Here is a 72,089-nt window from a genome sequence, read left to right as displayed (position 1 = left end):
GAAAAAAATTAGATTAAACATAAGTGAAATTGAATAATAACAAAGAGTAAAGTTTGAAGAAAGAAAAACTCTTGAATAAAAGTCGATTGAGGGGAATTCCACGCCCTTGAATCTTCAATTCTCCTCTTCGCCGCCTCTCTTCTCCTCCTGGGTTGCTGACTGCTTCCATGAAGGCTGAAGCTCTCTTGGAGGAGTTTTGATTGATGCCTTAGTGCTAGTCCCCCCCCCCCCCCCCCCCTTTATATAGCTTTAGGAGGAGGGGCTGTTTCCAACTCCTTTTTAGAGTTCCTTCTCAAAAATAAAAAGTCCTAATTCCTAAGGATTAACTTAGATCTAATCATATCCTATCTCTTATCTAGTAATCTCAATCTCCTTTATCTTAGAATTACAGCAGAAAATTGAATCTGATAGGACTCTTTACTCTTACATTCGTATTGGGCTTCTTTAACGAATTGGGCCGCTGCAAGGCTTCTCTGCGAACTGGGCTTCTCTACGAATTTGCTTAGACTCCGAGCCTGATTTTGACCTCGCTTCAGTCCGAATCTATCAAAACTCAAAACATAAAAGTTGTAGAGTTTTTCCTTATCTTTCCAATGCATCTTGAATCTTCTCAATCGGATTCCGGATGGGAGAGTTATGCCCAAATCATCTTACGGTGCCGAAACTGGGTAAAATTACCCGATTAGCCTTGTTTTTCTCCAGACGCCTTCTTTCATGCCCGGAATCGAAATACAAGCATAGTGAGTCCAATTAAGTACTAATTAAGTATAAAAGACTGAATATTTAGGGATAAAAATATGATAATTTTTATTCTCATCAGTCACTACCGTATCCTACCAGATTTTGATCAATGGATCTCTACTAGGAAAGTCTGGCCTAAGAGAGGGCTCATAGGGAGATCCCTTGTTGCTTTACCTTTTGTATTCTATTTTAAGGCCCTTTCTCAAGCATTAAATTCACCAAAGATTGTCTAGTGATTTCTCACCTTTCTTTTTGTAGACGATAGTTATTTATTCTCTAGAGTAGAGCTAGTTGAAGGTAAAACTCTCTTGAAAGCAATCAATCAATATGAGAAGGATTTTACGTAATAGGTAAATTTTAATTTTACTAAATCTAAAATCTATTTTAGTAGCAACATGCATCCAAGACTATAGAAGATGATGGCTAGAAGTCTTAAGATGAAGAAAGTAGAGGAACCTATTATTTACTTAGGTTTACCAACTTTTATTGGTAGAACAAAAAAAATCTAATTTAATTGAAAGGTAATAAGAAAAAGTGTCCAATTGATATGATCTGTTTCTGTATTAAGGAGGGAGGGAAGTGCTTCTAGAATCTATAATTGCACCCATCCCTGCATAAACCATGTCTTGCTTCCTCATCCCTAAGCAAGTTTGTTCTGATGAAGGCTTGGGTTTTAGAGATCCTTATTGTTTTAACTTAGCCCTCCTAGAAAAACAAGCATGGTGAATGTGCAATGAAGAGAATAATATCTGGGTCAAAGTTATCAGGGAAAAATACATTAAGGTTAAAAGTTTTCTAAATGATAATTTGCAGAAGAGAGGGTCATGGGGTTGGCAAAGTCTTCTAACTAATAGAAAAGTGTTGAAATAAGGAGCTTGTTGGGAAGTCAATACGGGTAACAAGCTCTAAATTTGGAAAGATCCATGGTTAGGAGAGTCCCAAAACTTTAGAATTATGGGACCCAAACCATATAATGAAGGTTTAATCTCGATGAAAGACTTGATATATCAAGACAAAAGATGCTGGAAAGTTGAAGTGATAGAAATAATTTCATTGAGGAAGTGGAAAACCAAATTCTTAGCATTAATGTTTTTGATTTAGGAAACCAAGAGGATCATTCTGTTTGGAAAGGAAATTCCTTAGAACATTACTATTAAATCTGCCTATTGCATGGCCAAAAATTGTCAACGGGATAAAAATGATTCATCATCCAACCAAGGTAGGCATGGGAACCAAATAGATAGTAGAGTTTGGAAAGCAATTTGGACCTTAAACATTGGTCAAAAAATTAATACTTCCTTTAGAGGTGTGTTTAGAATGCCTTAGCAGTGAGACAAAATCTTGAAAAAAGAGGTCTTACAAACTTTTCATTGTGCCAGATTTGTGGGAAAAATCCTAAAACAATGCTACATGGTTTATTCATTTGTGACCATGCAAAACCAGTGTGATTTGGGTCTTTCTTCAACCCCAATTCAGCCCGGGTTTTGTCTTTCTCAACCTTTGCCTCTTGGATGAAAAAAATAGATAGGTATTTGCACAACTGACAAATATAGGAAAGAAGACCTTTTAGCCCAAATTGCCACTTTCTTGTGGATTGTGTGAAAAAGTAGAAAAAAATCATTTTTGAAAATACTTGATCCAAAATTATCAATTTTGCTGAAAAATTAGAAAAGTTCTTTGCAAGTGCATGATAGTAGTAGTTTCGGTTCTTGTTGGTTGCCTCCAAAGGAAAATGCTTTGAAAATTAATGTGGATGGAAGTTTTGAAAAGGTTGGGACTGCTGCTTATGGGGTCATTATCAAGAATCATCTGGTGTGATCCTGACAATCCTTTTTGGTCCTTGTAATAGTTCATCCTCATTGCGAGTTGAATCAATGGCATGTTTAAAGTGTATCAACTAGTTAAAGAAATATTTTCAGATCCTTTGTGTTGGAAAATTATCTCTTATTAAAGCTCTAGTTGATGGAGAGCCTACAACAACCAAAGATACTTTCTTTTTGTGTAAAGATATTTTAGCTAGTTCTGCAAGACTTGATATATCTTTTTCTTTCCTTAAAAGGGAGGGTAAGTTTTTGATGCACAAGCTTGCACCTAGAGCTCAGTTTGGAAGGAGTACAAATACAAATATGTAGAGTGCAAAACCTTGTATTTTGTATTATTTTGTATGTATTTGCACTATACATATTTGTATTTGTATTCCTTCCAAACTGAGCCTAAAGGTATTAAGGACCTTGGGGTTTTTCTTTGAGGCTATGCCTCTCTAGCTGGCAAAATGGGTGGATCTGAACTCCTTTTCTTCTCTGTAATTCTATTCCTTTTGGTTTTAATGAATTTCAGTGTCACCAAAAAAAATGTAGCAATGCTTTTATGTGATAAATAAGAATTAAATAAAGAAAACTTTAACCACACAACAGGAAAAAATGGACCAACACTTGAGAAATTTGGTATTGGTAAATTTAAAAGCCTTTTTGGGAGGCTCATCTAGCTAGCAAATTGAGATTGTTCTTAAGTTCTCCACCCCTCTTCATTTCTATTTTTCTCATTCACTTTAAATGGAAAATGGGATGGTTTTTGTGAGTTTATTGACTTTCACTGCCTAATGCCCCATATAGATTGAATTATGGAAACCATACAAGAGCTTTGAATCTTATGATACTTTGAAAAAAAGAAACGAAAAAAAGGACTAACTACCACACTTCAAGGAGGACATGGATCGAGTTTGGTTTGAGCCTTGATTAGTCAAAAGTCTGGACTATGGGGTTCTTAATGTTTGATTGATATACTAATCACATAACAAATTCTCTACATTCAGGAATCAAGAATCAGTAAATGCAAAAAAGAAAAATTTTTCTTAAAACTTTTTTTTTTGCTACACAAAGCTCAAAGCTCAATTTTACCCATTGGCTTTTCAAAATAAATAAATTTACCAAATGGCACCTTAGGAGGTGTTTGTACCATGTATTGACTCTCAGTACACAAAATTTGAGCATCTAGAGTTTCAGTTAAACATATATGCAAGGTTCATGAAATGACAGCATTTGCATTTGCATTGAGCATAATTGCATTTGCACTCTTTCCAAATGGAGCCTTAGGCTCCGTTTGTTTGTGATACAAATGCCGAACCGGGGTATTTATGTACCCCGGTTCGCATTTGCGAGTGTTTGTTTGAAACATAAAAAAGTAATGATTATCAGAGCAAAAATGCATTTTCTGACACTTTTGTATTCTGAGAAGAGAGCATTACTATACCTATTTTTTGGATACAATTTTGTGTTCATTTGATGATTAACTTTTTGACCAAAGGCACAGGAGCATAAGATAGTTGGAGTATTTAATGATGGGCCCACACCTTTGCACCGATTTCAAACAAACAAGATGAATGCAAAAACGATTTAAAATGTGAACCGTTTTTGCATTCATGAACCGAAAAATGGATAAATATGTAATGTATATATTTACATTTGCATTGCAACCAAACACAGCCTTAGTAATAACAATAGTGGTTATATTCCTATCTATGATATTTTTGTTGAAATGAGATTTTTCTACTATTGACTATCATATTACACAATATTCAGTAAATGGTTTTGGGCCTCATTATAACCGTGACTTAGCTGATCCAAATTCTTGTGTGCTTTGTAGTTCATAATTCTTTGGGCCTTAAATATAAGACTTTGGCCAAGCCCATTTGATATACACCTAAAAGATAGGCCTCGGCCGAGTCCATGCAATTCTAACTTTTTGGTATTACCTATTACATGCACATTACAGAGGGATTAGGAGTGGGACAAAGCGGGATGCATGTGTGGTCCACTGATCAAACCACATGCAAGAAAGCCTACAATTATGCAGGTTTATCTCGTTTCTCCATATTTGGAGGGTTGCCAACCGACCTTCTCAACTGCAAGGTCATTGGTGAGAAGCAATTTTTAGAGATATACTGAGATATGCTTTGATAATGCTAGGATTTAGTGAAATAACTAATATATACACATGAACTGTAAATTTTATTTTAGAGTACCAAGACCCCCGGGGATCCCAAACCCTTTTTGGTGATTCGAAAAAATTATCTACTATGATTATTCCCATCCCTCTAGATCAAATCTCCATTGAAGAGAAAGTTCCATCTTTGTACTAGGGAGAGCCAGATGTACTATTTTCCAAAGAAGATTCCCAATGATCCTTGAAACCATTGAGGTTCTCTCTGGTTGATAAAAGTGTGTTAGGGTGTCCCACCTTTCAGGAAATTAAAGAAGTTTTGATATAGACCTGCTATTCGAACCAAGGTGGATGCGCAATAGATGAAGTCCTACCAACTTAGACAAGCAAAGGTGGAAGGGCAAAGTGGTTCACTAAGCTAAACCTGCAACCAAAGTGTGGTTAGAAGTCTCAAAGATTAGGCCCTTGAGGAAGGCACTCCGACGCTCAAGTCAGTAAGAAATGAGAACGTTGGTTAGGCCGAAGAGGGTAGAAATATGATAGCATGAAGGCTAGATAGCAAAAGAGATTAGAGAGAGTGTACCTTGAGGAGCGATGCCTTTAAATAGCCATGTGTCAAAGTTCGTTGAACTATATTTCATACTCCATGCATCATCCTGTCGAAGAGGTCGAGACCCATGATCTTCAAGGGCTTTGCACTCTTCGACATGGTATGAGTTAGAGCTTATCCATCTGGGGTCTTTACAAGACATCATGATCGCCTGCTTCGGTGCTGACTCAGAGCTACTGATGTGGCTAAGGCCATCAAACAAAGCTTAGTTGCATTGGTACCCACGTGGTGAGTATTGATGGCTGGGATACAGCCCTAACACTTTCATATGTAGTACAATTTGGTTATCACATCCCTTAATAATCCTCTGTTAGACAGTTTTGTATGCCCTTAGCTTCAATCTGATTTGATATACTTTTGATATTTAATGTAAATAAATAAAGTACATGTTTGATTCATGTTGTGTGGTATGCTTTTGTGTAAGACCCTAAAACTGGACACTTAATGAGACTTGTGTTAGTTTTAAATGTTCACAGTCGTTGGATAAGTCTGAGGAGATTTATCCTACCAAGGCTGACGCTGGTGTGCTGCCAACTGTTGGGGTGGCTTGTCTCAGCCGCTAGGGTGAGACCCAAGGCATACGTAGTATAGGATTACTTGAACCCTTGAACTGGACCAGATTTCTAGAATTGCCCTGGACCTTGGAGATTGATGGGAAAAATTGGAAAGTTACACCTGACCCCTAGACCCGATTATGGTACTGCACTAGGTGTCGGATCGGGCTGTCCTTGATATGCCAAACAGTGAGATCCTTAGCGGGGGTCAAAACCTGGGTATGTTAGGACAGTCTGAGAATTCATCTGAGTGGGTGATCATAGTGACGGATCAACCCCTTTGTCGGACAAAGGTAATGATCGGGGATGCACTCTCTCTAATGGAAACCAAACTGTCGACAGTTGATTTCAATTGTTGGAATTTTGTTTTGCAAAATTTATATATATGATATATATTTATGTACGGTTTCAAAATGTTTGCAAATGGTTTTAATTCCCATGATCCATGTAAGTGGAGAGTGCAGCACTGTTCCTTGCAGCCGAGGGAGAGGTCCTCTCTTGTCGGGCAGTGCTTGATCATTATGGGCTGAGAGGTTAAGTGTAAGGCCATTTAGGATAATACCTAATGGGCTAATCTTGCATCTGCCCACAGTCCCTAGGTTTTTATAAGATGGCTTGGCCCAGGGATCACTTAGTGTAAGTGTTGGGCCCATAGGGTCAATGTGATGGACTCAAGGGGTTCACTGGGCTTCCTAGTGAATTCGGCTAGGCCTTGTAACAGATGCTGGGCCGAACCCATGTGGCTGGTGTGTAGATCAATGCTTGGGTCCCACGCCATACAAAGAAGTCCAACTGGGCAGCAGTTTGGAAGACTATTGAGCACTTATTACTTAATGGGCCTAAAGCCCATTTCGTTCTGGGCTGATTTGATCAGTCAATTAAGGGGGCGGATCTGAGATTAGGATGAGCCATAAGGCTGATCTAATCTGTAGATAAGATTAAGAAGAGTCCTAATCCAAATACAGATTTGGATAAGGGCAACTCCTGATATGATTAGGAGGTTTTTCTTAATCATTAAGAAAGAGGAGGAAGAACCCTAATTTCGAATTACTTGAATTCAAACCCAAGGTGTTTTTCAGCAGACAACTCTGCATTCTTGAGATAGGATCTCAGAAACCCTAGAGAAGAAAATAGCAATTCGCCACCTTCCTCTCTAGCATTCTCCTCCAGCAACAGCAGCCACCCTTTTTCTACCAGTTCGAGATGATCAAGAAACGTTCCTGATTGTTCGTGTGGTGCTCACAGTCTCCCATCGAGTTCTTCAGAAGAACCTGGTTCGTGGGACGAACACTGCTGGTTTGGCTCCATCATCACTATGTCATCTTCAGTGGGAGCTGATCTTGGTGTCTTTTTTGGGCGTGAACACCAACTTTGGGAGATATTACTTCTCTGGATCAGGTATAATCACTCCCTTCTCTTTTGGTTCAAATCTGGTCTGGTTTGGTTCAAGTAGGATCCTTGAATTTTGATTCTAAAATCAGGGAATATGATTCCCAGTTGGAAGGAAGGTACGATTCCCATGTAGGATCCATTAGCCATCTGCTTCAAATCCCGCCCCCCCCCCCCCCCCAAACCCACCCACACACACAAAATGGATATAGTATAAAAACATTATAGGAAATATGTAAGCTATATTTTCTCCCCTTAAAACTTTGTTTTCCTAACCTTTTACACAAAGGCTGTATTGGTTGCAATGCAAATAAATTTTTAACGATGCAAAACTATGGCAGTGAAAATGCTTTGAATGTAAATTCTGACCTATTTTTGTTTCAAATTTTAGCTTATTTTATTTGATTGCAGTACAAATTAAGACATAAAGCAGAATAAAGTAAAATCCAAAATAAAATTAAACGAGAATTTGCATTTTTTTCATTTATACTCCCATACATTTATACTAGTGCAAATAAAATTGCACTGCAACCAAATGCAGCCAAAGGATTAGAATTGGGTGAAAAACAGAGTTTCTACATAAGCCGAAATATTTTATTTTATGGAGAAAAAATGCAAACAAATATTGCCTAGAGATCATTGTAAACTTAAGTGGTGGTAATCATAAAAAGAATACTCAACAATATAAGGATAAGAAAGAGTTTATGATACAAATTACGAAGTGCGTTGCTCTTCAAAACTTCCTCTTCACCGCTCAAAAACAATCAACGAAAAAAGACTAGTGCTGTCAATGGGACAGATCTGGTCTGGGTTAGAATAGACCGGGTCCCAACCCGATAAGTAAATGTATAGAATCAGGATTATCGGGTTTGACCTATTAAGAGCTGATTATAATCGACAACTATACTTTGAACATGTAAATTGAAAATAAACCTAATTGTTTGTTAAATTGACACATTTCGAAACCATGATAATATATAATTACAAGTACATATGAGAAAAATAGGTATTAAACTTGGAGTATCTTTGTAATTTGACAATATACATGTATAATTAATATAGAATTTTGTATATATACTCACTCCAGACTTGATCAATTTGGAATAACCAAAACAGATCGCAACCCACTTACAATAAAGAAACATAATGTAGATGAGCAGACCCAAACCCTATATAATTTGGTTGGTTCAGTTTGGTTCTGTTGGATCGGCACATACCATTTGTTAGGGTTAACACCTCTTGTTTATAATGTGTAAATCAATCAAAAGATGTGCAGAAACAATAAAAGATACCCAATGAGAAGAGAAATAAGCAAACAAGAGCAACTGTGCATCAAGAAGATGGGAAAGACCCCTCTAAACATGTCTGCAAAAACCCTCTTCAAATAAACCATTGAAAAGTCAAGAACATCTACCACAAGCTTGATAGAATAAACTCAAAACTGCAACCAAAACATTAACTGAAAATGCCCTTGTTTTTCTTGTAAAAAAGATTAAAACTCTTTTTCTCCTTTTGCAAAAAGAAATAGTTTGTTTAACACTTTTGCTCTCTTGTTTGCTCCAAGCAAACACTAAGACATGAATGAGAATGCTTAAGGTATCAACCCACACTAAGTATTGACAGGGGCGGAGCTACATATATTTCAATGGAGTCAACTGTACCCACTGAAATGAAATTCAAAAAAAAAAAAAAAAAAGCATGAACTATATATGTATTATTTCAGCCCATTTTCCCATATTGAACCCATTAAGGTTAAAAGAAAATATAAGAGGGTGGGGTCAATTTGGACTATTAGACTAGTTGAATTTTTAGACTAATGGAGGTATGACACGGAAAGTTGAAAATGTAAAAAATAAATACACTTTTTGACATTGTGAAATGCCAAATGAATGAAACGAGTAGAGGGTATATCGATCTTTACATGGAAACTAAAGAAAGACAATTGAGAAAAACCCTAAATCATGTTTTCCCTCTCTAATTCAGTTGAGTATATGAGGCTTGTATAACAAGGCAAATGATAGTGGAGTGTAGATCCCACTATTCACCAACATAGAGATACAATAAAAGGCAATGGCTCTCATTGGCCCTGCAAATTTTCCCTAAAGACGAGAGGGGATTAGCTGAATTCTATAGTTGTTTTCATGCCTGTGGGATCAAATGGCATTTGATAAATCTGAAAATTTAGATCTGAAAAGTTAAAAAGATATTAAATGTCTGAAATCTAAAAAGAGGCATAGATGCTTTTCTACTTTTTAGATGAATGTGAATCCATAAGTTTGTTGTGTTGGATCAATCCATTACCATCTGAAATTTATCAATTTTACTATTTTACCCTTAAAATATACCATTTGGAAATGTTGAATTCAATTTACATGATCTCATAAAAAATAATTTTCAACCTCAAAATAATATTGAAACAATACAAATAATAAATAATAAACTAATAATTACTAATTAATAAATGAAATGATTAAAATTAAAAAATAATTAGTGACTAAAAAATATTAAAATAACTAATAATTTACATAATTAAAAATTAAAATAATTTTGAAAAATTAATAAAATAATTAAAAATTACTAGATAATAAAAATAATTAATAAATAACACAAGTAAATTTAATAAAAATATTAAAATAATGAATAATTAAATATTTTTACTCACCAAACCACCGTTGTTGCATGTTGCAGCAGCAAACAGGGGGGAGAGAGCCGCCACTACAGGTTGCAACAGCGGTGGCGGGAATACAGGGCGAAGAGAGCGAAAGAGAGAGAGCGAGAGCAAGAGAGAGAGAGAGAGAGAGAGAAAGTGAGTGCGAGAGTGAGAGCAAGAGCGAGAGAAGATAGGGGGAGAGAGAGAGACAGACAGACAGAGACAGAGATAGAGATAGAGAGAGCGAGAGCGAGAGAAAAAGAGAGGTCAAACGTTTAGATTTTTTGGGTTTAGGGTTATTAGGGGTAACTCGTGTCATTTCCAAAATATTGTAAAGATATTTTGGACTATGCACCAGCTCTAAAACACATCTGAGCGCATTAAGAGCCGGCCCAAGGTCTATTATTTCCAAATCTGAAAATAAGATTCAAACCATATTTAAGAGGTAAAACCAAACAAAGGGTGAGGTCTAAAAAGTAGCATTTTCATATCCAAGACCTCTAAAAAGTGCAATCAAATGACACCAAGGCTGCAACTTGGGCCAGGTTTGATCAAACCCAACCCTAACCTAACCTAAAAAGTCGGCTTTGTTCGAGTCAAGTCAATAATCAGGTTAGGGTTAGGGTTGACCCTTCGAACAACACGACCCAACCCGAACCCAACTCTATAGTACATATCATATATAAATATATATATATATATAATAAATAAATAAATATATATATATATATATATATCATACATTGATTTTTTTTATATGCATGATAGTTGTATAGCCCCTACTACATACTATCATTTATTTCTTTTAAGATAATCACTTCACTTTATCCTAATTGGAAATACCCAAACCTTAATAACATTTCTTATATTTTTTGAATATTTTATTCTTTATCTCCTCTTTGTTATTTTCCATCCATAGCCCATAAAAGATCTATTATAAGCTAAACTCAAAATAAACTATAATCATTTCAAACACTCTTTTTTTTAATTTTGTACTTAAAGAACTAATAAAAACATCAACAAATAAATACTAATAAAACATATGATTAATATATGTAGTGAAAGTTGAATTGAGATATGAGATTAAGAAGTTTTACGAGATTTTAAGGGATGGGAAGAAGGTTGGGTTGGGCTCAACCCGAACCCAATCGAACCCGAAGTTGACTTCGAGTTGGGTTGGGTTGGGCTAGGATTGAAGGAATTTAGTTAGGGTTAGGATTATGGTTGGGTAAGACGGGTTGAAGGTCGGGTTGGGTTAGGATTAGGGTTGGGGTTTAGAACTTAAGGTTGGGCTAGGATTGACCTCAACCCGACCTAACCACTCCCAACTTGCAGCCCTACGTTTTACTCCACACCAGCCATAAATGCAAGTGAGAGTTTGAGTGATTGTGGGTCATTTGCACTTTATGTCCGATATGGAGCTAAATGATTGATCCCACAGCCAATGAACAGCTATCAATTTCAGCTAATCCTTTCATTCTAAAGACAACCAAAAACAAGACATTCAGCCAGCTCAATTCAACCACCTTACCAAAAAAAAGCATCAATTCCACCACCACTCCCCTTTAATCTTCTAGCTTCTCAACCAGCTCAATTCAACTACCTTACCGAAAAGAGAAGCCTCAATTCCACCACCACTCCCCTTTAATCTTCTGGCTTCTCAAGATATAGAAATTAGATGTCATTATGACTAATGGCTTAATTCCCTTCTAATGCAATTATTAACATAAAATTTGGAGATCTTTAAATGGACAAGCCATAGGCTGGATAAGAGAAAGATAAACAGAATTGGTTGAAACACTTTGATAGAACAAACTTATGGGGGGATTGGTTTCAGATAAAGGTGTCAATTGAACTGGATTTGGTCCAAACAGATCCAGTCTAATGTGAGTCCATTATAAATGGACCAGGTCCAATCCAATCCATAAATGCTTTGGACCAACTTGGACTAGTCCAATTCAATGTCTAGACCGTCTAATATGCTCAAATACATTTTGATTTAGATTGCTTTCAATCCAAACCTGATCCATTGATACATATATTCTTATCTTATATAAATGGACTAGATATTGATTTAATCCAATCCAACCCAATATAGATTTGTTATGGATATACCAGGTTCAATTCAATCTAATAAATATTTTAGACCAAATTGGTCCAACCCAATATATTTTATTGAACCATCCAATCCACCGAAATTGATTTTGGACTGGATAGGGTTCAATCCAAAACCGGTCCATTGACACTCTTAATTTCAGAGACCTTCATGCCTTCTTTAAAAATTAGTATGGAAAATATGTACTGAGCTAGAAATTATGGATTGACTTCATAAACTCAAATATTCCCACAAAAGGGTCATGTGGGAAAAGGAATCACAACTGTTGAAGGGAAGGAAAATTCACCTCAAAAGTCAAAAGACTTATTACTGGTAATGACAGTAACAGTAAGAGGATCTTCATCTAATCTGATAATTCATTCTACGAATTAATTGTTTATAACTTAAAAAAAGAGAAGAAAAAAGCTTTTAAGAAATTACTCATAACTCATTCTTCAAAAAGTTATTTAAAACAGAACTTTATCCAATCATAGCCTTGATAAATACATCACTAGAGTTTAATATTTATTCCCATCATTTAGGCAATGCCAATCTTCTTCAATTCATTAATAAATAAGATTATTAATCAGAACTAAGCTATAATTAATCCACAGCTTATCACTCAACATTGTTGTTCAAATGACCATTAATACATCAATGACATTTTAAATTTCCCCCATAATCTTGAATAAATATTGGAGGTTCAGACAAGTCAATTTGTATGAAGTAACAATTTGTAAATTTACACTTACTAAAATTACAAATATTAACGCAGAACGAATTCCAAATATCAAACCAGTGAACCAATATAATTTAAAAGACTTTTTTACTGATAAAATATATTGAAAAACGCTTAAACCATTTTCTTCCAGAAATGTCAGTAATATCTGATCTAAAAAGTCTGGGTCAGGGAAAAGGTTTGCTAAGAAACAGTGACCATTTATATCAAATGCACTCATGATAAATCACCATTGAATTTTACATAAAATGAAATAATATTTGAGGAAATTAAACTAGAAGGTTGAAAATATCCATTCTGGATACAACAATTAATACCGCTTATATCGAGTTATCAACTATGTTTACATATCTCAACTCTTCCATCATTTCCCAACACTTGTAGTAAATTATTCAACTATTTTTACACTCTGTCATTTAAACCTTTTAATGGTTTGTGCTGATAATACCTTGAACCTCTAAATGAAATTTTGGAGAGTTGGGAGGCTTATTGACCTAATAAAGATAGAAACCCTGATCACCATCAAGGAGCTGAACTGAATGACCTATTCTTTTATCTTTCAGTGGGTGTTTATGGTAACCAACCCACTTTTGAGCTTCAGCTATTAAGGATCTACTGAAAGAGTTCACAACCTCCTGAACAACTTATTCTATCAGTTCAGCCGCTTCAAGTCTTCAACTATCATCAAAACACGCCTTAAAGAGCATTCAGGATTCAGAAACCACAAAAACACAAAATAAAAGAAACCTTGCACGGTTACACTTACACCCATTGGCAAGATGATTACACCCCTAATATTAAAAAGTTCAGACAAATAAGCAGTACCCAAGTTCCAAGCTCTAACTGCTTATCAAAAAGAGTTACAACCTACAACTTATAACCCATGTTTCTAATTCCCTCCCCCAGTGGCGTACTACGCACCCTAGACACAGAATCCTAAGCCATCTTGGGGATAGAATGAAAACACAGGTAATCATCACCATCATCAATGCACAGAGCGCATCCTGCGTAGTATATATAACACAATGGATTCTTCTAAACCTATAACTGACAGAAAGATAAAAGGAGAAGCCGAGAAGCCGACTAATCATAAGCTGCAACTTCCCAAGCTAGGAAGGGTGGGGCGGTGGGGATTGCTTAAAGCCTGAAAACCACAAACATTTGCCACGTGTGATTTTTTATTTAATTTTAAGTAAACGCCTGGCTTAAATCACAAGGGCAAAATGGTCATTTGCGACCTGGCATTCTTCATGGGCATCATCCCTAACTGGTCTTCAGTCTTCCCACGACTGAAGGAGGTGGACAGGATGTAGAACCGTTCCGAGGTGGGGAGAGAAGAACTGGCAAGAAGAGTTCTGTATCACAAGCGAAGTTGGATGCCCGGAAACGCGAAAGAAGAGCCTCCTTTCCCTGAACCAGATGCAAAAAAAGGAAATTGAAATAAACCCAGATGAAAGAAAGAAAGTGATATAGAACTAATGAAAACCCAAATTAAAAAAAAATGAAGAAAGTTCTTAATGTGTATAGAAAAGATAGAAAGGTGAAGCTCACCTGGATCTTAGCTTGGCGAATTTCACAAACCTTCTTCGATTCAAACCTGTTCCATTTGTAATTATTGAACGATTTGTAGAACCTTTCTGCTGCAACGCTGCTGGTGAAATTCACAAAAGCGTAACCCAGATTGTTCCCAAGCCTGAGGAGTGGAGAGAGAAGAAAAATCCACAAACATCAACCTCTGAAACAAAAGGGTTACTGATGTTTTCTCTTTCTTTTCTTGTTACAGAAAACTGCAGAAGAAACAGAAAAGAGGAGAAGATTACCAGAAATCCATGGGAAGGTACACGAAGTCGTATTCAGAGAGACACGAGTCCAACCCCAACTGGGCTTTCTCGTTCTCCTCAGCACAGTGCTTGTCAAGTAAGCCCAGCAACATCTCCCTACTGACATGAAGTACAAATAACAAGTTCAGAAGAAAAAACAAAACAAAATGCAGAGTGAGAAAGTGTGTGTAGATTAATGAAGAAAAATACAAATTACAAACAGGATTCGAGGTTATGATCTGTTGCAAGCAACGATCATTTAAATTCCAACTGGGACTTTGCTAACGTAAATATTTTACAAGAGAAAAAATGCATCCATGATCCATGTTGAAATAGGAGAGTGAAAGCGAGAGAGAGAGAGAGAGCTCTCTCCGGCTGTGCATGAATGCAGAATGCAGAATGCAGAAATGTTCTCAAGCAAAAAGTCTAGGGACTATGAATATTTTTTTGGATATACAAAGAGAGGGAGAGAGGAAAACCTCAATTTGTTGGGCAGATTTTTTATCATAACAGTTGTACTGCCATGAAGAATGGACTCACAGCCATTAAACACCACCGTGGGAGTGGGAGGAGTTGAACGGAGATTATCTGCAGTCTCCAGCTTTGAACATGAACGGCCGCTTTCCTCCGCCTTATCGGCCTTTGGTCTCCAAATCCACCTACAGCTACTCTTCTCTTGGAAACCCCACCAGAAGGGCCGTCTGTATGACCCCTTAAATCTCGCTGGAAAAATCCTTCTTGAAATACCGCCACTTTTCACCTCCATGCTCTTGATCTGGTTCTCTGCAGCAATGGTGCAGCTTGCGTAAGTAGGAAAATGAAGTGGAGGTGGAGGACAGTAGTAAACGCTGCATGGTCGTCGGTACTGATGGCCTGTAACTGGGTAAAATGGATGATAAAATAGAGGCCCAAAGGCCCCAAAGGGTGGTAGCTGCGGTGGAAGAGTTGGAACCACCGTTGCCATCTTTGGTGGTGGTGGAGCTGGTGGATAGAACAGAGGAAGAGATGGGCTTTTCAGCTTGTAGGGCCTGGCGTCTGGATTCAACATTTTTGGTTGAGAAACAGAGATGAGAGAGTGAGTGAGAGAGAGAGAGAGAGAGAGAGAATCGACAAATATACAAGAGGAGAGGAGAGACGGTTGGGATTCTCAGGAGAGAGGAGGAAGAAGGAGAGAGCGAATGAGGGGAGAGTGGGTTGGATACTGGAGCTTGAAAAGATAGACAAAATACGTAATGATGAAATGCAGGTTCATTAAATAGGGAACTAGGAATGAGACAAGGAAGGGTACCATTGGCGGCGGGGACAAGTGAAGAGATGTCTAACCGTTGGATTACAATCTATCGCTTTTGGGATTGAAGATGTGACATTTAAGCCGTTGGATCATAACCTTCAGATTTCACCGAATGTTTCAAAGAAACAACCCGGAAATGGAACCGTTTATTCGGGTGTCGGATCAGCGGTTCAACCGTATGTATCAAACGGATCTACCCGTGATATCATACATAACATGGTGAAAATATATAGAAGTGTATAAGTTATTTAAACTTGGACAAATGCATTATAAATAAGAGATTTAAAAATAATAGTAAGAGAATAAGAGATTTATAAATAAGAGAGTGTAAATTAGATGACATTTGAGATTGGAGATTAAAAGATAGCTGAAATTGACATTTGATATCTTGTTTCTATAATTTATAACAAAGAGATTGAAGAGAATATTGCCATAGAATTAGGGTAAGATGGGCTAATGGAGGGTGAATCGGAAGTTTTATTGTGATAAGTAAATATCACTTAAATTGTAAAAAAAATAATATATAAAATAATTGTAAGACTAACTACTATGTTGTATAGAGTAGAGTAGAGCACCGGATATCCAAGAAACAACATTTCCAAATAAAGAGTGCGACCGAAATATACATTGAGATGGATGAGTGGAAGAACAAAAAATAAAAGGATCATAATTGTGGCCATTTGAAAGAATATAGGAGTTGGTAAATAGGTGATAAACCGAGAAAAAGTAGATTAAGGGTCCGTTTGGTTCGTAGTTGGAATCAGAATCGGCATCAGAATTGAAATCCTCTAGAATCAGAATTGGAATGGTCCATTTTCATAATTGTTTGATTTAGACAGGAATGAGAATTAAAATTGGTAGGAATGGGATTTCATTCCTCAAATAGAGGAATGTCATTGTAGCAGGAATGGGAATGGGTTTATCCGAATAGCCCATTCTGATTCCGATTCCAAACCCCTATTCCTGCAAATCAAACGGACCCTAAGATAGTTTAATTAGTTGATTTCATGTATACGAGACCACCCGGTAAGAAAAAGTAATTTATTTCAAGTTAGAAAGGCTAAAAGCATGGTTTTCAAAACTGGACCGGACTAGAAAAACAGGTGACCAGTTCCATTTTTCCAGAAAACTAGATTTTTCCCAAAAACCATTGATTTTGGTCAGCAAACCGTTGACTCAGGCGGTTAACCGTTCAAACCGTCCGAACTGTTTGAACCGTTCGAATGGTTTTCACTGTTTTTTATTTTTTAAATTTATTTTATTTTTTGTCAAAACGGACTGACCGTTCAACTCAAATGGTCGGACCATTCGACCTGAGAACCGAATCCCTAACTGGTTCATTCTCCGGATCGATTTTAAAAACTTTGACTAAAAGGGCTAGAAAAAGCCAAAATAGACATGGATAAAAATAGTAAGAAATGATTTAACCACGAATAGTCAACCCCATATAATTGGATAAGGCTTGGATGATGAGAAGACCTTTTGTTTTATATTTACTTTATGAACTTATGTTAAATTTATAAAACCTTTTTAAGACTTTTATCAAATCAATTTTAGATCAGATATCCAGATCTGTAAACAAATAAAATTGGAATTACGTTTTGTACATAGGCCTCAATAGTTGACCTCTAGGATTCTTATCAAATCAGTTTTAGATATCCTCTATTCCAATTTGATATGATCAATTTTCAGCCCTATTATCAGCTTTATAATTTGAATGCCAAAATGATATTTTCATAGATATGATTTGAGTATATGTGAGTAGATTGTACAAATTTAAAATAATGGAACTAAATATTGAATCAAAGATCATATATTGTAGGGACCGGAATGAATGACAATATGAGAGTAATGTAAGAATGGGTGAAGGTTCAGGATAATATATTTAAAAAATCAATAAAAATTTGTAAGAAGGATAAATTAGAAATTTTCCTTTTTATTATTATTATTTTGACTGCACTGACAATCCTAATTATACCACACTAGTTCAGATCAAATTATGTTCTAAATCTGATCAAACTTTGCAAATGAAATGACTGAATTGATTGTGAAATTAGGTTTCAAATTTTTGGACTCCATTGATGACCTTGACCACATCACATATGTTCCAATAAAAGATCCATCGAAGCAAACATATATCCCATCTTTCAAGAAAAAAAAAGGCAAATATATGATAACCACCTAAATATGGATATTCAATATTGTACAATGTTGGATATTATGCCATTTTACTAATCAAATGCCCTAATTAAAATCAGTTCTTTATAAATACAAATATGTAACTAGTGTGCAAATGCATACAAAATAATACAAAATACAAGGTTTTGCACTCTACATATTTATATTTGTATTACTTTCAAATTATGCCTAAAGGGTATATCAGCAAATTACAAGTTAAACATTAATTATCTTTTTCATTTATCGGGAAAAAATTAAAAATTAATTATCTTTTACTATATCTTTGTATTTTCAATTTATTTTATTTATTTATAATAATAATTCTCAATATCACACTTATTTTTGTTTAATATAATAATATAAAATATCAGAATATTAGAGAAGATGTCAAGATTTTCAAATTTTTGTAAATTTTATTTTTTACATAATTTTATATATTTTTTATATTTTGTCATTTAATTTATGATTTTATGGACTAAGCCATTTGATTTGGACAATTGAACTATTAACCTATCACCTAGATAGATGGGCTATGTGAAATTCAAAGATATATTGTGAAGAGAGAGAAACTGTTGACATGAACTTAATATCCATTTATACAAAAAATATAAGATATATTTTCATGTATATACATATAATTTTATATATGTATATTTTATATATTTTTTTATATTTTGTCATTTAATGTATCTTTATGGGCTAATCCATTTGATTTGGACAATTGAACTATCATTAAATGGGTTATGTGAAATTCAAAGTTATATAGTGAAGAGAGAGAAACTGTTGACATGAACTTAATATCCATTTATAAAAAATAAGATATATATTTTCATGCATGTATATATATATATATATAATTATATAATAACATGTCAAAAATTTTAATCCGACTTGCTTCTATAGTCAAATCGGATTTCAGACTTACAGAATCAAGTTGACGGTTTTAAGGATGGCATCAATGGGTCGGGTCGGGTATGGGTTTTACTCAACCCAAACCAAAGCACTTCAACCTGAACCAACTAATAAAATATCAAATCTAACCCACCCTGTCCCATCAATGGTACCCTTAATACATGGTGAAGGATATATTTACGAAGTTCCAAGGTTTATTACGAAGGCTGACCTCAACATCGAACCAGATGCATCTGGTTGGGTGTTAGGGTTGGTTGGAGACCAGATGAAGGTTTTGAATCCATTCCTTTTGATAGATGGTTCTCTTAGCATTGTTAAAGAGTCAGTGAAGCCAAATTCTAACATTATTGTTGAAATTTTTATTTGTCTGTGTAAATTATGGAAATACAGAAATGTGTTTTATTTTGACTAGTAAATATGTACGTATATTATACATGACAATTTCATATAATAATATATAATAATTTTAATATCTTAATTAGAATCCATTAAAAGGGAAAAGTAATTAAAGCATGGTGGTTATTGGATTTTAATTTTATATTTTAATTTTGTAATCAATAAAAATACTTCTTATCTAACATATTTATTATTGATTAAATATGAGATGTGTAAGATTTGTGTTTTCTATAATTTTTTTATTTCTATCTGTTTTGAGTTTTTATTATATGATGATCATGTTTGTTGACCTATTTGACTTGAAATAAAAAGAGGTCTCATTCTTGGACAACTTTAACTTTTTTATTCAATTCTCAAAATTAATTCTAAAAATAATTCCTTTATCACACTTATTTTTGTTTAATGTGACAAATTTATAATATGTTAGATATGTCATAATTTTCTATAAAATTTTTGTATTTGTAATTTTTTTTACATTTTGTCTATTTTTCTAACTTTTATTATTTAACTTATGACATCATTGCTTCCCTATTAATGATTGGGAATTAACACCTTAATGATAAAGAATTGAATGAAGTGGAATTAATGTAATGGTACTTTAATTTATATTTTCTACCCACAAAGTTAGAGAGGGACCAAATTCATAAGTATGGGTGTTTTAATCAAGAAAAGTTCACAAAGTTCATTTATTGATGTACCCTAAATATAGGATTTAGTGAGAGGGAATGGGAATTAATACCTAAAACATAAGACTTAATAAGAGGCAATAGAAAGAATTTAATAAAGGCCCATTTGGTTTCACAAGAACAGGGGTCTATAATCGTTCAAATTTCAATTGGTTGGTTGGGTAGAATGAGAATCCTATTCCCATTCCCGGTGGAATGGCATTCCTCATTTAAGGAAACGGCCGTTCCCTCCCCCTCTCTTGGGAATGGGATCACATTCTAGCTGATTCCAACTCTCATTTGAACCAAATAGGCTATGAGAATAGACCATTTCAATTCCAGTTTCAACTACAAACCAAACAAACCTTAAAAATGGCAGTTCAAATTATGTTTTTGACCCTCATAATAAAGAGGGATCAAATTCAAAAATAAGGATATTTTAGAAAAAGTCCAAAATCTAGACCTTATTTACACTTTTAATAGTAATATAGATAATGAAGAGACTAATTCTTTCTCTATTTGCAAGTCAATTGTGGAGACATATCAGTACTTACTAATGGAGTTTGGGAAGATATTTGCATGATGAAAGCAAAGCCAGGTTAGATTATTTTTGGGTGTTATTAGAGGTGAGCAAATGGATAGGATCTACAAGAAACCAAATGGAACCAACCTCAAACCGACCCTACCCAATATGTTACTATGTGGGGTCTAATTCCAAATTCTTGAAATTGACACCTACCTAGGCTACTTCCAAGGTCTAGGGGTTTTAACCTACTCGAACTTACCTAGAGAACCGGCATTGGTGGAACTAGCCTTGAAATTGAATTTGCCTAGAAATAAATCTCAAAATGCTTTGAGGATGTGAACCTAGGCACTCATGGCTGCAAAGACAATGGTCTCACTTGACCATTGAGTCAATTAAGTGGTTTGATTCTTTTTTCAATTTAATATTTGAATGTGTATAATAAGTAACATAAGAGGTAACATTCACAAAATTTAAATTATAATGATAAGCTTTGAACTACACATTAATACATTATGATAATCTACATATTAAATTACTCAATTTAAAAAATAAAGATAATATAAGTTTTGAACTATATTGTTGTTGTTCTTATTAAAAATCAAGTTTTTAAAAAATATATTCCATTTTTCTAAGGAAAGAATAGATTCCACTAGTAGACCTTGAAACTGATCTTCATAAGGCAGGTTCTAGTCCTAACAACCTGAAACCGATCCCTACAAGGTAGGTTCCTGATTCTACCTTGGAATGAGCGGATCAGCCCATGCTCAACCCTTAGGCTATGTTTGGTTTGAAGAAAAATGTAGGGAAAGGAAGGGAAAGGTAGGGAAACCTATACAAGATTTTTAAAGGTTTCCCTACCTTTTCCTTCCTTTCCCTACTTTTTTCTTCAAACCAAACATAACCTTAAGGTTTAAGGTCAATGTGAATGGTAGTTTTATTAAAAGTAGTTAAGTGTTATTTGTTCTTTTGATTCAGACCATTTGGTTGCTTATGAGGGAGTTAGAAGGGATTTGCACTACCTCCCCTCCCCCCCAATTATTACAAAAGCAATAGGCTTTTGTTAGAAGAATGTAGTTTTTGAATCTAATTATTAGATGGTTAATGTGGTACACAACTTATTGAACTGTTGTGTAAAGCAATGCATGTCCAATTTGGATTCGGAGGGTTGAACTATGTGAACCTAGAGTCAAACTCATGAGTAGAGCTTTATTGGTCCTTGATTAGCTCATAAAAAGGTACCTTCGTGATTTTACAATATGTTACCCATTTTCTTTATATGGGTTTCCACTCTTCCTTATAAATTAAATTATAAATTAAAAGGAATTAAAAAATCTAAATATGTATATTTTACATGCACATAATATAGATAAATAAATAAATAAATAGATAAATAGATATTTTCCTTGACTTCAATTTTATAGCCTAAGTTTTAAAAATTTGGATTGGACACAAAACCGTTATGACCACTAATCCTGGTCAAATAGTCTGATTGTTTGATTCGAACAAATGGCCCATTTTGATTTAAAAATAAAAAATAAATCAAATAAAAAACAGCCAAAAACTATTATCAGGTTCATGGATCAATGGTTCAACTGCCTAAATCAGTAAGCTGCTGACTGAATCAACGGTTTTTGGATGAAATGGAACCAATTACCTAACGGTTCTCGGGTCAACCAATCTAACCATCCAATCCAGTCCGATTTTCAAAACCATACTATAGCATACCTCATATACCCACAACCCAAGTGAATTTACCAACTCCCCATGCATTTGGTAACTTACCTCCATTGATGTCACTCCCATAATATATGAGATTGGCTTTAGCCAGTTGAATGTTGTTGTTGATTTTAGCAACAAGAGTAAATTGGGAATTCTGAAGTTGAGATTGATTGCATGTTTTACCTACGAGCATAAAAATACGTCAGAGGCTTGGGGCATGGTCCGAGGGGCAAAGAGTCTAATGGTCAAGTTAGTTGAGGTGTCAAGGTGGGTAGTGAGTGTTTAAGGGAGATCGAGTTTGAATCAATTTGATTTGAATCATTTATCGGATTGGATGGAGTGGTTCGAATTCAATCCGATCTTGAAATAAATCTTATTTTAGGATCCGATCTTGAAATAAATCTGATAGAGGGTATCCAAATTGGTAAAATTGGAACGAATCATGATTCGGTCTATTTGCACCCTCGTAAGGCTGCCTTAGACAAGTCCGGATCCCCTGCCCACATAAGTTCTGCCCACGTCTACCCACATAACATCTCAGCCGAGTTCGGCTTCCATCAGGACAATACCCATTCGAGCAGCCTTTACAGCCTTGTATTGGGAATATCTCCACACTCATATGTTTTATTTCATGGGAGATATTCCCGATGCAAGGGTGCAAGAGGCTATTGGGATGGTGTGAGCATGGGCTTGCCCTGATGGAAATCGATCTCACCTCAACCACACATGGAGAATATCTCCACACTCATATGTTTTATTTCATGGGAAGATATTCCCGATGCAAGGGTGCAAGAGGCTATTGGGATGGTGTAAGCATGGGCTTGCCCTGATAGAAACCAATCTCACCTCAACCACACATGGAGAATATCTCATCTTCCTACATAGTATTATGTAGGGGGAGATGTTCCCAATTCATGGGGGTAGTGTGTTGTGAGTAGATGTGGGCAGGAGATCCGGAGTCGCCCTAGACAGCACAAGGCCTGATTGGATTGGAATATTTGGCCATATCAAATAGTTTATTTAATTAGTCCAAACCACATTGTATGAATGAGCATAAATACGTATGATGTATCCATTGATTAACAAATTTTGTATCTTGTTAATCTTGTAATCTTAATGAGCTGATTTCTTCAAGCATCCCCTTGGCATTAATTCTAATGCAATTTGGACTCTAATTCATCAATTAAAATATCTATTATTCCATGTCAACATTTCTAGTTGATTATTAGCTTTTCATTCTTAATAAACTTAGGCCATGTTTGGTTTAATTCTCATTCTTTTTCATTCTTACCCAAGATGAAATTCTAAAATGGACAATAATAGGTAAAAATAGACAGAATGAGAAAATATTGCTATGAACCAAATGTTTTTTTTTCCTAAAAATGAATTCTTTTAAGTTTTAAGACTAAAAAGTGTCCTATGTTGCTCATTTTCCTTCTTCAAAAAAAACCGTGCTAGTATTCATAAACCACCAGCCTACTCCAAATCCATACAAACCAAGTCCAATCTAGTCCAAAGTGAATAAATAAAAGTACTTTGTAGAAGTTCTTCCATAAAATTACTTTCACAAAAGTGTTTTTATTAAAATGCTTTTTCATAAAAGTGCTTTATTGTAACATACTTTTATAAGAGTTCTTTTGTAAAAGTACTTTACCTTTGTAAAAGTACTTTTTATAAAATTACTTTTATAAAAGTGCTTTCGTAAAAGTGCTTTCATTGGTGTTTTAATAAAAGTATTTTCATAAAAGTGTTTTTATGCCATCTTCAATTTTGATTGGTTTCAAATTGGACAAGGATTTAGCCTAATGATCGGATTTTTGGGAATTTGGTTTAGATCAGATTTAGACCGATAAGAATATGGACCACTTTATTTTGGATTGGCCCAATCCAATAATTATAATGGACCATCCAAAACCGATTTGATATGGTTTGGATCGGATTGAATCCAATCCAAAACCGGTCCATTGACACCCCTACCGGTAGTCAATGTTTGTCAAGGTGAGTTTCCATAGTAATCTCCTAATAAACATCTATGGCAGCAATTTTGTAGGTAGAGTTTGCTCAAAGAATGAAAATGAGCAAGATGGGCTGATTATTTTTCATACTGCAAGCTAGGGTTGGATTTGAGCCGAGCCAAGCCAAATAGTACCAGGCTCAAGCTCGACTCGAAACTATTCTACAAGGTTCGAGCCAGAACCTTGAGCTCGAGCTCAGCTCGAGTCAAAAGTTCATAAGCTCGAGCTCAGCTTGGCTCGGCTCGTTTTATATTTTATAAAAATATTTTATTATAAAAATATCTAGAAAAAATATTTTATAAGAATTAAAATTATATATAAAAAAATTTATTTTATATTTAAAAATTAAGAATTATAATAATTTTATTATATATATTATTTTCTATAATTTTATTATATATATTATTATATTATATTATATTATATTATATATATATATATTCGAGCCAGCTCGCGAGCCTCACGAGCCGAGCTCTAGTAGGCTCGAGCTTGGCTGAAACAGAGCCGAGCCGAGCTCGAGTAGCTCGTGAAAAGCTCAGCTCGTTGCCACCCCTACTGCAAGCTATGTCAATTTTTTTGCTATGGGGGCTGATTTTTCATTCTAAAAAGAATGTAGCCCATAGCAAGAATTTTGCAACCAAACGCTCTAATGTTATTCATTTTTTGCTCATTATTAATTAAAAGAAAGAGAGTGAACCAAATATGACCTTAACAACAAATTCCTATAAACCAAGATTCAAAGTATAAGGTATCCACTAATAAATACAATAAATTACATTATTTTAATTGTTTTAAATGTTATAAGCTATCCACTAAGAGTTTCAATTCAATAAAATGATTGTAGGTAGAAATAGTAGTGATCAAATGGAAAATGTTTGTAAGACAACAAGTAAAATACCTATATTCCCAATATCTCTTACTTGATAAAAAAAAAAAAACAAGACATTTTTCGCTTTTCTAATACATCTTCACATAACTAGCAAATACTTTTAAGGGTATAGCATTGCCTAACGAATACATAAGCATTGATCTTGTTTGAAAACAACTTTTCACTATTGATTTTCTTTATTTGAACTTTCTATAAATCACATAATGATACCTACCTTGATACCTTCAATGTTCTTTGATTTTGCACAAAATTTTAGGTCCTTTGCAATTACAATAATAACCTAATTGTCAAAAATTATTATCATTTTCTATCACTTTTAATTTATTTCTAAATGCTTTAATTTAAATTTAGGGCCATTTGCTAAAAAACCCCTATAGTTTCGCGAAATTACTAAAACCTACCTTATAGTTTATGTTTTACTTTAAATTCCCCTCAGAGTTGCAACCACTTCATTGAATTGATCTTCTATCAAGAATCTTTTATATTTATGTCCAAAAATGTTAACTTGACCACCTATATTGACTGAAAAATGTTCAAGGGCATGGGCCTATGCTATTTTATTCCAAAATTACCCCTAACACATCATATTTTATTCCAAAATGAATCATTGTTTGATTTTCAGATCTACCACATGATGTTTGATTCTAGTAGAATGAAAAAGAGAACAACCCATACCAGATTTAATAAGAATAAATTTTTCCATGATTTACTAGGTGCAAGTGTGACATTTCCATTTATATTTTCTGTAAACTATATTGGTCCAAACAAATTCTATGGTCCAAACAAATTCTAAGGTCAAAACTGTCATTTTTCATTTCAACCTAATGAAGGGTCGATTAAGTAAAGTAGTTGCAAACCTATTGGAGATGTTTTAGTAAAACACAAACTATAGGGTAGGTTTTAGTAAATCCATAAAACTATAGGGAATGTTTTAGTAAATGACCCTTTAAATTTACTTCTTTTTAATTGTTGCTTCTGATAATGCAATACAAAGATTTCTCTTTTATTGTACCAAGTCATTTCACCCAAGTTTCAAAGTATCGACACGTATTGGCCTATATCGCCGATACGTATCATGTCGATGGCTTCTCGATACACCCCTCCAGGGGTTGTATTGGGTCAAACCATGGTTCAGAGGGTAGTCAGGCCTTAAACCAGTTTTGAAAAAAATGAATAAAGCATAAAAAAAGTACCGATACAGGCCATACGTCCTGTCGATACTTGAACCTTGGTTTCACCTCCTCTGAGAATGTTAGAGATAGCAGTATGGCCCGTTCATGTCAAGGCCCACCCTACACCACCTTAGTTGGGCAGGCTTTCTAACCATTAACTTGGTTTGGGATGGGTTTTGGGGAAACCCAAAACTATTCTGACTAGGGATGAGCAGGGATATGATGGTATTTATCCACTCCGCCCGAAATATATATCTATATCTATACTACTTATGAATGAGGTCTTAGATTTTGAATTTTTTTTTACTAAAATACTCTTCTTTTTTAAACTTGGTCCCCCTTTATTATAAGGACAAAAAAACATAATTTTAACTACTACTTTTATTAAATTCATTATATTCTTCATTATTAAGTCCCTCTTTAACTATGTGGATAAAAAATGTAATTTAAAGTACTATTAATTTCCACTTCATTAAATTCTCTCTCATTAAGGTATTAATCTCATTCTCTCTCCTTAGATACTTTATTTGAAGTATTTTTGTTTCTCACCAATAAATTCTACAAATTAAATCTATACCAAATATTTTTAATAATGTAAAACCTATGTTCAAAACCAACATGGAAAATAATTAAACAAACCACCCTTTTGTTTGAGTGGCAAGTAAATAGTTCAACCATCCATGCCAAATGAGCTAACCAATGTTCTCATGGTTAAATAATAAAAATTAAAATATGAATATAAATATTACAATAATTATAAAAAAATTGTAAAAATTTTAGGTACATCTCGAATATTATCTATTTATCATATCAAACAACAATAAGCATGCTAAATAAAAAATATTTTTATTCAATGGAAATGAAATACAATATTTAAAATTAACCCAAAAACGAAACCATTTTCCTATTCAAGTGGTGAGTCAATGGTTCAACCTTTTAGGTCAAATGGATCAATCCATGATATAATAAATAAATAATAAAAAATTAAAAAAGATAAAGACACAAGAATTATTAAAAGCATAATAATTTTGTAAAAAAACATTTGGGTGCATCTCTAATATTGTTTATTCATCATATAAAATCTATACTACTTATAAATGTGTGAATAGGGTGGTCTTGGCTTCTGAAATTTTCATTAGACAATTTCTACACGTATATCTCAATGTATCTTTAGGGCATACATGTAATTGTAATTTCCATAGTAATTGACACAATTGAAGAATGATTAATGAATATATATGGCTTAGCTTTCGGTTTGGATGACGACTTTTCGGTTTTGGCTAAGAAACAAATGCTTCTATAGTAATTAATGCAGTTGAAGAATGATTAATGAATATAGATAGTTTTTGGTTTGGATGATGACTTTTCAATTTTGGCTGAGAAACAACCAACTAAAGAAATGGAGAGGGTAAAGGTGTAACTACTTGGTGGTGCTACATTCTGTCTTTCAATTTGATAATTCAAAGATTTATAGTTAGAAGAATATACATGAATTTTCAAATTCTTATTTGTCCTCATCTTTTTCTATATGTAGAAAAAGAAGAATCCATTTTCATTGTTTCTTACATAGTTGGGTGTATGCAAGAAAAAATAAATAACACTATGTTCAAATTAGTTCAGGTTAAAAACTGATATTTCATTAATTTAATGGTGCAATAATTTGATGACCCCATGATAAATTTCTCATCCCCTTGAGAGTTTATTTATAAACACAACGGTTTCCCCTAAGGACAAATATTGCCATGATCAATAAAAGTGATCCATTTAAGTTGGCATAATTTATTGGGTTTGTTAAGCTCCACCATATGAAATTTTGTGTTTAATATCCAAGCTAAGAATAAATTATCAAGTAGGATTGTTTCCTACCAATTTGATGCTTACACCTGCATGTTTCTTTACCTTTCACCTAAACCCTAATTCTAACTTTGCCCTATTCAAAGCTCTTTTGGAGGCTGCTAATCAAGTAATCAACTCTTGCAAAAATCCTCAAAATAGAAACCGGTGGATTGGTACCTCTGGCTTCATGTGTGTTTTTTGTGGTTGAAAAATGGGAAAGACACCAACCATCTTTTCTTACACTGTAAATAATTCAATATGCAGCCAAGATTTGGAACCTTTAGTTCATTGGTAGGCAGTAGTTGTATGGCCCCTTCAAAGGTTATGGGTTTGTTCGTCTCAAATTTTTGGCCTTCCTGTACAAAAAAGGAAGAATATTCTTTGGTAGTGTACTAGGGTTGTGGTGTTATGGAATGAAAGAAACACTGGAATTTTTCAAGACAAAAAGTTGGACTAGAGTTTTTGATAGAGTTAATTATGGTGAGAATATAGATCATTGGGCTCTAATGGATGTTAATTTTTTAGGGTGTTCGCTCAAATGGTCTCTTGAGAGGTTGGTTGAAATAGCAAGCATCAAAGATTGGTTGTGTGGGTAGCTCCAAAGACAGATAATCTTTCGATGGTTGTAGTTTGGGTAATTTGGGCCTATCTGGTGTGGGAGGTGTTGTAAAGGATCATAATGGTACTGTTTTACTCAATTCTTCAAGTGTAATGGGCCAAGGCAACTTAGGTCATGTTTGGTTCGCTGCTTAGGGTCTCATTTTTTTAATTATTGTTCATTCTTATCTAGAATGAGTAAGAATGAATGACATTAGAGTGTTTAGTTACAAAATTCTTGCCATCGGTCTCATTCTTTTCAGAATGAAAAATCAACCCATAGCAAAAAATTGGGGTAGCCTACAGCATGAAAAATAACCATGCCCCATCTTGCCCATTTTCATTCTTTAAAGAAAATCTATGCTAGTGGTTAGAAACCACCAACATAAAAACACTTTTATGAAAACATTTTCTCGAAAGCACTTTTATGAAAGCACTTTTATAAAAGTTTATGAAAGTAAAGTACTTTTATGAGAGTACTTTATAAAAGTACTTTTTACACGAAAGCACTTTTATAAAATTAATTTTAAGAAAAGTACTTTTACAAAAGCACTTATACAAAAGTACTTTTATGAAAACACTTTTACAAAAGTATTTTTACGAAAACACTTTTACAAAAGCTCTTTTATGAAAATACTTTTATAAAAGTATTTTTACAAAAGCACTTTTGTGAAAGTATTTTTATCAAAGTACTTTTATGAAAGTACTTTTAGCACTTTTACCAAAGTATTTTTACAAAAGTTCTTTTATTCATTCAATTTGGATTGAATTGGACCCAATCTGGTCCATTTGCATTTATTTGGACTAGATTGGACTTGGTTTTTATGGATTTGATTCAGTCTATTTGTAAATGGACCAATATTGGATTGAATCGGATTGGACCAAATCTAGACCTATTGACAGCCCTACCGGTAAACATCTATGCTGATAATTTTGGAGACCTAGGCCGGTGGTTTATGACTACTAACGCAATTTTTTTAAGAATGAAAATGAGCAACGTAAGGCACTTGTTAGTTTGAAAAGAATTCATTTTTTAGGAAAAAAGTGTTTGATTCATAGCAATATTTTTTCATTTTACACATTCTAATCCATTTTAGAATTTCATCTTGAGCAAGAATGAGAGTTGAACCAAACATGGCCTTAGCGAGAGAACTCTCTATTCCAAGGCCTTCAACTCTGGAAGAGGAATGATTGGAAAACTGTGGAGGAGAAAGAGGACTACCAAGTTATCATTCTTTGGATAAAAAAGCACGGATAGATCATGTAGACCTTCAGAGTTTGGTGAGAAAGGCATTGTTTCTTCCGAACCTATGCATTATTAATTTAATTCCAAGCTAAACTATAAAAAGGGCATGCTTAGTAAGGAATGGTACAGTCATAACAATTTAAACCCCATCGGGAAGGAGTCGATTTCAAAGTTGTTTTGCATGCTTAATTAGTAACTCAAGGTAAATGCTCTTATCACCAATGGTGGAATAACATGTCATATCCATGACTTAAACATATTGTTGGATGAAGTGATGCAAATTACAAGGTAAATATCCTTTCATCATGGGCTACACCTTTATATTTTCTGAAAATGAGGATTATATTATAATGGTACATTTCTTTGCTCACTATCAAGAACATATATATATATATATATATATATATAATGGTACATTTCCTTGCTCACTATCAAGAACAATTTTGCAAATACATGTCTTTCTCTTAGGTCGACATTTTACAATAGCTAAACTACCTCTTTTCTTTTCTTTTTTGAACAAAGTAATTCTATTCATTAATTAAATTATGATGATTTCTTCAATAGGAAAGGTGTTCCAAATTCCATTAATGTAGATCTCTTGAAGTGGGTAAGGATTGTTAACGGCATTTGTATTAATAGAAGCACACAATTCTCTCATGCGTACGAAAGCACTTTTAAGAAAGTACTTTTATGAAAGCACTTTTATAAAAGTAAAAGTACTTTTGTAAAAACACTTTATGAAAGAACTTTAATAAAAGCGTTTTTATGAAAGGTACTTTTATAAAAGTACTTTTGCAGAAGTGCTTTCATAAAAGTATTTTTATAGAAGTTTTTTCAAAGGGTATATTCTAAAATTTTGAAAGAAAATGAAGGACAAAATAGTCACAAATGCTTATTAGAGAAAATGATTACCAAATGCAAAAGTACTTTTGTAGAAGTACTTTTATGAAAGTACTTTCTCAAAAGTGCTTTCATAAAAGTGTTTTTATAAAAGCGCTTTTGTAAAAGTGTTTTCATAAAAATGCTTTTATAATAGTGCATTCATAAAACCATTTTTATAAAAGTAATTTAATAAAAGTACTTTCAAAGGGTATACTTTGAAAATTTGAAAGAAAATGAAGAACAAAATAGTCACAAATGCTTATTTAAGTGCTTATTAGAGAAAAAGATTACCAATTGCCCAATATAAAATAATTGTTTATTTTTTAAAATAAACACTTTAAAAAATTGGGTGGTAAATGCAAATAAGTGTTTATTCGAATAAGTACTTATTTTTAACTTAAACACTCCCAAACATGGCCTTAAAATACTGGTATAAACTTATACTTTTAAATCCGTCTCAACAAATTATTTCCTAAATACAATATTATGTAATCTGCAAACCAACAGAGCCTTAGAGGTTAACATATAGATAGTTTTTTAGATAGTTGATGTAATTTTGATTATAAAATTAAATTAAAATTTTAATTATCAAAAATAAAACAAAATAAAATAAAGTAAAATAAAAACAATATAATAAAATGCAGAGCCAGAACCAAACCCTATGTGGAGTTGGATTGGTTAGATCTATTGGGTTGACGGGACCATTGATAGCACTAGCTGCACCTTTGACTGATAGTGGGTGCTAACCTGCTAGGTTTTAATTGAATTGAAGCATGGTGTACCTCCATGTTCATTAGGTCTAAGCCACTGTTAATTAAATGTATGCTAATTAAATTATTGAGTTCCAGATTAAGGTGTAATCTAAGAATCCTCCGATGCTGCCAATTAATAGACCAACTTTGATCTTTCCTTGGACTCCAGAGTCCAGAGATCCTCTCTGGTCATTTTCCAATGAGGGAGCTAATGTCTCCTTGTACATCTCACACCACACTAGCTTTCTAAAATGATGAAACCCATCAGCCATTGACCCTCTGCGGATCTCTTGATAAAAAAATGGAACTGGGGTCCCATGATACCACTCTCAGAGTCAAGCCCATGAATCACTCCAAGTGTATGCATGGCAAGCTTTAAAACAGGGTTTCACCAAATTACCCAACAGGTGATTGGGGTTCAGAAGCATCCACAGTTACACTAGAAGAGAAGGTTAAGAGAGAGAAAATCCGACATGAGACACTGACATCTCACCTCCAGGCTCCAGGGGGCTCACAATTGGTCAGAGATTATATCTGTAAAAGAAGATAATTTGTATTCCAAATTCCAATAGTAGCCTTGATGTGGGACACAGGACACCCATCCCTTGGGTGACTCTCCACTCAGCCTCAGGCGAATGAAAAAGCTGAGTTCACAGTCTGAGGTTTGTTTCACCAAATCTGCTAATATGCTCCTTGGAGGGTGTATACGTCCACTGTGCTTCCTATATTTGTGGCAAGTAAAACAAAAAGGGTGGAAGACTGGAGGCTGCTGGTTTAATGGAAATAGGGAATAGGGGGTGTCTGCTTTGTATTTTTGCTGCAGGTGGGTCTAGTTTGCAGGGTGGCCTGGTGGGTTCTACATTAGTGCAAGAGAGCAGAAACATGCCCAAGACCCTGGCTCCAACTTTGCATTTTCAGGGAAACGTTGGAACATAAGATGACTTGTCTGATATTTGGCTCTTTAATTGTTCTTGGCATTTGAGAACACAAACTGTGTACTATTTGGGATTTTGACAGTCATTCAAATCTTCCCTTCTTATTAATATGAAAAAACCCAGAAAAATGAAAACACACCTAGCTTCCCAAAAATGAAAAATAATCTTCCCTTTTACCTTTTAGAAAAGGGAGATCAGAGATGTTCTCAATGCAAGGCTGATCTCAGAGCAAATCCGAATTCCTTTCTTGGTTTACACTTGACAGTGGTAGTCACTGTGACAGTGAGCAGCAAGGCTAATGGTAGTTATCAAGGGCTGGAATTGGCCTTTTCAGCTTCCAAATCCATGCGTGCAAGCACACGCAAGGTCACGTTTCAAGCTGCTGAGTTTTGTTCACTTTTGGAAGGGAAGAGAGAGAGAGAGAAAATAGAAAGTAGGAGAGGTAGAGAGAGAAAGTTTTGTTTGTTAATTGAAAATGGAAAAGTGAAGGTTGATTGGGTCATGTGCATCAAAGAAGACAAAGGGAAAGGGAATGCGTTTGTTAACGTTGAAAATTGCAAACAACTCGCCCCTTTCTCTCTCTCGTACCGGTTAGAGTTTAGGAGGGAGGAAAGATGGAGAAGGTTTGAACTTGAGATTTTTGTTTCTAGTAAACAACTTCGAGGTTCAAATGATGAAGAAAAAGGATAAACCACGGAATGACTTGTTGGTTTTAAGGGCTGTGGTGGTTATTGGTTAGAGTTTAGTTTGATATATATATATATATATATATATATATATAATTAGAGAAATTGTCTAAAATTCACCAAGAGTTTTTAGCAATTCTCTTAAACTCACCACAACTTTTCAAGACATTAAACATGAAAGGATGTTAATATATTACCATTTTAACTTTCATAGCAAAATATAAAATATAAATAAAATAAATTAATGGGTGTTAATATATTACCATTTCAATATTTAGACATGAAAAAAAGAAAAAGTTCAAAAAAAATATTTTCAAATATAAAATATATAAAAACATAGAAATTACAAATAATATAAAAAATTATAGAAATTACAAACAAAATCAAAAATTATTTTCAAATTATTGAAACTATAGAAATTGAAAAACAAAATCAGAAAATAAAAATTGTAGAAAAAACACCAAAAATTATAGAAAAGCACAAAAATTGCAAATAAATAACAAAAAATACAGGAAAATTATAGATTGTAGAAAATAGAGAATTATGAAAAACATTGGAAATTATAACAAAACATTAAAAATGTAAAAAAAAAAAACAAAAAATTGAAAACTGAAAAAGACCATTTTCCTCTAATTCACCATTCAAGGGTAATTTGGTCATGAAAATTGTTATGTATGCTTCCTCTATTAGGAAGCATTAACGGTGCACTAACGGAAGGTGAGTTTTGGAAAATAAAAACTTACTGACATGGTGAGTTTTAGACATTTTGAAAAAGTTGTGGTGAGTTTAAGAGATGTTGAAAACTCATGATGAGTTTTAGACAATTTCCCATATAATTATATTCTTCTATAACATGTTTTTATTTTAGTTTTAATTTTTATGTTAAAGGAATACATAGATTTCAAAAAGTTATCCAAAATAAAAAATTAGACATTTGAGTGCAAAATTGTGACCCATAAAATTATGTGCTAAAAATTTTCAAAAAAAAAATGATTGGTTTTCTAAAATGGGACCAATTCGCCAGTTTTCCTATGAGATTGGCTGGATCAGCGGCTTTGGCCAATTTTTTACCCAATCCGGTTGTGGGGATCTGACCAAACCATCCAGGGTCCGATCACAATTTCTGGTTCGGTCCAGTTTTCTGAACACTGGATATATAGCTTAAGCCTTGAGTCGTTGGCCTGTGAATCACTGTATGGATTTTGCCTCAAGGCATAGGTGATGTGAAGCTTAAACATTTGTCAAAAAGAGATATACATCTCAAAAACCAATGACTGTTAGGGATGTATATGGATTGAACTCAGGATTGGATTCATCATAATCCAAATTTGATTAGTTAAAAGGGGGACCCGAATCTGATCCAAAATCCTACAAATATAAGATATAGTCAATTCATGATTTTCTATGATCAACTACTAAGTAGTTCACCACTAGCTGACTACTCACTACTCACAACCTTAGAAACTTAAAGATATTGGTTCCAAAGGTATAAAAATCATTCTTTAGGCTTCCAAATTTAAGTTCTTTTTGAGTTCAAGTTTGGTTAAGTTGAATTAAGTCAACCAAGTTTGATAAAGTTTAAGCCCATAGAATGCATCTCATACATATGATTTACATTAAGGCCAAGTTTGGGAGTACTTATTTGAAAAGTAAGTGTTTAAAAATAAGTACTTATTTTAATACACTTATGAATGTTTGGTGAAAAGATACTTACTTTAAATAGGGGTAGTATAGGTATTTTTAAAATGACATTGTGGACCAAGATGAGAAAAGAAATAACCACTTAAAAATAAATCCAAAACTCGGGCTTCTCAAATAAATGTCCATTCTCAAATAAATGTCCATTCCCAAATGCAAATAAGTGCTTATTGGTGTGCTCCCAGCCCAAAATAATGCTTATTTGAATAAGCACTTATTCTTAAGCACTCCCAAACTTAGCCCAAGTCCTGAAAGTATGACGCACAATGCAGAGTATTAGAACTTGATGTTCTTTTCCTTTGAGCTCTTTAGTAACAACCATCTTTTTCTTTGGAGAGTCACAAGTAGACTATCAATTGTCCAATGCACTTTATTCAAGCTTTGATCCCTTTTAATAATTTGTCAACTGTTTTAGCTCAATAAAACATAGTCGATGATTTAGACTCTTGGATCTATAGATCTTCTACATTCTCATTAATCTAATATAATTTTTAGATTAATTATTCATTTCAATAATTATTAATGAATAATTTAACTTAAATAAGAAACAACACATTAATAGCTGTATACATGAAGCTATGTTACATGTGTCTTGAACATTTAGTTGATTCATTATCAATAAAGTTGTATGATATCTACATGTTGAGTTAGATTAATTATAACATATTTCTTCATACAAACTATATATTGGTTTATGTGTTTTTTGAATACTCATGCCTATCATGGTTATTTCAACCTTTTATGTATATTAATGTATATGGATTGATTTGTTGATGGAACCAATCTATATCAGGTCCATATTGGTCAATATGAGCCAATACTATAGGCATGCTTTGATTTTTTTAATAAATTTCTCTATCATTCTATATATAACATAGTTTTTAAAACTGACCCGGAGACTGAACCGGTCAGGGCTTCGGTTGCCGAGTCAAATGGTCTGATCGTTCGAACCGAACAGTTGTCCTAGTCTGACAAAAAAATAAAAAAATAAAAAATAAATAAAAACCGATCAAAATCATTCGAACGGTTAACCGCCCGGGTCAGCAGTTTGCTGACCAAAATCAATGTTTTTATGGAAAATCCAGTTTTGGGGATAACCGGAACTGGTCACCTGACCAGTTCCTGGTTTTCCGGTCTGGTCCGGTTTCGAAAACCATGATATATAACTCCTCTCTCTCTCTCTCTCTCTCTCTCTCCCTATATTTAATGCAATTATTCATATTCAAATTTGTCAATTGACTTTCTTTCCCCGTTAGGCTGTTACTATAACCCATAATTTTTTTGGTGAACCTTGATCTGTAGGATATAAGATGACAAATCTATCACTACACCATGTTCCAATTATTTTTTTGAAGTATTTATCAAATGATATTACTTTTCAAAGTAGAATGAATTCTAAGCTAATTTTTGAAAAGTTCATGTTTTTATTAGATGTTTACCAATAATTGTTAAAAAATTGATTATTACAATTTATATATTTATAAATATTAACATAAATTATATTGATCTTCTGAGAATTAAGATACATGCATTCATATTTTAGTTCTCACCACCATTTTTTCTATGTTACATGGGTTTGATCCCCTACCTCCATACACGAGAAGACATGAGTGACCACCTGATCTCTTAGGTGATTGGCAAGTATGTATTTTTTGTGTATGACTTATTTATAGTTATCTAAAATTTATATTTGGTGTGGCTGTATAGCTTTGGAAGGCCATTTACTTTTCGTGTATATAACTTATTTATAATCATCTAAAACTTATATTTGTTGTTGTTGTATAGCTTCGGAAGGCAATGCAGCTTTTGGTGAAATCTCCTACTCCATGGCTTATCAACACCGTTGTTGATTACAGGTGCCTTCTCTCGCCTTAATTCATTCTCAATCTCTCATGTTAAGCGTCAAGCTCATATGGCTGTTGCCGCTGTTCACAAAATTGCTATAACTGCTCTTCCGTGTAATTCTATTGTCACTTGGTCTGTATCTCCTCACTTCGTTTCAGCCACTGTATCTTCGGAATCAGGGAACTGAGATGAATATGAAAGCTTGTTCACTGCCTGTTGTATGTCAGGTAAAATTTCCAATGCAACAATTCGCATTTCCTCACAATTTATTATATGAGACACCAACAATAAATAATTAACTCCAAACAATCTACAAAGAAATTTAGTGGTGAACAAACAGTACGGTCAAAAAGGAAAATATAGGTTACAGGACGGCTCCTTAACATCTGGGTCCTCTATCTGATTGATTTAAGACTGTTCAGCATGTCTCTGCCTCTTTGACTTCTTTGGCCGACCTTCATTTTTCAAAGAAAATCCCACATCATCAAGTAGCTCAGTAGAATGCTCATGCATTTCACTTCTGTCATCCTTTCTTTTCTTTTTCCTGATACTCCAATATATATTACTTTTGTTAGTATAACAGTAGAAACTGGTGAACTTTGTGCTACATTTGTCATAAAACTCTTTTTTTTTTTTTATGGATGGGTTTTCAGTTCAACAGACCAAGCTTTCATTCAAACAAGTATAATCACATACTTAAAGATCCTGAAACACTACACCCCAAGTAAAAAAAAATGAAATAAAAAATTAAAAAACAGACTGAAACTTAATGGAAATAGGAGTACCGAGTTTCCAACCTGTCTACCATTGAACCTTCTTCCATATTTTTATGTAACCATTTGGTGCTTCCGGTGTTAACTGGAATCAGGGATCCAGAAATGTGGAGTATTTCTTCATCAAAGCTACCATGATGGAAAAATAAGAATTATGCCAAATTATTACTAAAAAAGAAATGTCAAAGCATGGATGAAAGGCACCAAAATTAATGCGGCTACAGTGTGATAAAAAACTGTATAAATGACGATGGAACTTTAACATAAAATATTTTTTAAAATAACTTTGTCATCAAAGACAATTACATAAAAAAGACTAAGTACAGTTAGCAACATAAAAAAGACAATTATTAAACTCATTTGTGTAGGTTTGGATGTTTGGTTCCTACTGTTCAATATTTTGAAAATAACATGGATACACTTGTTCTGCGACTCATTGCTGCCAGTTTCAGTTCCATATTTGACTGCTCCAAGTACACACATTAAAAGACATAATGACACTGAATACAAGGAACTTTATTTACCAATACTGGTAAATATCAACATACCAACTAAAAGTCACATTTTTGTTTCTTCAATTATTCACCTCTTTTACTTCTAAATGTATGCCTTGTTTATATAGTGACAATGAAATACTTATCATACAATGACACAAACAATTTGGAATCATGACTAAAGAGTAAAAGACAAAATATAAGATTCCTATGCTCAGTGACTTAAATAGGAAATATTGATAAGAAAAAGAAGTTATTACTGCAACAAATAGGAAGCAGAAAACAAGTTTAACTTCCAATGTTTTCAGATTCCATCTATTGTATCCTTGATGGAACTAATGCACCTTAAGGGAATGTCCATCTCCACGTGTTTACCAGCCAACAAAGAAGCATGCATTTGTAAGACTAGTGATGTGATGAACATGTAGCATGATCAAGGAATATAGATAACTTTTTTTATGGGTAACTTGAAAACTTTATTAATGAATACACTGTTCGGAAGTACCTCATAGTTTAGGCTGACAACTGCCACCCAAGCCTCATTAATACTTTACAATTTACAACTTAAAGTCCCTCAACTGTCTCCAAAATAATTGAGTTCCTTTTGTGCCCTGTCTAGATAAAGCATCAGCCATATAGTCTGTATGATATACCCAGCTATAATCACCATCTCATTACTTTTTTCAACAGTAATACTTTCAAACACGGTATAAGTGATATAATATAATGTATCAACACACATGCCAAAAAGATGCAGCAATAGTAATAATATTATAATAAGTTACCTGCCTTGTGATTCCTTTTGAAAAAAGATACTTTTATTGCACAAGGGAAACAGGAAGGATGCAAGTTAAGGAAATCAGGCTTGTTAGGTGCCTAGTTGCATAAGCAACATCTTGACAACTATGATGTTCAATATCCACTAACCAAGATGTTAATAACTTCTTCCTTCAAAAACCAAAATATAGGCATCATTAGTATAAAAGACATCTAGACTAATTTCCCCAATTTTTTAACAATATGGAAGCCTCTAAAAACGAATCATACTACCTAAAAGCAATGATCAAAACAGGCAGAATCATAAAGGGGCTGTTGGAGCATCTTCAGAAAAATCTCAAGTCTTAACCTTGGAAGTTTGACCTTATGCTACCTGTTGTTTATTTATTTTGATTGGAAACGGATAGGTTTATTAGTATAGAGAAAAAATCATGTCTAATTACAAAGGTATCTAAGTGCCAAGCACCCCATTGACCTCAAGACAAGTGACAGATCCCCCTTTTTCTTTTCCCTGAGTGATTGACCCACTGATGACAATCAAGACCCATGTGATACTAGATCCCAATACAGTTGATTTCTATGCACCCTTTGCCTAGCTAGTGCATCTGTCCCATTGGCAGATCTCCTCACCCATTTAAAAGATCTGCTTATCTCTGCAGCTGGCTGAACTACCTCTCTCATAATATACCTGTATAGCCAAGAGACTTCCTTTTTGTTCTTCATCCAGTTTACAATCACACTAGAACTGATTAATATTTCAGAGCCTTGTCATTCTTAACTTTGCAATACTGCAAGTAGTTCAACACTTGTGGAGTCTCCAACTCCAATTGGCCCTGAGAATAGTACAGTTATGTTACCATGACCATCTCTAAATACTACTATTCTGATTGGCCTGGTTCCCAATACCACCTGTTACAAATGGTAAAATCACATTCCATGAGGAATTTTAGTTGCACCTAGTTTAAAATAGAATAATTCACTTGGCGATGACAGACCCCTCCAAATAACAACCAATAGTGGTGGCTGGAATAAGCTTAATCAAACTGGAAACAAACCATAAGGCCCTCAACTTGCTTGTATGAAACTTGGCTGGAGAGCATTCAGCTAAAAAAAAAAAACTAGAAAGAACTTGTATAGTGTTTCAAAAATGAGAAAACAAAGGGGAGACATTATTGATAATAGAAAACCATGCATAAGAATGAAAAACCACTGAACAACAAATGCATGATATTTAAGTTACTGTAACACAATGTCTTTCTTCTCTTCTATTATTTTTGCTATTTTGCATCAACTATGTCAGTGTCACATCTTGGAGAATTGACATCGATGGCACAAAAAGGAGCCCAGTCCAGTTTATGTGGGTGCATTTATATAGTTCTTTAATAGAATAAATAACATAACGTATGAAAAGAATATATTACCTCTTTACTAAGAACTGTATCATGCTTCCAACCTTGATCACATGCCGCTTGTGAGATGTACTAGCAAATACTTCCTCTCCATGCTTCTAAAACAATAAAAATCATAGAAAGCAACCCAGTAATAAGTTTGTCTCTTGCCAGAACAAAAATAGTAAAGAGAGCATCTATAATAGAGCAGGGAGAAAAAATGATCCACTGAACCAAGAAGTCCTTACTATTCTATATCGAAACTCTTCACGAATATCCTCCTCTGCAATGGAAGCAGATGAGAAACCAAGAACAATGACATGAAGAGATTCTTTTCCAAGCTTAACAACCTTGCCTTCTGAAGTATCCACACAAAAGATAATAATCCAGGTTAAAAGAAAGAACAAGAAAACGGGCATGTTAAAATCTGCATAAAACTTTAAGTTAAAGATGCACACAGAAATGTATCAACAAAATTAAAATTTCAAATTAACTTCCATCTATCCATGTGAATATAAATAATGTATGAGTAAATACAAAAGAGCTTGATTTTTTTTGAAGGTAAAAGAAAAATATTATCCAAGAGAAAAAGAAGATTACAACAAGGATAACCAGTAGTCACATGAGAGAGAACAACAAACCAACACCACCCACTTACACCTCCAACTTTAACCTGAAAGACACCACCATCCCAGTACCAACCACTTGAAAACAAGAAAACCCACACCCCCTCCAGCCCGAACACCAAATAGCGTTTAGCCTTGAACCACTCCTCAAAACTCCAGTCATTCAGCCCTTCCAAGAAACTGAGCATTTGCCTTTCTATTTTCCTTCTGAGATTCCTTTTTTTTCTTCACCTTCCTAATAGCACCAAACAGGAACAAACCCCCTTTTAACCTTGCAATTACTTTTGAAACCAGAACCTTTTGGAGAGGTACTTCTTCTGGATCCTGTTGCGTCTCCTGCCCTTGACATTCTGATTCTTTTTTTTGGACTTTACAGCTCTCATTTATCCTTTCTAATTCCAGAGCCGCATTCTTTTCAAAAGTCTGAGATGCAGCCAACTCACCATTCTCCATTTCAGCTTCCCTTGGTAAACCACTTCATCATCAACCCTATGAAAAATATCTTTCCTTGCCAACTTCAAACCCTCTCTCTCTCTCTCTCTCTCTCTCTCTCAAGATACTTTTCCTCCAGTTCCTCAAATGCCTTCCTTCCAACCTCTTCTACTCCTAGAAAAAATAATCTGAAATTTTTGCTCGCTTTCACCTCCTTATTAATCACTAATTTCAAATACACTCAGCTCTTTATTTTATGTTTCATCCAAAATCACCTTGTCCTCTTGAATTTCTCCTTCAGCGTCAGACTTACATTCTTCTCCATCTTCTTCTAAAGGCTTGATCCTGTATCGCCATTTCCTTCGTACACTTGTAGATTTGAGCCTCCTAACTTTTCTTTTTAGTGTTCACCTCTAACTCCTTCCCAACAGTTTCTCTTTCACCTTCACGATGCTGACTTCAAACAGAGGTTCGAAACAGGGAGACCCTATTTCCCCTTTCCTTTTCACACTAATTGTTGAGGTACTAAGTAGATGGACCACCAAGGCTGATTCAGACCATGGTTTAAAATGTCCCTAATTTCCATAATATTTCCAGGACATATTTCCATTTGCACCGGTAGTGCCACAAAATTTTATCAAAATCAACATATTCCCCAGTGAACACTACCAGCACTATGTGGAGTACAAGAGATAGTTTCCACAACAGGTTTCCATTTCCACTTCCAAAGGTAGCGACATGAAATTTTACTGCAATCGACATATTTCCATTTTGTTGCTGGTTTGGAAATTTCTGGGGGTTTGATGTCTTGGTTTCTCTGTCAGTGGGCTTTGCCTTCTGTTTGTTTGGATTGGAGAATTGGATTGTTTTTGAAAGTTTGTAGGATTTGGGTCTTGTGTTTTTGGGTTTTCTGGGTGATTACTTATCATTTGTGTGCATTTGCCTCTATTTTTTCTCTTTTCTAATAAAATTTTCTTATTTATTTATTTCAAAAAAGAAAACACTGCTAGCACTATGTGGAGTACAAGAGACAGTATTATAACATAAGTTGGTGATAATATTGTAGATATGTGGAGTAACAATGTTACTGCCCGCCTTAACGTACATGGTTACCACTTTGAACTAGCTCAATATTCATTTCAAGCATGAAGTTAAATATTAGTTTTTGTTTGTGTAATAGATTATTTGGTTGATCCATTACAACCATTTACATTTTCTATGGGTTTAAAATTTGCTTTAACTCATTCTACCATGAAGCTTTGAAACGTAAGGTTCGTAGGGCAACTTCAGAACATATTCTTTTGTCTATAACCTTAGCTTCTTAACTTTGTTTAATAATTTGGAACAAGATAATAATTTAAAAAGGTATGCCTATGCTTCTTTTATCATTTCATAGAATATCATTCTATATTTTGTGTATTTTACAATGTTTCCACCATGTATATAACTTCTGCGATATTTCCAATACGATAGGGTGTGGTCAATTTCCACGGTTGGTTCTTTTACTTGTGCTTCTTTCTTCAACTTCTTAATACATCCAAATACCAAGGGGTTCACTTCCCAGTGAAAGAAATTTGGGGCAAGCCTATTCCACCTAAAGTTCAGACTCTTTGTTGAGAGGTCTTCTTTGTTGTAGAAAAGAAGGCCAGATAAAAGCCTTTCCGCTCATGTGTGTTTCCATTGCAAGGATGGTGAAACTATTTCCCATTTTTTTATATCCTGTTCCTTTGTGCTTTGTATTTGGAAGCATCTTTGCTCCCTTTCTGGGTGCAGGTGGTCTCCCCCTCAGGATGTGGTGGGTCTTTTTGAGCCTAGTTTCCCAAGGCAACCAAAGAAAAGAGGACTATTGTGGAAAGCAGTGAGGGCAGTTGTTCTCTGGACCATTTGGGAAGAAAGAAATGGAAGAATTTTCAATGACCAAAGCAAAACCAGGGGGGGATTATTGAGATAATTAAGATCAAGACAGTACACTGGGTGAAAACTATGGTAGCTTTCCAAAATTTCTCCCTAAATGATATCTTGAGAAATTGAAAAGAGGTGGCACTCCTGGCTCAAGTAAAGGAAAGGCAAATTATGATAATGGAAACCCCCAGCTTCTAACTTCATAAATCTCAACTTTGATGGAAGCTTCACTCTCAATGTGGGATTGGCAGGAGTAGGGGAAGTCTTCAGGGATTCAAAGGAAGAGTGTGTCCTTATTGCAGGGATTAAAACTTGCTTAACAACTTGGGTTCCACAATTTAGAAGTGGAAGGGGATTCTCAGGTAGTCATTTCCTAGACAAGATGCAGTACCCAAATCCTTTCGGTTTTCCGATACAAATTTAGGGAGATTGGGAGCTTAATAAGGGAATCAAGTTTTTCTTTCAAATGGGTGAGAACAACAACAAGTGGAATGACAGACACTCTAGCAAAGTAAGGAGCTTTAAGTTAAGACAACATTTATTTTGGGCAAATTTATAAATTCTTGTACTGTTGGGGTGAAATTTACACCCACCTTTTTGTAATCTTTAAGTCTTATTAATAAAACCTCTTTCTACTAATCAAAAAAAAAAAATCCATATGATACTTCCGACATGTCTCTTATATTTGGAGGACCAACATTTCCACTGACACCAACATTTTAAACCTTGATTTGGATAACTTGATTAGGGGTTGGAGGTGGGTAGGAAAAATGCAGCTATAGCCCATCTACACAATGTACAAACAATATAACCATTTTCAATGATGGGAGTGATGAAGGTGTGGTGAGGAACCTTAGTCAATACCTCTCAAAGGGTTTCTAACCTAAAGGTGAATTGGAGAAAGATCTGTGTTTCAAGGATCAACTTGGGAAAAGATGAGATTCAATCATGGGCAGAAATCCTAAGTTGTGAGGTAAAATATTGGCCACTAGAATACCATGGACTTTCATTGGGAGGAAACCCGAGAGCGGAAGGCTTTTGGAAATCTATATTGGAGAGATTTTCCAAAAAGTTGGCACTTTCAAAACGGTGTTATATTTCAATGGGAGAGAAAATAGCCCTAATTAAATCTACATTGGCCAACTTGCCCATTTACTACTTGTCCACATTTTGCATTCTGACTAAAGTGGCTAGGTAGTTTGGGAAGTAACCAAGCCAAGCCAAGCCGAACATTGGCATGTCTTGGCTGGACTTGACTAAAAGGGTACTAGGTTTAAGCTCAAGTTCAAGTTCAATTCGATGTCTATCGTTTGGTTCAAGCTTGATTCCATTAAACATTTAATGAGCTCAAGTTTGGCTCAAAAGCTTGAAAATGAATATATTTTTATATTTTATAAATATATATAGGATGCTTAGTATATTCTTATTATATATAAAATATAAAAATATGCTTTACATACAAAAATTAATAATATATTGTAAAATATATCTTTATGTTCTATATTATATATATATATATATATTAATCGAGCCAAGCTCACAAGCTTCCGATCCAAACTTTTATTAGTCAAGCTCGAGTTTGAACAATTAATCAAGCTTACCCTAAGATTTGAGCTCGATTTGAACTTGATTAGAACCTCATTGAACCAATGTTTTAGAAGCGCGAGGGCCAATTTGCGCCTGAGGCACAAGGGCAAGGCGAGGTGCGTGCCTTTTTAAGAAAGGCACAAAATTACAAAAAAAAAAAGTCAGAAAATTCCAAAAAATTAAAAATATTAAAAAATGCAAAAATATTAAAAAATATTAAACATAATGTTAATAAAAATATAAACTTAAATTTTAAAATAAATGATTTATAAAACCTGTTATCTAAAATTAAAATACATAAACATAACATTTAAAGTGTATTCAAATGAAAATTTAAAAATAAAAGCAAACATATAAAGCATTTCAATCTCTTTTTTTCCTTAATTGCATTGCTTCAAGTGGTTAGTGTGATGTAAAACATATTGTATTTTTTATTCTATGAGTCGCCTTTGTAGCACGCCACTCGAGGCAAGCCCAAACAAGTCTATATTAGGGTCTGAAATTCTTATTTCTCACATAAAAAAAATAATGATTTTACAACTTTCATTGCCTTTTAAGAAGATATTTTATTGCAATTAATGAATGAACAACATAAGCAAGTAGGAGGTTCTCGGGTGCAAAAAAAGCAAGGCGTTAAACTAAAAAAAAAAAGCAAAAAGCGCAAAATTTTAAAAAGGTGCACGCCTGGGCTGAGGTGCAAGGCGCATCAAGCACACGCCTAGGCGCACCAGGCACGCGCCTTTTGAAAGAGGTGCACCTAGGACCTAGGCGAGGCACATATCCCAAAATGCGCCTCACCTGTGCGCCTAGGCATGCCTGAGGCACGCCTTTTAAATCACTGCATTGAACTCAAGCTCGAACTATCCAATTAGAACTCGATCCAATTACACCCCTATGATAATTAGAAAAATACATTAGAGACCATTTATGAGAACTAAGGGATGAAAGGAAAGACCATTTACTGAAGTGGGAACAAGTGTAGATCCAAGTAATAGGATGGGCTAGGTAGTAGGAACATAATGTAGAGAACGCATCTTTGCTAGGTAAGTGGTTGTGGAGATTTCCCCTAGAAAGTGATAGGCTATGGCACAAGGTCATTGAAAGCATTCATGGTGTAATGAAAAATAGTTGCCATGCAAAGGTGGATCATTTTTTCTTTTTCTTCTCCTTGGGAGGCAATACAAAAGGCACTCCTAACTTTTTTCAACTTCACTCGTTTTGATGTAGCCATGTGGGTAGTAGGAATAAAATTTTGTTCTAGGACCTATGAATTGGTAACATGCCCCTCAAATTGCAATTCCCTTTGCCTACTCCCATTCAAACTACAAAATTGAACCTATCTCAAAAGGCACTCCTAACTTTTTTCAACTTCACTCGTTTTGATGTAGCCATGTGGGTAGTAGGAATAAAATTTTGTTCTAGGACCTATGAATTGGTAACATGCCCCTCAAATTGCAATTCCCTTTGCCTACTCCCATTCAAACTACAAAATTGAACCTATCTCAAAATTTGAACTAGTCTGTGCCTCAGAATGAACTAGGACTTTGGTTTCAAGAGGGGCTTGAAGAATAAAGAATGTTAATCCCTCATTCTCTTATTGGCAAGTTGGATGTGGTCTGCATGGATTAAAACTTGAACGATAATAGAAACTGATTTTCCTCCTCTAATGGCTTCTTTTCTTGTACTTATTTTTTAAAACTACTTATCCACTTTGTTTCCTTGGGAATGTAATTCCCGATGAAAGAAATTTGGTGTGAACCTCTCCCTCTTAAAGTTCAAGTTGTGTTGGGAAGTTTTCCTTGGAAGGATTAATACTTGAGACATGCTATAGAAAAGGAGGCTTAATATGTGTCTTTCTCTTCATGTGCATGTAAGGATCATAGTACTGGGTATTGTATTGGATAGTTCAGATATGGATACACTTTGGAAACACATTGATATAGACTAAATATATGGAAACACTTGGATATGCTAGGAAAATGCACACAAAGCACTTCTATATTTTGAAATAATGGACCCCATGACTCTTTTCATTCTAGAAGCCAGGACCTTTGTACCAAAAAAAGGATTATTGCTTTGTTAGGGAAATGGTTGTGGAGATTTCCAGTGGATAGAGACAAGCTATGGACAAAAGTAATCATCAGTATTCATGGGCTTGTGGCGGATGACTAGGACTCTCGGATTTTGGCTAGGGCTACTAGTGCTTCTCCCTAGAAAGCCATCCATGTAATTTTACCATCCTTGTCATTTGTCAGGTATAACCCTTACTCTAGAAATCTTGTCAAATTTTGGGAACATGTTTGGTTGGATAATTCTCCTTTTAAGGAGCAATTCCCCTCTCTTTTTGCCATTTCTAGTTATAGGGATGAGCCTATTTCTTCTTTCCTTGTTCCCTCTAATGTCTGGGTTCAATTGGAACTTGGGATTTAGGAGAGGGCTACGTGAGTAGGAATGAAGTGACATCTTGTTTTTTTTTCTGATAAGTGAACTAAGTGTCTTCTTGTCGATTGTCCAAAAGTTAGAAGGGGTTTTCTTGGATCCCACCAAAAGGGATTGTCAAATATGGACTCTTTCTTTCTTCGGATCCTTCTCCTGTGCCTCCTTTTTCTCATCCTTATTTCAGCCAGTGGATAGCTTAGGAATGTCTTTTCCTATTAAGGAGGTTTGGAGCAATCCTATCCCTCCTCGAGTTAGAGTGTTCTGTTGGGAAGCCTTTCTGTCGAGAATTAACACTCATGATTTACTTCAAAGAAAAAGACCCAATCGGTCCCCTATTTGGTGTTCTCTTTGTAAGGTTGAAAGTGAGTCTTGTTACCACTTATTAATTTCCTGCACTTATATTTCTTCAATTTGGGAATGGTTTCTCTCTTTGTTTGGATGCAGATGGAAGCCCCCCACCAAACATACAAAGCTTGTTTGCCTCTACCTTCATTAGTTAGCCGAAGAAGAGGGGAAGATCATTATGTAGATGCACAAGGGCAGTTGTGTATTGGACAGCTTGGGAAGAAAGGAATTAGAGGATTTTTCTTGATATGGAAAGAAGTAGAGCTGCTCTAATTGGCACCATTACAATTAGGGTGATCCATTGCGTGAAGTCTTTGGATCTCTTTGAGGAAGTCCATGCAAATGATTGTTTTATTAAGCTGAATTTTAATGGTAGTGAAGGAAATCCTGGTCCTTTTGGCATAGGGGGAGTTTTTAGAAATGGGGGAGGAAGAATCATAGCCATTTACTCGGGTCTGATTAGTGTGGGAGACTCTCTAAGAGCTGAAATAATGGCTCTATTGGAAGGCCTACAAGGGCTAAAGAGCTGCACATTCATAAGCTCCTAATTGAGGGAGACTCAAAGTTAGTTATTGAGTGGTTGCAAAAAGAAAAGGAGGCTGGGTGGTGGAACTATATTAATGAGAAAAGGAGTAAGTGGCTATCTCAGGGAATGGAAATTAATGTGCAATGGGTTGAAAGGAATGCTAACTCCTTTGCTGATACTTTAGCGAAACAGGGGGTGAGAAGGGATCATTTGATTTGGGTTGTTTTGTAATCCTGTAATCATGTTTCCTGGATGAGGGAGAGCTATGAAAGTTTATCTCTCCCTCTATCCTCTTTGTAGATCTTTCTATAATGTTAATGAACCAGTTTCTGTTATTCATCAAAAAAAAAAAAAAAAGCCCAGCACCTTTGCAATAATTTTATTCCTACCAGGCTACTAGGTCTAGAATCATTCATGTTTATAGCACCGTTTTTCTTTGGGATTAAGGAAAAGAAAGTGGATTTTAGACTCCTCTCCAAGGCACCATAAATATGACACTCTAAGAATACACCTCCATCAGGTCCTCTTTGAGAAAACCCCAGCATTTCTTATAAAAAGCCATTGTAAATCCATCCAGACCAGGGGCTTCATCTCCCTCTATTTCAATAACGTCTAGCCTCACTTCATCTTCCTCAAAGGACTCTATCCGTACTCTACCATTCTTTACCTTTTCCTTGTAGCTATCCTTTGTTCTCCAGGTTTGATTTGCCTCTACATATTTCCTGCTCATTTAATAAAAATTTTTAGCCTAAATGCCAATGCCAAGGGATCAAATTTAAGAAGATCCATATTGTTGGATGAGTCCCATATTAAAAATGGTAGGATGAGCTATAAATAATTTTAAGATTGCGATTTAAGGAAACTTTAGGAAACAAAATTCACTTCTTACATTACCACTTGAGAAGGTCCAAGTGGCTAACTTGGGGCATAGAAGTAAAACTTGAATGGGTACAATGGGAAGCTAACTGTATGGCTGATGCAAGCGAAACAACTGGTGGAGTGAGAATAAATGTTTTGGGTGCAATTGTAAACTAAAAAGAGAGAGGGAAGGAATTAAGTGATCCTAGCTCCTTAGAGCTCCTGTATATGTGAACCTTCATGTTCTTCTTTTAATAAAATTGCAGTTATCAATCAAAAAACAGCTTTTTTTCTTGCACCATACCCCACCCCCGAGGGGGGAAAAAAAGGAAAATGAACAAGAAAGTAGCTAATTGCCTAATTCAGTCAAAAATTAGCTCTATTACACCATTCAAGTCTATCCAAATTCCAAAGTCATATCTTCTATCAATGCACACACCTTTAGTTCCTAAAGCAATTGTCCTTTTAATGACAATGCACCAAGTCCAACAAGGTTTACCAGAATATGCCCATTACATGGCACCAGTTCATATGCACACAAAATACTGAACTTAAAACAGAGCACATCAGAAACCTTTAATTTGATTATGGTACTTGACTGCTTTGTCCCCTTTAAATTAAAAAAAAAAAAAAGATAAATTCAATTAATTGGAATTTCTAAGTTAATCACTGTGTTCATAAGTTACCAGCCTCCTGTCAAAGTAGGCACATGCTGTTGCATTAGCTATATAAGCAAATCAGAAGTAATCTAAATTGGCATAAAATATACAGCTTATTGGACACCATGAACCAATATTAAGTTTTGAAAATAAAAGCAACTGAATGACACTCATAGTACTCAGAAGTTCAACTTGGAACTACCTAAAAGCATGTCTGGCTTTGGAGAAAAGAGTAACATCTTTGCTTTTAGTTTTACTCCAAAACATGGGTAAATTCCAGGAAGAACCTTGGCATTTTTATTCTGAATTGTTACATCATAGGCTAGAACAACACCATCAAAGATTTCATTGTACCTGCAAAAAGGCAATGAATTCAAGTCAGTCAACTTGCCCAGAAAAGCACCAATATTAGTTTTTCCAGCCATAAGAAACAAGACCAGAAAATGTAACCTAATAACTAATCTGGAGCTGCCACTTCTTAACAAATTGAACAACTATAGATTAAAAACCTATGTGGATTCAAGGTTTCAAATTCTGCTAGAAGACCAGCCTAGATTTTGATGGTTTTGCCAGAATTTCAGCAAAATTTCAAGATTCCTGTTGGAACAAAAAAATATTACCTTTAGTTTTTCTACTATTTTTCCTATTTTTTTCTATGTCCCTTTCTGGATTGAATCCTTCCTCGTTCTCTCTATTTCCTAATTATATTCATGCTATTTTTCTCTCCACTGTATTTGGTGATTTATAACAAAATAAGAGATTGAATTGATTATTTTCCATTTTCTTTTTCAATAAAAATAAGCCCCCATAATTCAACAAGGCAATATGGTATCAACATCAATATCCCTTTCAGTTCAGTTGTTTATCTTTCAAAACTGCAAAACCAATTCTTATGCAAATTCTGTCTTCAGCATATGAAACCTCAAAAGTAAGACGGTGTTTTCAGTTTTTCAAAGCAAACTCACCATTTAATTATATCCTTACCAAGTAAATGGTAATTCAGTAACAAGTGTATATTGTATAATTTTCATTAGTTCATTTGCTGATCGTCCTACAAGTTTGTAAGTTTTACATTTCAAAATTTAGTGAATGGCATGAGTACATGGTGTCGGATAAAATGTTTGCCAAGAGAATGTCAGAGTGTTCATATCCAACCAGATCTTAAATAAAAATAATGTGACAGAATATCAGACACTATTCATCTTGATATTATTAAGTAGAGGACTTTGAACCAAGCAAGGTCCCAACACAGCAAACCAAGCAATCAGAAAGTTAAAGAAATCGACAAAACCAAACAGGTAAGGTGAACATAACTACAGCAACATGGTCGTTGACCAAACTCATTTCGTGAGCTCAGAGAGAGAGAGAGAGAGAGAGAGAGAGAGACATACTTAAATAGCAAAGTACTGAGCTCCCGAAGGATCGATTGAGAAACCTTGCCCGCCTTCGATGGGTGTATGTAAACAACCAAATTCGCATCAGAAACCTTCAATCCCTCCATTAGAGCTCCTGGTAACGTCGAGACCTCGAAAGAGGATTACGGTTTCTCTTGTCAACAAAAGAACCCCTCTAGGAAATCTCGCTGCAATGCCGTTGGAAGCTTGAAACCGGCCGGCCCTGCTCAAGCCTAAAGCTTTTTAAGTTTTGTTTTCTATTTTTTTTTTTTTTTTCAGTTTCGTTCTTCAGGCTTCATAGGAATATTCGACTTCAAGATTCAAGCTTCCCTTCAGCTTCCATTTCGATTTTCAACATCAAGTTCCAGAGTTCAAACTTCAGACCTTCACGTTTGGACCATGAAGAAAGCTTTCAAGCTCTCGTACCTGTCCTCCAAGCTTCAAATCTTCACCTTCATCGAACCAAAACGAGAGTTTAGGGTAGATCATTGAAAGGGCAAGTAAAATACCTAAACGACCCCTAAGTTAAGAAAACTAACCTCTCTTGGCTATACTACCGGGGTAGTGTCCCTTTAAAGTATCCTAAATTTTCTCTATCGACAAGATCTTCCCTGCCGTAATAATGCTGATACAATTTGCTTCCAAGTGATACAAATACATGCCTTATACAATCTTTTAAAATCTCAAAACTACCCTTTTATAATTAATTTTGCCCTTTATTATTTATTAAATTTTTAAAATAAAACCCAAACGGCTCTACTTGTATAATGTCTGATGCATATTTCCACCGTAATTATTCACCACCATTAAATAAAGAAATTTTAAAGTTCTTGTATCATTCTAGGGTTTCCCAACATTTTTAGTAGGGTTGTTCACGGGTCGGTTTGGGTCGGTTTATTGGCATTTTTCCAACCGACCCAACCTGGTCGGTTTACCTAGAAATGAAACTGAAACCGACCCAGTACTAAGTAAAATTGACATGTTCGGTTTGAATCGGTTTTGGTCAGTTTGGGTCGGTTTTGTGAATGATTCTCTCAGTGTAAACGATAAAGGAATCAAGTCTAAGAAAGCAAAGGCTGGATTCCTAGAAATTAAAAATGATTTGATGGATTAAAATTGATATTTTATATATCTGAAATTTTATATATAATATGTATATTTCTGAAATAAAGCTAATATATATATATAGTAAAAATGAAATATATCAAATATATATAATATATCTAAGTCGGTTCGGTTTCGGTTTTCACACATGAAAACCAAAACCGAACCGAATGATGAGAATAAAATCTATCACATTTTATCCCCTAATATTCTATCTTTTATACCGAATTAATACTTAATTAGACTCATATTTCTTGTATTTCGGTGCAGGGCAAGGAAAGAAGTCGCAAGAGAGAAAACAAGGCCAATTGGATGAGTTTTCACAGTTTCGGCAGGGATCAGTAATCTGGGCCTAACTTTCATATCTGACCTCCGATTGGGCTGATTCAAGATCTACTGGAAAGATAAGAGAGAAAGATACAACTTTCTTGTTTTGGGCTTTCGCAGATTCGGCCTACATCAAAGTCAAATCCGGGCCCGAATACGAAGCAATTTCGTAGTGAGGCCCAGTTCTTAGCTAAAGCCCATTTCGCAAAAAAAACATTGTGGCAGCCCAAAGTACTAAAGCAGCCCATTCGAATTCAAGAATTCGAGAGTCCTCTTAGATTTAAATTTCTAAATGTAATTCTAGAAAGATTAAGAAAGGTTTAGATAAGGAGAGAGGAGAGAAGATAGGATAGGATATGAGGAGTTTGGATCAAGGCTGGATTATCCATTCTTGAGATAACTCCAAGTAATTGTAAGCTATATCAGAGTTAGGTGTACCAACCCTAGGGGGGGTCACGAACTGAATTGAGGATCTATCAAGAAAGGAGAAAAGAATTCAAGAAACTTGGGGAAAGGTGATCAAGAATTGAAGAAACTTCAAGAAGAAGGTGGCGGCAAGAAGATGAGATTTCAGCACCATGGGCGAATTCGTGAGTTCTTTCTTTCCCTTTGTTTGCTTTAATTCTTTTATCATAAACTGATTTGTTTTTAGCTAGGGCTGTGGAAAGATTAACCCTGTTAATGAATATATTTTTATCTTTATGATTTATCTAAGATTATGATTTCCATACAGTCTATGAATTATTTTGCTTAATGTGATTAAGAGTTTGGCCACCTCTTAATTGATTTGGTTTATGTGAATGAATCGAGAGAGGAATTCACATAATTTGACTGAATAGTTCATAGTGTGAATTGAATAGTATATAGAGATATATATACATGATTCATCTGAATATAATGGTTTTCCTCGGGCTTAATGCACTTCCATCTTGAGAGCTCTACTCGAGAGATCGAAGGGTTACTTGATGGGCGTAGTTTTAGTATATCTCGAGAGAGAATATTAAATAAAATTGGAAAGACCTCAGCTTATGGGAATGACAATTAATCTTGGTTAATCGAATCCATTAATATTCATTACATTAGTTAGGTGGACCAAAAGCCCTAGCGATTTCATCCATTGCATATTCGGTCAGTGATAACCCTTGCTTCTATTTTCTTTTTATAGTTTTTATTTTCAGTAGTTCTTACTCTTAAAAATCTGAATTTCGATTGTCCAAATAATTAGGGAAGACTGTAGTTCTAATACTTATTTTGTTAAATCCCCGTGGGAACGATATTTTTTATACTACTTAATAACTAGTGCACTTGCTAGGGTTATATTTATAGATATCACCAAACCATCGGTTTATGTTTTTTTGTAACCCGAAACCGACCGGTGCTAAAGAAAAACCGGCCAACTCGGGTTGGATCGATCTGGATTAGTCGGTTTGGGTCTTGTTATGAACAGCCCTAATTTTCAGGCTTAAGGTTGTGTTTGATTTGAAGGAAAAGTAGAAATATTTTTACAAACAAGTAAATACAATTATTTGTGTAAGTTTTTTTTTCTAAGAAATACTTACACAAGAAGTGTATTTATCTATGTTCCTTTATTAAAAGAGACATTTTTGTGTCATTAAGTGTTGAAAATTCCCCCCAGTGGACAAATAGATATTAAATAGAACGAGCTATTTTTTTTGCCACTGTAATTTTGAAAATGAACATTTAAAGGCCCTTCAAAGGTAAGTAAATATATCCGAAACATATAAAATGCAGTTAATCCCGCTGTGGAACAAGCTATTATCGCGAAAATCGGTGAATACAACCAACTATCATTAAGAATTTCATCTTTTGACCAAAAACAAGCAAGAGGTGGAATACCACAAAGAGAAAGTGTACCTAATAAAAAAGCAGTTTTTGTAATTGGCATATATTTTGTTAAACCGCCCATAAGAACCATGTTCTGACTTTTATCTGGAGAATATCCAACAATGGTTTCCATTGAATGGATAATTGATCCGGATCCTAAAAACAATAAGGCTTTTGAATAGGCATGAGTGATCAAATGAAATAAAGCAGCTCGATAAGACCCCATACCTAGAGCTAACATCATATAACCCAATTGAGACATTGTAGAATAGGCTAAACTTCTCTTAATGTCTTTTTGAGCAAGAGCCAAAGTAGCTCCTAATAGTACTGTTATTATACCTATCAAAGAAATAAGATTCATTATGTAAGGTATGACTGTGAAAAGAGGAAGAAGCCGGGCTACAAGAAAAATTCCCGCCGCTACCATAGTAGCAGCGTGTATAAGAGCCGAAATAGGAGTAGGTCCTTCCATGGCATCGGGTAACCATACATGAAGGGGGAATTGTGCAGATTTAGCAACTGCACCGACGAATAATAGGGAGGCACACAAAGTAACGAATAAAGAATTGACTCCATTAGTGGAAATCAAGTTATTGACTATTTCAAACAAATCCTTAAATTCGAAACTACCCGTTATCCAATAAAGACCTAAGATTCCTAATAATAAACCAAAGTCCCCTACACGATTAGTTACAAACGCTTTTTGGCAAGCATTTGCCGCAATTGGTCGTGTGAACCAAAACCCTATTAATAAATACGAACACATTCCAACCAATTCCCAAAAAATATAAATTTGTATCAAATTCGAACTAGTAACTAATCCCAACATAGAAGTATTGGAAAAACTCATATAAGCAAAAAATCTTAAATATCCTTGATCATGAGACATATAATTGTCACTATAAACAAGAACCATGACTCCAACAGTAGTGATTAATATTAACATAATAGAAGTAAGTGGATCAATCAAGTAGCCGAACTCTAAGGAAAAATCATTATTGATGGTCCACGACCATACATATTGATAGATAGAACTGCCATTTATTTGCTGAATAGCCAGATTGGCCGAAAAAAGCATAACTATACTTAACAAGAAAACACTGGGAAAAGCCCACATACGACGAAGCTTTTTTGTTGCCATCGGAACAAAGAGAAGTCCCACTCCTATTAACATAGGAACTGGAAGTGGAACGAAAGGTATCATCCATGCATATTGATATGTATGTTCCATAAGAAAATCCAACTTTTTTATTCTTAATTAATTATTTCTATTTCCAATTCACCTGCTCTTATCTTTTTCAGAAGGAATCAATAAAAAAAAATCAAGATAGGAAAGAACTCAAATATTCAAATAGAATTCAAAATTCTAATTTTTTTAATTCTTTCCCAACATTTCAAATATTCAAATCAATAAGTTACAATTGGTCAAATGATATAACCAAGTCAATAGTGAAAAGTTACTACTTAGTTATTAACAAAGATATTTATAGAAATACAGAATAGGAAAATTTCAATCATTCTATTATTACAATAATTTATATCCATAGAGCAAGGATACAAAATTATACCAAAAAGAGTATGATATAGATCATAGATCCTCCAATAACTTGACCCAATAAAGCAAACTTCTATTTATGGGAACCCATAAAATTAAGATACCCACCATTTTTTTTACTTTACTACTTTACATAGAGTTGAAAGAATTAATTACTAAAAAGAAAGGCTTTTCTTAAATTTTATTTCTGTATCATTTAATAGATTAATTACTAGTCTTGTTCGATTTTAAAAAATTAAATTAGGTGTACTCTCGTCTCGAATTTGATCAATTAATAGAAAAACGTTAGAATATTCTTTGTGTGTGTGTTTTTTTTTATTTTATTATTTATTCTATTTATATTAGGTAAGGGGTTCTTAAACTTTTTTATTTTTTTTTTCTAAAATGTAGTACGGCGAAAAGAGACGAAGATATGAATTAAAATTTCTTTTCTTATCAACGACAAGTAATTCGATTTCTATGACAGACAGTGAGTGCTATAGATATAGATTCAAATGAGGATATAAAAGTACCAATCAATACGAATTTTTCTCAGATATTGTATGTAATAGAAAAAAATTCTTTTAGAAAAACAAAAAACAAAGTATCACATCATTTCATTTTTCTTTTTTGTCCCTAGTGTAGTGATACTCTATGCGATGCACACGTATCTCTATATTTTTTTTGCATGTTATAAAGGACCTCTATGGAAAAAATATAGAGAGAATGAATAGAAGAAACGATCATTTTGAACAATACATGTCTTTCACATCCAACTATAGCAATGAGCAACCTCTTTATTTTTGAATGGCGGTTCCAAAGAAACGTACTTCTATATCAAAAAAGCGTATTCGTAAAAATATTTGGAAAAGAAAGGGGTATTGGGCAGCGGTAAAAGCTTTTTCGTTAGCAAAATCTCTTTCTACCGGGAATTCTAAAAGTTTTTTTGTGCGACAAATAAATAATCAAACATTGGAATAATCTGAATCGATATGACTCGATAGTATAATTTCATTTACATTTATAAGATGAATAATTTACATTAACTAATGTTTTAATTTTAAACTGATCAATATAAAATGGAACTGACTATTGTGGTATACAGAATATATTTTTCCGTCTAATGGATTCGAAAAAGGTATTTTTTTGTTTTGTTTGACAAAAAAAGTAGGTAAGCCCAAAATACAGGGTTTCACCTTTCTTCTTTCTTTTTAGTAGGTTTTTCAAATTTACAAACAAGATGGGGATTGTTATTTTATTTTCCCCATCGATTTACTTTTCACAACAACAAAAGTCTTCTTTTTCTTATAGAAAAGGAGTTTCTTTTTCTTATAGAAAAGGAGTTTCTTGCCCCAATAGTTATACATCATTAAAACGCATTATTTAAGTTAAGATTTTATAGAGGATATACTATAAGTATAAACTACGTGGAAACCCCCTTTTTTCTATAGCAAAACAGATATAATATAAGATCTTTAGTCAAAATTAATAGATCGTTGAAACTAGATCTCTATCTATATTTATTTTAATTTTAAGACTTGTTTTGTAATTTTCTGAATCATTATAGACCCCTACTTTACGACCCAAGCAGTAAAAAAACCCCTTGAATTCCACTTAGATCAATCTTTATGTACGAGAAGTGAGTCAATTTTGTATGATCCGTACAAATTTTTTGTTCATTGATAAAATGAATTTTTCTTTTCCATTTCAAATCCATGACTATGAAATCAGATAAATGAGAAATGAATCATCAAAAAATGAAAAGAAAATAGAAAAACGGACAATTTCTAGTTATATGCCCGGATTGAGGACAGAACTAGATAGTTCCAACTGTTCTATTCCGAGAGAGCTTAAACTACGTGAAAGCCTATTGTTAAAATTGACACCATCCTACGATACTAATACTAAAGATAAAGATTATTGAACGTTCAAATAGGAATCGGAACGGGTCTTTATTCATCGATTCTAATGTTTTGTAAAAAATATTGCATTGAATTGACTCCTTCAATCTCGACGATTGAATATGAATGGGCTATTATGATTTCTAGCAAGCCGCCATGGTGAAATTGGTAGACACGCTGCTCTTAGGAAGCAGTGCTAGAGCATCTCGGTTCGAGTCCGAGTGGCGGCATCTTCTAAAAGATGTACAATAAATCCTATAATGAATTCAATTCCCGATTTCCATTCCGCACTTAAGGGACCTTTTTTTAGGATTTTTTTATGATATTTTTGACTTTAGAACATATATTAACTCACATTTCCTTTTCGATCGTTTCAATTGTAATTACGATTCATTTGATGACCTTATTAATCGATGAAACCGTAGGACTATATGATTCGTCAGAAAAAGGCATGATAGCGACTTTTTTCTGTATAACAGGATTCTTAGTTACTCGTTGGATTCATTCAGGGCATTTCCCGTTAAGTGATTTATATGAATCATTAATGTTCCTTTCATGGAGTTTCTCCATTATTCATATGGTTCCTAAAATAGGGAACCATAAAAATCATTTAAGCGAAATAACCACACCAAGTGCTATTTTTACCCAAGGCTTTGCCACTTCGGGTCTTTTAACTGACATGCATCAATCCGCAATATTAGTGCCTGCTCTTCAATCCCAGTGGTTAATGATGCACGTAAGTATGATGGTATTGAGTTATGCAGCTCTTTTATGTGGATCATTATTATCAATAGCTCTTCTAGTCATTACATTTCGAAAAAACATAGAAAATTTTAGTAAAAGCAATCATTTATTAATTGGGTCATTTTACTTTTGTGAGATCCAATACGTGAATAAAAAAAGCAATGTTTTACGAAACACTTCTTTTACTTTTAGAAACTATCACAGGCATCAATTGATTCAGCAATTGGATCATTGGAGTTATCGTGTCATTAGTCTAGGGTTTATCTTTTTAACCATAGGTATTCTTTCGGGAGCAGTATGGGCTAATGAGGCATGGGGGTCGTATTGGAATTGGGACCCGAAGGAAACTTGGGCATTTATTACTTGGACCATATTCGCGATTTATTTACATACTCGAACAAATACAAAATGGCAAGGCGCAAATTCCGCAATTGTGGCTTCTATGGGATTTCTTATAATTTGGATATGCTATTTTGGGGTCAATCTATTAGGAATAGGGCTACATAGTTATGGGTCATTCACATTTTGATGTAATTGAAGAAACGACCTGACAAATACAAAATACAATACATAAGAACGGTGTATATAACGAAATGTTGTGTAAGTTTTTGAGAACCGTTTGAATCACTACGTGATTCAAATGGTTCTCAAAAACACCAAACATATCCGATTAAAATTCCAATTCACTTCATTTTTTTTTACTTAAGAAAAGGAATAAGACTTCTTTTTTTTCATTGTACAACGAACGATTTTAAAAATCACAGGATTTTTTATGTCTTTTTCATGAAAACTATCTAGAAAAGTAATTGGATAGAATAGCTTCGACCTTGTCAACTGATAGTGAGAGAACGAAATCCGGATAAATACCAATACCTATTACAGGTAGAAAAATAGAGATCGAAACAAATAGTTCTCGTGGTCCAGAATCAAAAAAATAAGAGTTTGAGGCATTGAATAGCTTGTATCCATAGAACATCTGGCGTAACATAGATAATGAATAAATAGGAGTTAATATCATTCCAATTGCCATTACAAAAGTAATTAGTATTTTTGGCATTAAAAGATATTTTGGACTGGTAATTATTCCAAAAAATACTATCAATTCTGCAACAAAACCACTCATTCCCGGCAATGCAAGAGAAGCCATCGAGAAGCTACTGAACATCGTAAATATTTTTGGCATTGGGATAGCAATTCCTCCCATTTCATCGAGATAAACAAGACGTATTCTATCGTAACTCGTTCCTGCCAAGAAAAAAAGTGCAGCACCAATAAATCCATGAGAGATTATTTGTAAAATGGCTCCATTAAGTCCCGTATCGGTTATGGAAGCAATTCCTATAATTGTGAAACCCATATGAGATACCGAGGAATAAGCTATTCTCTTTTTTAAATTGCGTTGACCGGGAGATGTTAAAGCTGCATAGATTATTTGAATTGTGCCTACTATCATCAACCAGGGAGAAAATATAGAATGAGCATGGGGTAAAAATTCCATATTGATCCGAACCAATCCATACGCTCCCATTTTTAATAAGATTCCGGCTAGAAGCATACATGTACTGTAATGTGCTTCTCCGTGGGTATCTGGTAACCATGTATGTAGGGGTATAATCGGTGATTTAACAGCATAAGCAATAAGAAATCCAAAATAGAATATTATTTCTAATGCCACAGGATATGATTGATTAGCTGATGTTTCAAAATTTAATGTTGGTTCATTGGAACCATATAAACCCATACCCAGAACTCCTAGTAAAAGAAAAATAGAACCCCCTGCTGTGTACAAAATAAACTTTGTAGCGGAGTACAGACGTTTCTTTCCTCCCCACATGGATAGAAGTAGGTAAACAGGAATTAATTCTAACTCCCACATGATGAAAAAAAGTAAAAGGTCTCGAGAAGAAAATGATCCTATTTGACCACTATACATTGCTAACATCAGGAAATGGAACAATCGGGAATCTCGAGTAACTGGCCAAGCCGCTAAAGTAGCTAAAGTAGTAATGAACCCCGTCAGTAAAATGGGTCCTATGGAAAGTCCATCGATTCCTAATCTCCAGTGAAAATCAAAAATATTTATCCATTTATAATCCTCTTCCAGTTGGATTAATGGATCGTCCAATTTGAAATGATAACAGAATGCATAGGTCATTAGAAGGAGTTCTATTAAGCATATACTGATAGTATACCAGCGAATCACCTTATTTCCTTTATGAGGGAGAAAGAAAATTAAAGAACCCGCGGATATCGGCAAAACTACAATTATTGTTAACCAAGGAAAAAAATTCATGGTAAAGACAAGATACACTTTGACCAGAAAAACCCGTGCTCGAGATAAAAAAATATCTATAGATATTTTTTATCGAGTACGGGTTTTTGTCGGTAAAGAGAAATCAAATGGATTCAAGTGGAGTTTTCTGGAACGTATCAATAGGCTAGCCCCATGCTGCGAGTTGTTTCATGCCATAAATAAACCCGGACACTCAAGAAATCTGTTGGACAAGCAGATTCACATCGCTTACAACCTACACAGTCCTCTGTTCTTGGAGCAGAAGCAATTTGCTTAGCTTTACATCCGTCCCAAGGTATCATTTCTAATACATCTGTGGGGCAGGCTCGTACACATTGAGTACATCCTATACATGTATCATAAATCTTTACTGAATGTGACATTGGATCTTTAAATTTTTGTGAACGTCATAAAATTTCGATCTAGTAAAGTAATATAATAAATGAATCATATCATATATTGTAGATACCAGACGAATCAATGATTTATCAGAAATTTTTTAATTAATCTACTTCTGGATCTGTTTATGAGAGAGGGCCAAGATACTTTGATTTCTTATGTTTTAGCAAAAATGGTCATACGTGTCATATATGCTAATTCGAATTGGTGAATATTCTATTCTTTATTTATATGATATGATTACTACTATTTCTATTTATAATATTTATTTAATTTTAATATTATATTTAATTTATTTTATTACTACTATTTATTCAACAAATTCGATTGATTGATACGAGTTGATTTTCTGTTACGAAAAATTGACGAAACAATTGCTGGCCCAATAGCTGCTTCAGCGGCTGCAATAGCTATAACAAAAATCGAGAAAATGTCTCCTTTTAATTGGCGACTATCAAAAAAATCAGAAAATGTTACGAAATTTAGATTAACCGCATTCAGTATAAGCTCAAGACACATAAGTGCTCTAACCATATTTCGGCTCGTAATCAATCCATAAATACCGATAGAAAATAAATAGGCACTCAAAACAAGTACATGTTCGAGCATCATTGACTAACTCCTCATCAATCTCGATTCATTTCAATATGAACAACAATTCAACCGATTCGATTGACTAGAATATAACAAGAACGGAACAAAGGAAGATATTGGTAATAGATCGAACAAAAAGCATTTCCATTTTTTTTTAAACATGAACAATCTGAAAATAGAAAAGAAAAAATGGAAGTAAGAAGTAAAATGGATGTGATAATACAGAAAAAAAGAAGTCCTTATTTATTTTTATTTCTAAGTATTTATTACTGACGAGCCATAGCAATTGCACCTATCAAGGCAACTAAAAGAATTATAGAAATGAGTTCAAATGGAAGAAAAAAATCTGTTGATAAATGAATTCCAATTTGTTGACCATTACTTATCAAATCCTGTTCTATAATCTGGTTTGATCTTGTAGTCCAAATAATCCCATACCATGACGTATCTAGGATAGTAGTAATTAGTGAAAAAAAAATACTTGTACAAACCAATGAAGTGACTCCATCTCCAATGGTCCAAAGATGGAAATCATTGTAATATTCTGAACCATTCATGAACATCACAGCAAATATGATTAAGACATTTATGGCTCCCACGTAAATAAGAAGCTGGGCAGCAGCTACAAAATGAGAGTTCGATGGTATATAGAATAAGGATATACAAACAAGAACCAATCCTAATGAAAAGGCAGAATAAATTGGATTGGTAAGTAATACTACTCCTAGGCCCCCTAATATAAGACCTGATCCCAGAAATACTAAAAGAAAATCATGTATTGGCCCAGGTAAATCCATTATATGTAAAATAAGAGATAAATAAGTCGAAATTTTTCATGACCTTATTGACCGGACCGGGAAAAAAGAAGTTACCCTATTTTTTTTTATGATACGTTCCTAATTGAATAAAATTGAATTAAATGAAATTCGAATGGGTGTGGATTGATGTAGATACAGTTATTGGATCAATCCCATTCTATATCCGAAAGAGTAGTATCCGAAAGAGTAGTTCGAAATTATATATATATAATATATTATATATAATTATAATTATATATATAATTATATAATTATATTTTTTCTATATTTCGAAAACGGATATATGAATAGATTTTCAATCAAAATTAAGCCGTGATTCTCATCAATTAATAGTTAGGATTTTTAGTTATTGACCAAGTAAAATGAAAGAAGTTTCGCTTCCTTTAGATCAAAACGGAATCTTAGTAATTGGTAATTGTTTTTGAATCAAGGGATTTTCCCGTGGCTATTTTTAGTTGAGTTGAATTCATAATTGTTCGAATTGTAGAATCTCCAATTACTGATATTGGTAACCGACCCAAAGCAATTTGATTATAATTCAATTCGTGACGATCATAAGTAGAAAGTTCATATTCTTCAGTCATTGATAAACAATTTGTTGGACAATACTCGACACAGTTACCACAAAATATACAGATTCCAAAATCAATACTGTAATTAAGCAATCGTTTCTTTCGAATATCAGTTTCCAATCTCCAATCAACAACGGGTAGATCTATAGGACATACACGAACACATACTTCACAAGCAATGCATTTATCAAATTCAAAGTGGATTCGACCGCGGAAACGCTCTGATGTGATCAATTTTTCATAGGGATATTGAATAGTTACAGGTAAACGGTTCGCGTGGGATAAGGTAATCATGAAACTTTGACCGATATACCTTGCAGCTCGTATTGTTTGTTGACCATAATTCATGAACCCAGTTACCATAGGTAGCATATTGTGAATATCTATGAATAAAAGAATTTGATGTTTCTTTCTCTTGCTCTTGTTTGAGAGAAGTTATGAACCTAAAATAACATAAATATAAATATAGTATTCCTTTACAGTGAAAGGAGTTGGGAAGAAGTTGTCAATAATAGATTACCTAGAGAAATGGGTAAAAGAAATTTCCACCCAAGATTTAATAGTTGGTCCATTCGCATTCTAGGTAAAGTCCATCTTGTTGCGATAGGAATGAACAGGAACAAATAAGCTTTAGCTAATGTAATAAAGATACCAATTGTTGTTTCAAAGACCCCCCCCACTTTATTTATTCCGAAAAGCTCAGGAATGAATATGTACGGAATAGAGAGATTCCAGCCGCCCAAGTAAAGAACTGTTACAAATAATGAAGAAACTAGTAGATTTAGATAGGAAGCAACATAAAATAAACCAAATTTTATACCTGAATATTCGGTTTGATAACCTGCTACTAATTCTTCCTCTGCTTCTGGTAAATCAAAAGGTAATCTCTCACATTCTGCTAGGGAAGAAATTAGAAAAACGACAAACCCGATAGGCTGCCGCCACAAATTCCAACCCCAAAAACCATATTTTGACTGCGCCTCAACTATATCAACTGTACTTGAACTGTTAGATAATTATAGTCGGTGATAACATCACTGTTCCCATCGCTATTACAGAACCGTACATGAGACTTCAGCCTCATACGGCTCCTCAAGGGCCACAAATAAATCTAGGGACCACTTCGGTATTATCTCGATATGTTTGGAGAGTAGAAAGAGTAAAGATACATCGGAGAGTCCCGAATTAGACCAATGGAATTCTGTCTGCTATAATAACAAAATAAAGTGCTTCTGAATTGATCTCATCCTTTATTATTTCCATTTTTTTCTTTTTTGTTCAGTAATAACTTAACCCTTCAATAAAATACCTGTTGTATCAATAGATATTTCGACCCATATCTTTCGATTACGAAAAAGAATTCTACATTTGTTCATGAATCATGATAATAATTCTATCGCTATGAATATGGATAAAGAAAAGAAAGAAAAAATTTTTTTATTTCATTTTTTTTCCTATTGCAATTGCATTCCATTTCTTTCGTTCCTATTCTTCTTTCTCAGAAAGGGGGGACTCTAAAAAAAATAAAAGATTACTTCGTCCCTGATAGTCATTTCTTTAATCAGTGGATAGGAGCATACTCTGGATCGGGATCATGGGGAAGTACTTCTTGATCATTTCTACCAACTTAAAGCCCCCATTAGGATTCCTTTTATCTTTTATCCAGAAATATCTTTTGGATAACTTACATTATCTTCATTACTAATCCTTTGTGTACCTTGGTGTTCCTAACCGCCCACTCATTTTTGCTCGATCCCCGGTATGGTAATACATACAACACAATAGCAATAGTAAGTAAAAACTCCATACAGTTGATCTTTTGCACCCGCTTCAAGCCATGATGACTAATCAAGAATCTTGGGGTAAACTGCTGTTACAGTTTTTGTTTACTTCTGCTTAACTCTTGTACATAGGGAATGAGACTCAATCTTTTTACTGCGAATTTATAAGCTGTTTTGTTTCACTCATATAACTATCTGGTTTAGTTCATCGACCCGAATGATGAATAAAAAAATCAAGATATCTATTCAATACATTCAACTCTTTTCTTCTTTTAACTCTTTTCTTCTTTTCTAGAACGAAAGGAAATAGATAAAAGTTCATGTTCCAACGAATCACACGTAGAGATATTGATAACACACATGAAGTTAATGGTATTTCATAACTAATTGATTGAGCAGCAGCTCGTAGACCACCTGAAAAGGAATATTTATTATTCGATCCATATCCTGACATAAGAAGTCCAATAGGAGCAATACTTGAAATGGCAATCCATAAAAAAACACCTATACTAAGATCGGCTAGAACAAGGCGATAACCAAAAGGAATTACTGAATAACTAAGTAGAATTGATATGACCGCTATAGATGGTCCAATACTGAATAAACGAGCATCTCCTCTAGATGGGAGAAGATCCTCTTTGAAAAGTAGTTTGATTCCATCTGCTAGAGCTTGAAGAATTCCCAAAGGGCCGGCGTATTCAGGTCCGATACGTTGTTGTATCCCTGCGGATATTTCTCTTTCTAACCACACAATTACTAGTACCCCTATTGTGATTCCCGATATAAGAGTCAAAATAGGGACAAGCAACCATATGAGCCCATAGACCTCTTTTAAGGATTCCGATCTGGAAAAAGAATTGATAACTTGTGCTTTTGTCGTATCAATTATCATTTCAACGATCAACTTCTCCCATAATGATATCTATACTACCTAGTATCGTCATAATGTCAGCCAATTTCATTCTTTTAACTAGCTGAGGAAGAATTTGCAAATTGATAAAACCTGGTGGACGAATTTTCCATCTCCAGGGAAAAACACTCTGATCTCCTATCAGATAAATTCCCAATTCCCCCTTTGGGGCTTCCACTCTCGCATAAAGTTCTTGTTTCGACAATTCAAAAGTGGGAGAAGGCTTTTTACTAATGAATCGATATTCAAAATCATTCCATTCGGAATCTTTTGCTCTAGCAAAGCGTCGGACTTCTAAATTCTCATAGGGCCCCCCCGGAATTCCTTCCAGAGCCTGTTGAATAATTTTTATGGATTCCGTCATTTCACCGATTCGTACTAAATAACGAGCTAATGAATCTCCTTCTTTTTGCCATTGGACTTCCCAATCAAATTCATCGTAACACTCATAATGATCAACTTTACGAAGATCCCATTGGATTCCGGAAGCTCGTAGCATTGGTCCTGATAAACCCCAATTTATTGCTTCCTCTCCACCAATAATGCCCACTCCTTCAACTCGTTCCAAAAAAATGGGATTCCGCGTAATAAGCTTTTGATATTCAGCAACCCCCGTTAAAAAATAATCGCAGAAATCCAAACATTTATCTATCCAGCCATAAGGTAGATCAGCAGCTACTCCTCCGATACGGAAATAATTATGCATCATTCGCATACCTGTGGCAGCTTCGAATAGATCATATATTAATTCTCTCTCTCTGAAAATATAGAAGAAAGGAGTCTGTGCACCGATATCCGCCATAAAAGGGCCAAGCCATAACAAATGGGAAGCTATACGACTCAGCTCCAACATAATAACTCTGATATAGCTGGCTCTTTTAGGTACTTGAATATTTCCCAACTGTTCTGGTGCATTTACAGTTATTGCCTCTGTGAACATAGTAGCTAAATAATCCCAACGAGTTACATAAGGCAGATATTGTATAATTGTTCGGTTTTCCGCAATTTTTTCCATCCCTCTTTTTTCTCGGCATCTTTGATTAGTTTGGTGGTTATTCTTATGGACCAAAGAAATACCGTTGGTTTGATACATAATAAATCGTCCATATCATTTTATAAACAGACAAATAGGGTCGATAATAAATATCCCCTTTTTTATCAATTCTGTAAGAGTTATATCTTTCTGAATCACCATTACATCCAGACTCATTTCTCTTCTTTGAATAAAAGATATAGCAATTTCCTTTGGATTTTTCAGTTTAAGCAGGAAACAATATACATTGATATTATTGATCATTTTTTTTATTCAAAGGATAATCCGGTCTAAATTGAAAAAGCAAATGTTTTTTCAGGAAGAAATTGAGTTCCACTTCTATGTTGTTCTTGAATTGTTTTTTCTTTCTATGGTTTTTAATGTCTGATTCCGCGTAATATTCTTTAAGATCATTTTGTTGGTTTGATATAATTGATCCAAGATTCTCTTGGTTTTGCGCATCTGGTCCAAGATCCCCTTGGCCTGGCGGTCCTTTTTCTTCTTGATTTCGATTTTCTAATTCAAGGTTTTTTTTTCATTAGATGATATACTTGATATACGAAAATCCTTTTTTTGTTTTTCGTTGATGTTTTTATTTTCACTAATGTTTTCGTTTCTATTCCAATTTAAAAGAAGTAATTTGATTGGTATGCCCCATGGTTTAATCTTATATGTATCATAAAGTAGTAGTAATTTCGGGAAGAACCAAAGTTCCAGATTTGATATGGAACGATTTAGTATTTCTTCATTCATTCCCATCCAATCAAAAAGGTTTTTCTTTTTATTAGATGGGTTGATTTCTTGATGAATCGTCAGTTAAAAAAAGGTCTTTTTTATAAAAATTTTCAATTTTTTGAAAATCATTAGTTCGTCTTAGTTTTTGTATTAATGTTGGCACCGGTATCCATATTAGCCCAGACCTCAATATCTATTTTTAAGACAAAAATGGAGAATTCTCCAATTCAAATATTTTTTATCTAGATTTTTTTTCGTATCAATAATATAATCTTCTCCTAGATAATCACTAATAGGTAGATCCCTCAGCACATCAAATGGTTCGGGTTTATGTGTATTGTAATTATAGGGAAGCCTTGGGCCCTCATTTACTTGTATCGGCGATTCATAAATATATGAGTCCTTCTTATCTTCATAATTAATATATTTATGTGATAGAAGATCATATTTGTAGTGTTTTTTAAATTTGTCTTTTTGATTCGGTAATGAATTTAGTGTATAATCATTTTGTTTTTCGTAAAAAATGAATTGGTCTTTTTCATATGAACCCAATTTTTGTGAGTCTTTATTTTGAATCGTACGACGTTGATTGACTCTATTTCGCCATTTTTGCGATACTAATCTAAACCATCTAGTCTGAGATAAATCGTATTGATAATGACCCTTTAACCAATTTTCCATTCATATTCATTCATTCCCGAATTCCGAAGTTCTTTATGCTTTGATTTGGAATGAAATATTCCTTGTACTTGAAAATAATCCTTTAGTCTATCCTTAATAAAAAGAGATGTTCCATTATATTGAAGTACGGATCTCAAGTGATATTTATTAATATTAATAACTTGGTTTTGTGATAATTTGTAAAATACATATGCTTGTGATAAGGAGGATAGGTTACAAGAAATCTGTGAATTCTTATTACTATTACTAATATTAAAAGGCGGTTTTTTTATAGTCGAAATAAAATGAATTGTATTTTCATTTGTTTCATCAATTCCTTCTTGATTTGTTTCATCATTGTAAATGTATTTATCAATACTTTTTTTTTGTTGATTCAAGGAAAAGTTGTGCATTGACTCTGGGAGTATTAATGATACATAAAAGGGTATCTATGTAGAGCCTTTCAATAAAAAAATTTTATAAAAAAGTGCCATTTACGTATTAATCGGGCACTTTTTCTTTTGAATATCTGCCAAATACAATATTTTTTGGTGATTCAGATCTTTTATTATCACAACTAGTTTCCTTAGCATTAATATTTATCTCTGGGGCTAAAAATGTATTTTTTTTTCTTTTGTGATTCTTTCTATTTGATTTCTGATTGTACTTGTCCTATCAGCCAGATCCTTCATTTTTTTTTCTGTTAGTGAATAATTTGTCCAACCCGTGGACTTAATTTGAATGGATAAGTCAAGAATAATCTGATTACTGATTGTAGTTATAGAATTTTTTCCATTTTTTTCATTTAATTCATATACTTTAAAAATTCCAAATAATGGAATTATAGTTACTTTTGTAAATTCTTTTATTATTCTTTTTATAAATAGAATTTTTTTTATAATCCATTCTTTTTGTTCTTTTGAGACCTTTAGAAATTTTTTTTTCTTTGTTTTAAAAATCTTAGAACTAAAAAACTTTTCTTTTTCACGTTTTGAATTTTTTTTGTCAAGTTCTTTCCAAATAGGTTAAAAAAAGACGGTATTTTGCGGGGAGAACCGAAAGGGAGTTTCGCTTCCATTCCAAAAACTGTTAAAAAACAAAAATTTTCTTTTTTTTCCTTTATTTTTTATTGTTATTGTATTTTTATGATGGGATTGTAGTTTAGATCTATGCCAAGGTTTCAGACAGAAAGGAAATAGGATCTTTATCTGAATACCGTCTGTTAACCAGTTTTTTGGAAATTCTTTTTTTGATATTTGAATACCACTATAGGTGCATTTAATATGCATTTCTCTATTCAGATCCCCAATTATTGTTTTACGCCTTTGAACATGCTTGGATCCTTTGATTAGGTTCCTACGAAAATCCAATTGTGGTAAATAACGTATCAAAGCCATTTCCCTCATATCATCAATAGTATTGTTGATATTAGTAGTAGGGTTGGTATTCTTCTCGTTTTCAGAAAAAATTATTACTCGTTTGCATTTTCTTGAACGAATTTCATGATCCTCCGTCGCTTCTTGGTCGCCTTCTACCTCCTTTTGTTCCAAATAGTCAATTAATTTGTATGACCATCGAGGGATTTTTTTACGGATTTCTTTTATTCCAATAGTTTTTTTTTTCTAATTGTTTGATCATTTGGATCGCCTATAATTGCATCAAATAAAAATTTTAAATAGTTCGCTTGATTTTTTGAATCAATTGTTCCTTTTTCTTCAAATAACGAAAGTCTTTTCACTTTCAAATTGATACTCGGCGTTGATTCCTCAATAAATTCACGGATTGGGGTCAAAAATGGAAAATGTCTATTGATAGTGATTTTTCATCCAATTTATCTATTTTTTGTTCAAATTCTCGGTAATTAATAGGAAGGATACCATGAATTTTGTTTATCCAAAACTTTTCTATTGAATCTTTTATCGAAGTAATTGAATAATTATTCATGATTGAGCGTAAATACAAATTTTTGATTATTCCACGATAGGGTTCGTTCAAAAGAGGATCATACATTTTAGGTAAGCATTTTTGTTTAGTTTCATCATTACACAATTGAGTCCTTTTTTCAAGTACATCCAAAACAAGAGATCCCTTGTCTAGGGCTTCAATTCGATTTCTAAACTCGTTATTTAAGTTATCATTTTTTGTTCATTGATATAAACCCAATGATTATATAATTCGTCAGAGGAGAGTTTTTCTGTCGTGCACAAAGAGATCTTTTTTTGTATCATTACTCCAAAAGTTGATAAACTAGGTGGATATGTAAAATATATTCTTTGTTTTCCATCACTTTGGCATGTATAAAAAAAATATTATGACATTTTATTTCTTACAACATTTTCTAAATGATTATTTTTTATATATCGCAATGGACGACTCACTCGTTTATAATCAAAAAGAAGAGTAACAATAGGTTTTTCAAACGAAAAGAAAAAGATGTCTTTATCCTATTTAGTCCCCTTCGTTTCGGAAGTTGTTTCTATTTCTACATCTGCTTCTTCCTCACTTTCCCCCCTTTCTTCCGTTTCTGATGTTTCTTCCAGTTTCTTAGTGAAAATAGGTGAAGGCATTCTGCCCAAATAGTAGACACATGTGATATATAAGAGAATACTAAAGATTTGATCCATAGAATTTCTCAATTTTGACACAGGGTACTTATTAGATCGAATAGAATGATTTTGTTGTATCCAAAATAATACCAATCCAACCCATTTCATGGATAAAGTGTGACCAATTAACCAACCAGCAAAACTACATTTACAAATAACATCTTGTTGTTGCATTAAAACATATAAATGTTGACTAATCTGGCTAACGTTGAACTTGGTAAAATGAAATGGTTGAATAATTGAAAAATGAGATTATTCAGGAATACACATTGAATGCTGAGATTACGCATTGAATTTCTGGTAGTAGATCCATAATAAAAAAAGTGTTTGTGATTGTTTCAGAAAAAATGAAACAAAAGATACGGTAGAACATAGTTATTGTATGAGGTCAACCCTATGCTAGATGCAGAGGCGCATAATAGATCGATATGAACATCATGAGCTGTCCCGTAATAAAACCAGTTGTTGCTGATACCTCCTTCTCGGTTCCTTCTTCCATAACTCAAGCTCGGAGAAGGAAGAGATAAGAGGGCCCTATGGAGAATGTGGTCAAAAATCCATAATAGAATTCGACCACAACGACCGAATTGATTATCTTCATGCATAAGGAGAATAGATTACCTAGTAGAAAAGATTTCAAAATCATCACAAACCTCCCTTTTTTCTTTTCTATTGCAATTTCTTGATTATTATATGATGATTTCTTAACTTTCCATATATAGAAATAGAAAGAGATGGACTAGAAATGACATATCTTATGTCAATGACACCAAAGGAATATTAAATGAATGGAATTGGGATATGGATGGAATATAATGAAATAGAGCCACTTTGAGGTTCCCTATGAAATGAGGCATGGAACGGAGCCACTACAAAGAAGTTTCGGGAGTTACGAAGGAAGCTTCAGGCTCATATTGGTCATGGGTTGAAAATGGGAATTGAACTCTATGAGATCTAATCTCCCGTTGTTCCTTAGTAGCTCAATGGTAGAGCGGTCGACTGTTAACTGACTGGTCATAGGTTCAAATCCTACTTGGGGAGATTTGATTCATTCCTCATTCTTTAATTCAGAATGAAATGGCTCGCTTTGACCATTAGGAGTAGGTAACCCATTCCATGTCTTTGTTTCTATTGTATTCTATCTCATCGTATCACATTCTATTCTATGATATTTGAGAATCACTGTCAATACCTTGGTGTAGATCCGAGATAATCCTTTGTTTCATAGCCCTGGGGCTATTTACAACTAGCCGATT

At 34.1% G+C, this 72,089-nt stretch overlaps 2 protein-coding genes and 1 non-coding gene across 4 annotated transcripts; 1 reads left to right on the top strand and 2 right to left on the bottom strand.

The window, feature by feature from the left end:
• Window positions 1-13,285: 13,285 nt before the first annotated feature.
• On the bottom strand, window positions 13,286-15,702 carry LOC104589763 (protein MEI2-like 7). Its single transcript, XM_010248190.2, has 4 exons — window positions 15,017-15,702; window positions 14,538-14,657; window positions 14,269-14,410; window positions 13,286-14,127 (listed from the first exon to the last, which is right to left on the bottom strand). Exons 1-4 carry the CDS (start codon window positions 15,583-15,585, stop codon window positions 13,981-13,983), a joined length of 978 nt encoding a protein of 325 aa, XP_010246492.1. The 5' UTR covers window positions 15,586-15,702; the 3' UTR covers window positions 13,286-13,980.
• Window positions 15,703-37,042: 21,340 nt separating this feature from the next.
• LOC104589764 (DNA-directed RNA polymerase) lies at window positions 37,043-51,475 on the bottom strand. Of its 2 annotated transcripts, XM_010248193.3 has the most exons (6): window positions 50,975-51,468; window positions 49,786-49,937; window positions 40,458-40,567; window positions 40,243-40,328; window positions 37,575-37,679; window positions 37,043-37,321 (listed from the first exon to the last, which is right to left on the bottom strand). In XM_010248193.3, exons 1-6 carry the CDS (start codon window positions 51,082-51,084, stop codon window positions 37,186-37,188), a joined length of 699 nt encoding a protein of 232 aa, XP_010246495.1. In that variant the 5' UTR covers window positions 51,085-51,468; the 3' UTR covers window positions 37,043-37,185. The 2 variants fall into 2 exon arrangements, with proteins under 2 accessions (XP_010246495.1, XP_010246497.1); XM_010248195.3 differs by lacking the exon at window positions 37,575-37,679 and having other exon boundaries at window positions 50,975-51,475.
• A 20,327-nt stretch (window positions 51,476-71,802) lies between these two features.
• Window positions 71,803-71,874, top strand: TRNAN-GUU (transfer RNA asparagine (anticodon GUU)). The gene has a single exon. It is a non-coding gene; the product is annotated as a tRNA-Asn (tRNA).
• Window positions 71,875-72,089: the final 215 nt, after the last annotated feature.

This window comes from Nelumbo nucifera, chromosome 1 (genome assembly GCF_055504915.1).
Source record: "Nelumbo nucifera cultivar China Antique chromosome 1, China Antique-T2T, whole genome shotgun sequence".
Classification (NCBI taxonomy): domain Eukaryota; kingdom Viridiplantae; phylum Streptophyta; class Magnoliopsida; order Proteales; family Nelumbonaceae; genus Nelumbo; species Nelumbo nucifera.
Note: the sequence above shows the minus strand (reverse complement) of the source record. Positions and strands in the feature narration are given on the sequence as shown.

Bases quoted from the DNA above. Each gene is read 5' to 3' on its own strand.
- LOC104589764 (XM_010248193.3), bottom strand. From the start codon at position 51,084: ATGGAGGGATTGAAGGTTTCTGATGCGAATTTGGTTGTTTACATACAC. The intron at 40,568-49,785 runs GTAGTTCCAAGT...TGGATACTTCAG, and splicing joins AAAGCCAGACATGCTTTTAG to AAGGCAAGGTTGTTAAGCTT. The intron at 37,680-40,242 runs GTAATATATTCT...CCATCATGGTAG, and splicing joins ATACAGTTCTTAGTAAAGAG to CTTTGATGAAGAAATACTCC.
- LOC104589763 (XM_010248190.2), bottom strand. From the start codon at position 15,585: ATGTTGAATCCAGACGCCAGGCCCTACAAGCTGAAAAGCCCATCTCTT. The intron at 14,411-14,537 runs GTAATCTTCTCC...TCCACTCCTCAG, and splicing joins TACCTTCCCATGGATTTCTG to GCTTGGGAACAATCTGGGTT. The intron at 14,128-14,268 runs GTGAGCTTCACC...CATCTGGTTCAG, and splicing joins TTCGCCAAGCTAAGATCCAG to GGAAAGGAGGCTCTTCTTTC.